Source organism: Equus quagga, chromosome 11, assembly GCF_021613505.1.
Source record: "Equus quagga isolate Etosha38 chromosome 11, UCLA_HA_Equagga_1.0, whole genome shotgun sequence".
NCBI classification, from domain to species: domain Eukaryota; kingdom Metazoa; phylum Chordata; class Mammalia; order Perissodactyla; family Equidae; genus Equus; species Equus quagga.
Window position 1 is genome coordinate 68433149 of NC_060277.1, and position 72089 is coordinate 68505237.

General features: G+C 47.8%; 1 long non-coding RNA gene across 1 annotated transcript; it reads right to left on the reverse strand.

Annotated features, from left to right (window-relative positions):
• Window positions 1-36148: 36148 nt before the first annotated feature.
• On the reverse strand, window positions 36149-49406 carry LOC124246324 (uncharacterized). Its single transcript, XR_006890464.1, has 3 exons — window positions 49354-49406; window positions 48885-49025; window positions 36149-36358 (listed from the first exon to the last, which is right to left on the reverse strand). It is a non-coding gene; the product is annotated as an uncharacterized LOC124246324 (long non-coding RNA).
• Window positions 49407-72089: the final 22683 nt, after the last annotated feature.

Consider the following 72089-nt stretch of genomic DNA (forward strand, 5'->3'; position numbering starts at 1 on the left):
TTTAAAGGATCACAAACACTGAAAACAGGGAGGGAACACAGAGCTCTCGGCTGGCCTCGTTCCCTTGGGGTTCAAGAAGAGCCCAGGGGAGGGAGGTGGGGAGGAGGCGTTTCTGATCAGTCTCAGAGCAGGCTCCTGGCAGAGCTGGGGCTGATCGCCCTGGTCTCCTGATGCCCAGACGCTGCTCTTTCCCTGCGTGAACGGCAGACCCCAGCTCTGGCCCTCACCAGCCGCCCCCCTGCACGCTCGGGGAATGAGGGAGGACCAATCCAAGCATGTATCATCCCTAAGATGGAGATGGTGCAGAGCCTGGCCTGCATCTCAGCCACCTGTGGCTTTCAGCTGCCACCCAGGATTCCTGCTGTTTTCCAGACACACCGTGTCTTTTCTAGGACAGGGGTGATAATTACAGTGACTGGTTTTTGTCGCTCTCTCAGCAGCTCTTCTCCAAGATACAGACAAGATGTGGAGTACGAGAGGAGACAACTCTCAGGAACCACTGGAGCTGGGTCTGCAGAGTGCCAGCCCCACCATGACATGGGTGGTGTTGTCAGCCTCAGCCCTCACCCCTCCTTGCCTTGCACCCAGCATTCCAGACATAGGACATGACTAACAGAACAAACACCCATCCTACAATTCTATCATTGTGCTGCTCAACTGGGATTTCATAGAAGAATACAAGCATCTGGGCTCGGGCACCTGCATTTTTTTAAGCCCTCTCAGGTAGTTCTGACGTGCTCTCTGTGAAGACCCTCTTCTTCATTGTGCCTGTGTTGGGATCCTCTATGTGCCTGAACCATCTGACTTTCCTCAAACTATGATCCTGGAGCAGGGCCTTGCCTACAATTGTCAACAGTGTTATATTCAAGTGGACATTTGTTGGAGTAAATTTCTTCAAAGTGGCTGGCTTGGGGAGGTGTTTGGGGGCCCTCACTTCCTTTTGGCATCTTCCATGGTCTGAGGCGAGAAGACTCCAGGTTTGTGCTGGATTTTCAGGTAGGAGATTGGTCTTGGCAGAAGGAGCAAACCATGCATTGATTCAACTAAGTCAGTCAAACCAACAGTCAATTCCAATTGTGAGCAGTTGACCCTGCAAAAGGATTGAAAGCAAGAGGTTTGAGCTGCTTAGAATTTCCTTGATAATGTCAAATTGGCCACATTCCAAAAGCCGGGCTACCCTGGCCTGACATTCCCACTCTTCTAAGCTTCCAGAACGGCACCTCCCTGATAAACCTTTAGCCAAAGTTCAGGGTGAATGGAAACTTGGCCAAGGTTAACTTTTCAGCACCCAGGACAGCACCCAGCACCTACATGCTGCTCAACGCTGTTTGTTGACATCTCGAGCTGTGGGGTGGAGGGCGTGAGCTTGAGCATCCTCCAGCAATAGGAGCTCAGCCTTTGCCTTCTCTAGCTGCACCCACTGGGCCACCAAGCCCAGACCCCAGAAACCAGAGTCAGGAATTGTGGAAGGAGATTCCTTTAGAACCACTTTGGGCCTTCGACACTCACTTAGACTGGGGCGATCTCTAAGCAAGCCCGTAGTAATCAGAGCAGGCTCAGGACACCACCAGTCGATTCCCACCAGATAGGACAGCCCCTCAGTAAAAGTCAGCACAAAGTGAATACAGACAGACTTATGCTATGCTGCCCGCACTGCCTGCAGACACACGTGGTAAGGAAGATTTGGAATCAACACATTTTTCATGTTATATTCATCTACTTTATCTTTTTAATGACAAAAATAATGCATGCTAAAATCAAACAATAACAAAGTATGGAAAGAAAAAGTGAATATTCCTCTTTACCCCAGTAACAGCTCCATGGCCATCATCACCCTGCACCATCACCCTCCCTCAGGGTGATTGTCAACAAGTTGGTGTGTATTCCTTCACATTTTTCTCCATGCTCATAAACACAGAGACACTCATGTGTGTTTCAGTCAGTTTGCTTTTCATCTAAAAATGTAATCATGTACTTAGTAAGGTAGAATTTGCTTTTTAATGAATATCTTTCTAGATCAAAATACACAGATCTGAGTTGTTCTTTTTAACAATTGCAGGTTATTGCATTTTGTGAATCATATATTATTATTCATAGGTGTTTTAGTCAGGGTTCTTCAGAGAAACTGAGCCAACAGGATGGAAAGAGAGAAAGGGAGAAATTATTTTAAGGAATGGGCTCATGCAGTTGTGGAGGCTGGCAAGTCCAAAGTCTGGCAAGTTAGGCTGGCAAGCTAGAGACCCAAGAAAGAGTTGTAGTTCAAGTCTGAAAGTCTGCTGGCAGAATTCCCTCTTCTTCTGGGGAGATGGGTCTTTTTCTATTGAGGCCTTCAACTGATTGGATGAGGCCCACCTGCATTATGGAGGATAATCGATCTGTTTTACTCAACGTCTATTGATTTAAATATTAATCTTATCTAAAATAAAATACCTTCATAGAAACATCTAGAATAATGCTTGACTAAATATCTGGGTACCACGGCCTAGCCAAGTTGGCACATAAAATTAACCATACAAACATTTACTGAATCACAACTAAATGGCAAATTCTAGGTAGATTGTTGCCCACATAATTTTATTTGATCTTTGCAATAATCCTATGAGGTACACAGAATGGCTCTATTTTACACGTGATGAGCTGAGGCTCAGAATTCAGGGTTGTCCAATTATAAGTCTTGAGTTCTAACTCACTGTTACCAAGTCTGCAAGCTTTAGCCATTTAGTTAACCTCTTCCCTCAGTGTTCCCCTCTGTAAAATGGGCTTACTAACAGCACCTGCCTACAGATTAAATGAGAAAGCAAGTAAAGTGTCCGGGAGTGCACAGCACACGGTAGACTATAAATGGTCAGTAAAAGGGCCAGCCTGGTGGCATGATGATTAAGTTCATGCACTCTGCTTGGGTGGCTTGGGGTTCACAGATTCAGATCCCGCACGCTGACCTACGCACTACTCATCAGCCATGCTCTGGCCTCATCCCACATACAAAATAGAGGAAGATTGGCAGAGATGTTAGCTCAGCGACAATCTTCCTCACCACAAATAAATAAATAAATAAACAAATAAAATGGTTAATAAATTCATATATTATTTCTTCTATTGTCCTGGTGAAGGAGGCCTGGACCCCAGTCGGACAAAGTGCACGAGCATTCGCCCGGCACGTGGACGCAGCAGACGCGTAAACTATTTACCAACCACACCCGTCACCCGCGAACTGGGGAGGCTCCTTAATTAAGAAGCAGCCTGTGCCGCCACCTGGCAGTGTGTTTCCCTGTCCTGGGCTGAGCTACAGTGTTGCCACAGTTGGCGTTCGCAGAGGAGAGCTGAGAAACATTAGCAGTCTCTGAAGCCCACGCTCCAGCCCCACTGGGGAGCCCACCTCTCCATCTGTCACGGTCCCAAAGCAAGCAGGCACCGAACAGCCCGAGTGCAGGAACAGCTGAGAGATGGATTTAGAACGTGCTTCCCCGACGGAGGCCGAGGCCACTGAGCTCCGCGCTGGGCGTGTTCCCAGGGAACTCCTCACGGTCAGGCCCCCAGGCCATTTCTGGGCAACAGGGTAGAGTTGTCACAGCAGGTTCATCTAGTGGCCACTCTGACCCTCTTTCCTTGTGCCTGGACTCGCCCCAGGGGCACGGCATGCGAGAAGCCCCTGCCATCTGTCTCTGCCTACTGCTTCCAAGTCACCTAGGGCTGGAGGACGAGGTTGTGGAGTAAAAGTCTGGGACAGTAAATCAGCTATACTGCTCTGTCGCCCGCATGCCACACACAGACCACACCACTTAGCCCAGAGAACGGGGGCCACCATTTGCTTCAAAGCACGGATTGCTGGGATCCGCAAAGGCACCAATTTCTCTCTTGGCTTCTGAGCTAGAGACAAGGGCTGTGGGACTGGCAAGTTGAGGGACTCAGGCAGCGCTGACTTACCACCCGCCCATCCTTGCCCTAGTCTAGGTGGAAAGGCTCCACACTAAGGCAGGAGAGGAGAGCTGGATGGAAAAGAAGTGAATCTGAGAGTGCAGCTAAGTCACCTGTGGCCCCACGCCCAAGGCAGGAAGAGGGAAGGAAAAGAAAGAGGAGAGCTCCCCCTGAACTGGAGGGGCCAGCACCGGAGAAGAGGGGAGACTTCTGTGCTGTTTGCTGGCTAAAGTTTTGGGGTTGGAAACCCACAGACACTTCCTGCACCCATCGGCCAGGGAGGCATGGATGAGAGGCCTGAGAGGGAGCTGGGGTCTCAGGGATGCACAGGATAGGCCCAAACATCCCAGGGCCCCCAAGTCAGGGACTCAGAGAGTGACTGACAGTGGGAGACTCAGGGGCGTAAGGCTACTCTTTGGAGAATGTGGAGTCCCGAAGGAAAGGGCAGCCGACTGCCCAGGGCATTGGCTGAGGGCACTGAGCACGGAGCCCAAGGCTGGCCTGGCACCCACAGCCGTAGCCACCCACAAAGCAGGCACGACAAAAGAGGACATCCTCCACCCTCCACGGTACTGCCAGTCACACGAGCAGATCTGTCTCCTCTCTCCTTGGGGCCGGAAGAGGGGAAGGAAGGCCTGGATGGGGTATGGTTGAGCTAGCAACCCAAATATACCACCCAAATAAATGGCTAGGCCAAGGAAACTCGGACTGGAAGAAATGAAGTCACCCGCGCTTCATCAGCTGGGTGCTTGGAGTCAGAAAATAAGTCAGTTCTAGAAATCAAGAACATCACGGTTTTCCCCCAACCAACTTTGTGACCATTAAAACTCCATGCCCATTACGTAGGCAAACGCTAATGATCAGGGCATGACTCCTCGTCACAGGAGATGTTTCTCGATGGAGCGTTGAGAGCAGCACTACACCTGTGGCAGGCTGGGCAGCAGCCAATTTTACAATTGTCAGAATGGAGATGGTGCTATCCTGGTAGGAATGTCTGTGTTGGAAGCAACAGACTGGCTTTAGGGAAGATCTTAGCTCGTATCATATCTTGTCAGGGTTTATTTCCCCCCTAAACCTTCTACTGTATCTTAGTCTGGGTTCTCCCAGAAGCAGATTCTGAGATAAAGGTTTGAGAGCAGGTGGTTTATTCGGAGGTGATGTAGGAAGCTCTGTAGGAAAGTGAGAGGGACGTGGAGGGAGCCAGGGCCAGATGCTTTAATGGGCAGGTTACCACGACAGGCAGCTGCTCTGCGACGTTCTCCCATGCCCACCACCAGGGGTGAGGAAACTGGGTTATTTATTCACCCATTTCTTTTTGTTGTTGGCCAAGGGCTGCTCCCGGGGGCGGTAACTTCTGGGCACTGCAGCCTGATACGAGCGGAGCACCATGGGCTCCAGCAGGGGGATGCTGGCCCATGCAGGAAGGGTGAGTGCTGAGGGGGCACGCATGGGACACGTGTCTGCTACGCTGGGCACGCTTGTGTCTTGTCACGTCACATGTAGCAACCCTTGTCTGATCTCCTAACTCATAAACCAGACAGGATGATGCGCTCAAACAGTTTTCATAAAAGTAATAGTCTTAAAATTAGGAAGGACCATCAGTGCCATTTGCTCTGACATCCCGCTTAATACAGGAAATCCTACTGAACCATCATTCCAAGGAAAAATCATCTCTAGTGGAACAGTCCCAAGAGAGCAGGACCACCCCCCCCCCCCCCGCACCCCCACAGGCCACCTCTCTCGCTGTAGAAATTCCAGACTCTGAGACAAGGTCACTACATCTTTTTTTTGTTGTTAAAGATTGGCACCTGAGCTAACATCTGTTGCCAATCTTTTTTTTCTTCTTCTTCTTCTTCTCCCCAAAGACCCCTCAGTACCTAGTTGATTATTCTAGTTGCAGATCCTTCTTGTTGTGCTAGGTTACTACAGCTCAGTTCAAAATGCCTCCCCTTGTAGTTTACGCCTGTTAGCCAGATTCTTTCTTCTGGAGCCACGCGGAAGAAAACAAAACACTTCGCCGTCTGTGGGAGGCAGGATCATAACCCTCTAGAGATGTCCACAGCCTGAGCCCCAGAACCTGTGAATGCCACCTTACGTGGCGAAAGGGACTTTGCAGATGTGGTTAAATTAAGGACCTTCAGATGGGGAGATGATTCTGGATTATTCGGGAATGCCCAATGACATCACCAGGGAAAGCAGGAAGCAGGAGAGTGAGAGAAGTGAAGACAGAGGCGCAGGTCAGAGCCAAGATAGCTGCTTTGCAGGTAGAAGAGGGCCAGGAGCCGAAGGACGCCCCCAGACGCAGGGCGGCTCTGCCGGCACTTCGGTTTAATCCGGTGAGGCTTCTGACCTCTAGAACTGCGAGATGATTTCAGGGTGTTGTAAGCCTCTGGGTTTGTGGCCATTTGTCACAGCAGCAATAGGAGGCATGGCAGTCCTTGATGTAGGTGAAGCCAAGGACCACATCCCCCGCCTCCCAACTATCCTCCTTTTGAAACATAATGCTGCTTTTCAGCCACCTCTCACAAGACATGAGTTCCAGGCTCTTGCTGTCCTTGTCACTCTGCTCGGAAAACTCTCTAGTGCCCCACGGCTAATATATGTCTTCACGTGCTGGTCCCAAGCATGGATGTACGACTCCGTGTGAGACCACCTGGAGCCCAGAAAGGACCAGGATCATGGCCTCCCTTTATTTGGATGGTCTTCCTCTCTGTTACATTCAAATTTTGACAGCCTTGTCATGCCGACAGCCAAAACCTGAGTCCTCTTCATGCGAAAAGTTTCAAGCGTGTTCTCCCTCACCCTATATGTATGCAGTTGAATTTTAAGACCCAAATGCACCACCTTAAACTTTTACTGGTCTTCCTTAATTTCAACCCATTGCTCCAACTCATCTAAGTCATCTTGGACCCTGACTCCCAGTTACAAGGGACCAAACATACTCCCCTGCGGTGACCCCACCACCTCCTGTATCCGTATCCTTTCAGGTTCTCCCTCAGCCTGCTGGGGCTTGTTCTTGACAGCCCCAAAGACAAGCACAGGGCTTTAGCCTTTTAAGAACTTTGCTAAGGATCATTGAGGGAGTAAGAGAGCAATGAATATGGGAAAATTACAGTGGCGCCAGAACCCGACAGAGTCCTTAAGGTGTGGCCCCTTGTCCACAGTTAAAGCCCTCTCTGGGATGATCACTAGATGCCCCACGGAACGTCTCCTTGGCTCTAATTCTAAAGGCCGGTTTAATAGCCCTTCTCCACCTCTGACCCTCCCACACATGCGTCTCCTATGATGGGGAGCCCGCCTTCCCTAAACGAAGGTGCCACCCGCAGAACAGCAAGTGCCTCCCTCCCTCTGGTGGGCAGTTTACATGTGTGAGAGCCTTAGGTTGCTAAGGCTCTGTTTAGCACAGAACTAATCCTCTCTGGAAATTTCTTCATGGACTCCCATCCACGTCCCCTGCCAACAAGCAGAAACATAGCATTATCCAATTTTTAGCTGTGATCGCCCTTGATCATTAATAAAAATGCTGACTAGAAGAGAACCAAGGACAGAGAGCAGGAGGGCCCCTCTGCAGACATTTTTCTGGCTTCACCCCAGTTCAACCAGCCGTGGTGGTCCCAACAAGTCATGGATCTGGTGAGTGGAGAGAGACTTACTGAAACCCTGCGGTGTGGCAATAAGAGTAGAGAGAGGAGGGCCAACTTCAGGTCACCCCAACAAGCGTGATTTACAAAGTCAGAGCCCCCAAATCTCAGCCCAATACCACTAGCTCTAATTCATTCGGTTTCAATCATTTTTACAGAACTCAAAGTAAGAAATACATTTATAGCATTCCCCAGCATATGCATATATATACACGTTTCACTAAAAATACTTATTCTTACTACTTGTGATGCATTCTGATATTTTCTATTGTGGTCTAGTCTGTTTCATTAAAAAAACAAACAACAACAACAAAAAATGATGCTGGCCACACACACTAAGAGGGTTTAATGTAGCTCAGGTCTCCACAGTAATTCCACTGCTGTCCAGACGCAGACACCCCTACAACGCCCCTAAGAGTCTGGAAGAGGAGGGTAGAGGCAGGGAAGGGTCAGAAAGAGGACAATTTATAGGTTTCAGAGCCCCCAAGAATTCTCTCTATCCCTCAATGGAGGCTGCACGACAAGGACGTGGGGCTCTATCATGCATCTGTTCTAAGGGTCACTCCTCTTGATCTGCTCCCAGCAGGTATGTAAAGAGCTTTGCGTAAATCAAAAAGAAAAATACAAATGTCACAATAGGAAAAAGGGCCAGAGGCATGAACTGGCAATTCACAAAAAAGTGAAATATGTGTGACAAGGACGCAGCTTATTACCTTGAGAATGTGCCCCCAGCCCCAGCTCTCTAGAACCACTTCTGTCTGCAGGGGTGAGGGAACCAGGGAGGAAAGGAAATAGCTCTTTAGAAGAATCTTTTCAAGTTACGAATTAGAGTCCCTTTAAGGTTCTTTGAGAGACACAAGCAAAGCCTGATTCCTTTTTAATTACTCTGGGCTACTTTGTGATTCTCTGATTCAGCTACCCCAGGCTGGGCCATGGGGCCTTGGTTTTTCACACGGGTTACACAGAGGAAGAGATGTTCGACCTCCCTCGAGATCAAAGGAATGCAGAATAATACGACAGCGTGCAGTCATTTGAACCCGCCAGACTGGAAAAGATGATAACCCCAGTGTCGGTGGGGTTGTAAATGGCACCAATTTTCCAAAGCAAGACCTGTTGCTATGTGTCAAAATGTAAATTGCACATGCTCTCTGACTCAGCAGTTCCACACGTACAAATGCATCGAAGGAAATAATTGGGAAAGTGAATCCATAGGTTTACTAGAAGGTGGGAAGCTGAAAACAAGCCACATGGTCATCACTATCGTTGACCTACCTCTCACGGCACCCCAGACACGAACGGAGCATTTAAAGGCTTCATTCGAGGTAATCCTCACTTCAACCCTATGGGATAGATGTGGCTATCGCCATGGTAGAGCTGAAGCAATTAAGACTCAGGGAGTTCAGTGACATGTCCAAAGTCAGCAGGATTGCATGACAACAAGCTTGTCCTTTGGTTACAGAATATAACCCCACAAAGACCTACTGTGTAGGTGTTTAAAAGAATTCATTTATGCAACGAGGATTTATTGAGTTCCTACCATGTGCCACACTCTGTTGTAGATGCTGAGGTCACAGAGGTGATAAAAACAGACAGAATTCCTTGTCCTCAAGTTGCTTGCAGCTGTCAGCACTGACACGGGAAGATGGCTACCATGTAAGTGGGAAAAGCAGGTTAAGTAGTGGAACTGTAGTATGTAATGTGGTCCATTCATTCATTCATGCGTTCAGCCAATGTTTGTTGAGCAGCTACTCTTTACCGGGCATTTGCTGAGCGCTTCATTGGACTATGGGACTCTTAAGGGCCAGGAGCTGGTTCTTTCAGTCTCCTTGCTCAGAGTCTAGCCAGAGGCAGACACAGGGCAGGTGCATGAGAAATGCTTGTTGACTGAATGAGGGAGCAAAAGAAAGTAGGGCACGTAAAAGACAACAGGCTTTGGAACAAGATACTTTCCTTCCCCCCAGGTGGAAGTATCCTCTTAATTCTTACTACAAAGGAACATAACCTATATTTTTTTTGAGGAAGATTAGCCCTGAGACAACATCCACTGCCAATCCTCCTCTTTTTGCTGAGTAAGATTGGCTCTGAGCTGACATCCGCACCCATCTTCCTCTACTCGATATGCTGGATGCCTGCCACGGCATGGCTTGACAAGCAGTGGGTAGGTCCGTGCCTGGGATCTGAACAAGCGAACCCTGAGCCACCGAAGTGGAGCATGGGAACCTAACCACTGTGCCACCGGGCTGGCCCCAAAAGTAACGTTATTGAAAGAAAACACTGAAATGACTTAAAAGTATAGAAAGTGAAACTCCCCTCCCCACCAAATAATTCCATCCTTTAGAATGAATTCTTGATCCTTTCACATATAATTTTCAGACTCCCAACCACCCTCCCCCAAATTAAGTCTCTTTCGTTATTCTCTGTCACAGTATCCTATCCATTCACTTTATACACTTACCAAATTGTAGAATTACTGTATTTTTTATTGGATTCCTTGTTCACTGTCTGTATAACCCCACAAGACTACAACCTTCACACCTAAACTAAAAAACAAAGAAAACGAGCTTGACTCCATACTTGATGGCTAAGTACGAAGACGGAGATAGAGAATTTCTTTTCAATTAAGGAGTAACAAAGGATGTTTCTAGTTCCCCCTCATTGCGTCCACCCCTCTCTCCCTCCCCCTTCCCAAATCCGCCCCTTAAAAGCTCTGGGTCTTTTGTGGTTTTGGTTTTTTGAAGCTTTGGTTCAGAAGACCCCACTGTTATAACTATCCGTGGATCACACTTCCTGTCCCGGGAATTCTAGGGGTGGTCTGAGAGCTGGCAGAAGGACTGTCAAAACCGGGGGTCTTCATCCGGCTGCATCTCTGTCTAGGACTGCGGCCCCGGTTCCCCAGGGAGCCGGAGTTGCAGATACAGACAATGTGATTCCATAAGACTCAGGGATATGCGTTTCCTAAAGATGTGAGAGCAAAAGCAATTAAAAAGGCATTAGGTGTGCTTTTGTGTCGACTTACATTCTTAAAACTAATTATTTGTTCATTAAGGCCCCCAGCCTTCATCAAAGTTTTTGTCACACGGAAATAGCTGACGAGCTTGACTTGTGGGTATGAAATGAAAGGCTTAGCAGAGGCTAAATATGCTCCACAGTTATGAACAGCCTTGGTTTCTGAAGTAATTTGGACCATCCCTCCTATTGAGACCTGTGAACTTTGGGGTTAAGAATGAAAACTATGTAATTCGTGGCTTGCACATCAGCTCTTTGGGATTTGAAAATCGGCCAGAAGATTTATCATCTTGATTTCTGCACGTATCTTCTTGATTTGCTTCCAATGTGACTATTCTAGAAAGATGGGATCCAAAACTGTAGATTAATCAGTGCCGGCCCGGTGGCGCAGCAGTTAAGTGCACACGTTCCTCTTTGGCATCCCGGGGTTCGCTAGTTAGGATCCTGGGCGTGGACCTAACAACACTTATCAAGCCATGCTGTGGCAGGCGTCCCACATATAAAATAAAGGAAGATGGGCACGGATGTCAGCTCAGGGCCAGTCTTCCTCAGCAAAATAGTGGAGGATTGGTGGCAGACCATAGCTCAGAGCTAATCTTCCTCAAAAAAAAAAACTGTAGATTCATCACGGTCGTTCATTTCCTCTCCCACCCGAGATCCCATTAAAATCAAAGTAAAAGCCCATAAAAGGTGTAAGTCCACATCGATAAAGACATCAGAAGGAGAGCCCTCAGGAGACAAGAGATATAAATAAACTTCTGGAAGCTGGAAGGTGGGTGATGTAGGATAATGGGTGAAACAGTGTAGAGGACACCACGCCTACGGGTACGCATGGCAATGGGTACAGACAGGAAGCAATCCGCCCTGCAGAACCCTGGAACTGGAGCTCAGAAATTCCACATATAAATGCAAGAGAGATACGGATCTGAAAGCAGGGTGGTTGGGTGGGCCATCTATATACAGAAAATCTGAATTCACGCTTAGACCACAACTTAGCAGCCAGGTCCGTCTATTTAGATAAAATATTGGAGAGTCAATCTCAAGGAAAATTGATAACTCATGTATTAGTTATCTATTGCTGCATAACAAAATACCCCAAAACTTAGCCACTTACAACAACAAATATTTATTATTTTTCAGTTTCTGCAGATTAAGAATTCAAGAGTAGCTTAGCTGGATGGTTCTGGCTCAGGGTCTCTCGTAAGGTTGCAGTCAAGGTGTTACCTAGGCCCGTGGTCATCTGAGGACTTGACTGGGGCTGAGGATCTGCTGCCAAGATGGCCAACACATCTGGCTATTGGCTGAAGGCCTCAGTTCCTCACTATCCGGACCTCTCCATGGGCTGCTTGAGAGTCCTCATTGCATGGCAGCTGGCTTCCCCCGACACGGAGAACAAAGAGGAAACTAAGATGCCTTTTATGACCTAATATTAGAAGTCACACACATTCACTTTTGCCATATTCTGTTCATTAGAATCAAGTCATAAGTCCAGCTCCCTCTCAAGCAGAGTGGAATTAAGCTCTGCCTCTTGAAGGGTGACATGCCAAACAATTTATAGACCCATAAACCATACCCCAGATAAGTAGACCTCCGTATCTGACAATTAGGGGTCTCCAAGCTCTTAAGCCAATTCTTTGATCAATATTTTTAAAGTAAATTCCACCATTATAAGCCCTCCTCATATTCATAGAGTACCTGAGAAACTGTATATAGCTTATTCTAAATATAAATTGTCAACCAGAACATTAGATACTTAAGGAAAAAACCTTATAATGTAGAAGAGAAAGAATCAACAATATCAAAGAGAAAAACCGACCTCTAAGGGATAAGAAATAATTCAGGAAATAGAAGATGATTATTTTTAAAAAATCTAATTAATATCTTTGGGGAGAATCCAGAATATATTGCATCTTTTGTAACAGAAAATGATTAGACAAAATTGAAACAATCAGAGAACAGAAGGAACTCTTTGAAATTAAATATATATTGCCGATAGTATTTTTAAAATATGTAAAAGGACTGTTTAAAAAGTCAAATCCTATAGCCCAGAAAATATAACAAAAAGAAGAGAGACAGAAAAGATGAGAGAAAAAATAAGACATACTGAAGAAATATAGGAGGTCCATAGATATTGGATAACTAATGGGACTTCCAGAAAAAGGAGGGAGAAAAAAATTTTTAAAGAAAACTAAGAAATTTTTCAGATCTACAGGACATGAGTATCAAGACTGAAAGTGTTACCAGGTGTTCAAGCATAATCAATGAAAAATAGAAAAATCTATAGACAGTTCATTGGGAAATCTCAAAATGTCAAGGTAAAAAGACTGCTCTTTGACCATCTAAAGCAAAAGTTGGCAAACTACAGCTCATGTACCAAATCTGGCCCACCATTTGTTTTTGTAAATAAAGTTTTATTGAAACATAGCCAGAATGTTTATGTGTTGCCTGTGGCTGCTTTCATGCTACAACAGAAGAACTGAGCAGTTGTAACAAAAATCATATGGCCCACAAAGTCTAAAGTATTCACTATCTAACTCTTTACAGAAAAAAAATTGCTGACCTCTGTTCTGGAGACAAAGCTTCCAGAAAGAGAGAAAGAGACGAAAGTTTACCCACAAAAGAAAAAAATCCACCTGGCATCAGAAATTTTTCATCAGCATCATTGACTGCCAGAAGACAATGGGAAAGGCCATCAGGGTGCTGAAGAGAAACAATTTTCATCCTCAAATTCTACAGTCGGCCAAATTATCTATCAAATACCAGGAGAGTGTAAGGGCGCCTTCAGATATTCCAGGACTCAGAGGATTTACCTCCTGTGTCCTTTCTTAGGAGGTTATTTGAGGGTGTGCTCTGGATAAGTGAAGGAGTAAATCACAAAACAGGAAGAGGTCCAGGAGACAGTCCTTTGACAGTAGCTGTGCAGTATGCCTAGAAAAAATCAGTCAGGATTGGAGCAAAAATACAGAAATATAGGGTGGGGGAAGAATTTGGAAAAAATTAAGAAAGTAATAGGTTGGGGATCCATGGCATAAGGGGCTTTCACCCTAAACTTGCTTGCTGCTGTGGCGACTGGAGACCCCTGAGTTATGGATTGAAGAGTAAGTCCACTTCCCCAGGAGGGAGGGCCCCCAAGAGAGTCTGGAATGTTCTTTTACCAGGAAAGTCTGGTGGTCTGGCCACCAAGGGGCCTCCCCTTATGGCTAAAGGTCATTTCTTTTCACTCAATGGGCTGGTTTAGGCCTTGAAGTTTGCCAAGGACTGCAAAGTTCGAGCTGAAGACCTCTGCTCTCCTGGCAAAAGCCAATCCAGAGGCCCCGGCCTGCGCTCTTGAAAGAAAAGGATGTACAAACCGTCGGAGAGCTGCCCACCAACTCTTGCTGGCCTCCGGCTCCTGGGCTCTGTGAGAGCAGCCTCAGGGAAGGCCACTTAGAAACGCTCTGCAGAAGCCGCCGACTGACCATCTCCAGGAACTCCTCTCCCCTCGCTCCACCGGGGCCCCCTCCTCACCTAAGCCCGCTCCTTCTAGAAACTACAATGCTTACCTCATGTGCAGGACAAACCAATTCTCTTTCTCTTGGTCTGGGACTGTCCAGTCATATCCTCAAGCCTACATTTTCAAAACCTAAGACTTCATCAATATTTTTTAGCCAAAGTCTATTATTTTCCCTAGACAGAAATTTCACAAGCAGCAAGAGTGGCTTTATGACAGTTGTTTTAAATAACAATTTTCTTTTTCTTTACCAAATTTCCATTTTCCAGGTGAGGAAATTGAAGTCCGAGAGGGTGCATCACACACTCAAGGAAACAAGGTTGAGATCGGACCCAGATGTCAGAGCCAAGATTCAAACTCAGAAATGTCTGGCTCCAAAGCTCCAGGTTTTCACTTCTCCTTCTTTCTTTTTTTCCCAAGTAGGAGAGCCCACCACTGGACTCTCCTTACCGAGTGCCATTCAAGGCCAGCATGTTCCAGTTTCTGTATGTCTTGGTTTATAAGTCCTAGGTTCTGGCAGAGAGAACCTGCCTAGCCCAGCTCTGGTCAACTGCAACCTCTTGGACCAACCAGCTCTGGCCAGGGGCAGCAGAGGCTGCCGGGAAACCACTGAGTCATGAGGGCAGCTCCTGTGGAAGACAGAAGATGTATGAGCTGGAAGCCCACCCCCAGAGGGGCTGCTGCTGATGAGTAAACTGTCATTAGGCAGAATTGGTTGATTTCATATCGCTACGTGCACCGCCATCTGGAGCTGTATAAGAATTGTTGTAGGTTTTTATCAGATGTGCTCTGGTCCCCGACCCTGAGCAAGCCTCCTCTGGCTCCAGAACAGAACATGGAAACGCATGTCCTCTCTCCCCGGGCTCAGGCGTGGGGTGATTACTTAGCAAATAGCCCCGTCGCGTTTGGTCATTTCAGACATTTTTCCTCCTGGCAGCTCCTCTTCCCGAACGGACCCGGAGACATTTCTCAAAATGTTCTGCTCAAACAAGCATGCGACAAAACAGCTTGTCAGTTTGTCTCTTGCCTTCCCAAATGAGATCGTGATGTCAAAATCCAGTCCTTCCTTCATTTAGAAACAATCTGATCATGGAGCGCTGGTTTAATTTTCCGGGGAAAATAAGATGCTTCTTGACTAGTGAGGCTCCCTGTAACCCAGGAAAACATGCAATTATCCTCTTCAGAGGCAATCCCTGGTGGCCTTCTGAATTAATTGTAAAATGTAGCTGAGAACCGCTCAAAAAGGAGGTTTACAAGGTTAATTGCTGGTGTATTACGCAGAGCACAGTCCTTGGTTGGTAGGACAGTTTGCTGGGCATGTCTGATACGATAACTGATAGTGAATCCCAGGGCCCTCCTCTGTCAGCTGCCTGAGTTGGGAGAAACGACTGGAAAGTTCCTTCGAACTTCAGCAGGCTAGTTTCGAGGTATGCTGACATTATCACGGGAAAACAGCCCTGTCTGTGATTGTGTGGGCCTGTGGCTTAAAATGACTATATGCTCCTCCCCATGCAAGTCCACGCACACACAATCACAGCGGTATGTGTGCACACGTGCGACTGTCTGTACACATATACGTGTGTGCTCACATGCATGCACACATGTGCATCTCACACACACATACACACACGCAGAAGCAGATGTTATGAAAAGAACATCAGCATCAAAGTCCAGAAAACTGGTTCCGAATCTCAGACCTCGTACCTGGGGCGTTTTCTTCCTTGAGGGCAGAGCCACCTGGGGACGTTCCACACCCCCGCGTACTTACAGTCTCCTATTGGGTGGGAACATCAACATGGTGAGAGCTTAGATCCTTCAATGTTCCTCTTTGTGGCAAAGAGACGCACAGATTTGGAGACCGTCTTGTCCTCGCGCGTGGGGAACGCATGTGTGGACACATGAGGCTTTGTTCACAGCTAATCAGAAGATGTATCTTCAAAAACACCAGGAGCCTCGCAGAACAGAAGAGCACCAGATAGGATCCCCAAAGAAAATCTTTCTTTTCCTAATAGAGACCCTAACGGCTCGGTGAGGAATGGGGCTGGCTATGGGGATGGGCTCCAAATGAATCAGGTGGATGAAGGCAAGGGTATTGCACCGTGGGGGCAAAGGGAAAAGTCTACTTCTTGGCTTGGGTTTGAAATATTAGACTATGGAAAGGAAGGGCCCTTTCACCTCCTTCCCCCGAACTCCTGCCTCCGCAGGCCCGCTTCCTGGACGTCCCAAGCATGGGGATGCTGGCTTCCTCGGTCAGAGCCCACGCTTCACTGGCAGGCAGGACCGCAGGCTCCGGGCTCCCCCCTCCCCTTCCTGCTTCAGACTGCCGGACACACAGCTGGACAACTACACATCAGAGGGCGTGACGTGCATCACGCAGGTATGGACAGGAGTCTGAGAAGGGCGCAGGAGACAAGGCCTTTGCCTCTGTCCACGGTGGTCCAGAGGGGCTCGTGTGGAGGAAACACTAGAGATGCCCCTTAGAGGATGAGCTGCTGCCCCCGAAGAAGGAGAGAAAGGGGGCTGCAGACAGAGAGCGCGAGCAGAGGTGGAAGCATGATGACCACTGAGTCAGCCGACAGCGCTGGACAGCGATGGTGCTGGGCGGGGGGGATGAAGGACGTTAAGGGTCACGGTGAGGATTCGGACTCCATCCTCTGGGCAATGGGAGGTTTTCGAGCAGAGGAGTGACACGACTTGTCCTTTGGGAAGCTCAGACTGGTAGCAAGTGTGGGGAAAGCCTGGGGCAGGGAGTTCTGTGTGGAGACTGAGGCGGCCGTCAGAAGTGCTGGCGTCCTGATCCAAGGCAGTCGTGGCAAGGGTGGACAACAGGGGACGGTGCAGGAACAAGGAACAGGGACACAGACATCCCAGGGCTCGGGGACTGACTGCTGGTGAAAGGAGAGCAGAGCAAGGGGTTGAGATGGCTCTGGGCCTCGGCCACAGCGGCCTGGGTGGACAGTGGTGCTCAGGAGAGGGGGCTCAGATAGAAGTGTGCAAGTGCACACACACACACACACACTCCTCAGCCAAAGGTTCTCAGATCCCCATTCTCTAACCAACAACAGTAGTGACAATTTGAAAGGGGATCACACATTATTTGTGAATAGCACTCTATATCTGATGAGAAATTTCCACACCTAAACAGTTCTATGAGGTAGGCCAATGGAGGATCAGAGAGGTTGAGCCATTTGCCTAATGTCACACAGCCAAAAAGTGAGAGATTGACTCACAGTCTGGCACTTCTTCCGCAGTGCTCCTCTACGGCTGGAGAGAAACCCGGAGACCGTCTCCTCCAGCCCTCTCATTACCCTTCTTTATGACGTTCATGTTATGTAGTAAGGAAACTCCTTTTAATCGCTCTTTTTGCTGCCGCCATCATATTTCTTTCCTCCAGAAAGGAGCACAGCCTGAGAGGTTATTTTGACATATTTCCTGGAGACGCTGTTTCTAGAGCACTTGCCTGATAAAAATGATATATTTATTTGGGACCGCCAAGAGCTTGCCGAAATAAAGAATTTATCTGCATAGCTTTTGTTATTAAAGTGATTCTTCTTGTTTATTTCTTTCTAAGCTACTGATTCCATCTATAATACATGAGTTTCAGGTAATAGAGATTTTTCATGCAAGTAAATATTTTAATAACACCATTATGGTCTTGATTCAGAGTGTTATAGGCAATAGTCTGGCACGGTAAATAAGTGCTGTGCTGTGTGGCGGGGGACCTGGGTTCTTGTCCCCGCTCTGCATCTGTGACCTTGGACAAAACCCAACCCTCTCTGGGCCTCAGTTCCCTTATCTGCAAAACATGGTGGCTGCTACGTGCCCTCGCTGACTTACAGGGGCCACTGTAAAGGTCAGATGAGAGGACAGTGTAAAGGCTCTCTGGGCTGGGTCGGCACGGGGCATCGGCTAGAGCACAGACTTCCTGCGGTAGCAGAGAGACTCGGCAATGCCGTGGCTGCAACAAGACCGTTTGTTTCTCTCACAAGGGCAGGTGGGAGTCTAAGGGTAAACAGGCCCCCCTGCCCGAGGTCATGCCAGGACCCAGGGTGGCCAGTTGGCACTGCCGACCTCAACATGGAGCTTCCACCTCTGCATCCAAGGTGTCTGCTGCCACGGTTGTCATTCCCCAACAAAAAAGAGGCAGCAAAAGGGGAGCCAGGTCAAGTGGCATTGTCTTTAAGGTGATGACCTCGACGTTGCTTCCCGGCCCTGGAAGAAGAGAGGCCATGGGGAGGACAGTCTGAGTCCCATGAAGCGGGAGGGGTCTAAACAGGTGGGCCCTGGGAGGGTCCCAGACTTGAGGACGCAGTGCAGGATTTCATGGCTCCATCAAGCTGGGGGCCATTCCCCTCCTTGAGCCCCCTCCAAGCATGCCAGCTCAAACTGGGCTGAAGCCTACCACCCCCAGCCACACGCCTTCTGTCTGCACAAATGCCCCATGTCCCAAACAAGCTGACCCTTGGTCCAGACTAAGTCCTGAGCCCTGAGCCCACGGGAGGGTCTCCCGAATATTCTCCAGTGCCTCGACTCTGAACCCAGGAGAGAAGAGGGCCAGTTGGCACGGCACACGTCACACCCCACCCCAGCCCAGCCCACGGCAGTCCTCAGAAGAACGTCCACTCTTCACCCCTCCCATACTACTCCAAGTACATGAACAGCTCCTGTGAATTCAGATCCGTTCACTCATAATTATTTGTCAAAACCACTTTTTCCCTCATTATTTCCTGCTGAGAGTCTGAGATGATACAAATTTATGTTGTAGCTGTCACAGAACCCAACAGCATCACAAAGGAAGAGAAATTAACCCCCTGCTTATTAGGGAACGTTGAGTTCAACTCCCTAGGAGGCCATTTATTAGATTAATTTTTTGAAATTACACAAAGACGTTGGTCTGGTGACATCCCGTGCCAGGGTGGCATTATCTGCTATTACTACAGAGGACCTGGTACCATCAGACGTATTAACTTCTATGAAAATGTATTTACCGAGAAGGCATCAGGCTAACTGATTCCAGAACCAAAGACTGGAGCCCACGTTTCTGTTGCCTGGGAGACCTGAGTTCTTGGTCAGTAATAATAATAATTTTTACTGGGTACGTGCAGTTCTAGGTGACAGGTGTTGTACTGAGCAACTTACAGACAAGCAAGCCTCATTCCTCACCTGGATCGTGGTCATCCCTTCCTAACTGCTCTCCCACGTCTACGCTGACCCCATCCCGCCACACCCATCTCTCATGGTGCACCCAGAGTGGTCCTTCAAAACCCAGGTCTGATCTTCTCTTCCTCTCCCACCTCAGGACCTTTGCACAAGCTCTTTTCTCTGCCTGGAATCCTCTTTCGACCCCTCTTCACCTTCCTACTCATCCTTCAGTTCAAGCCCTATTGCACTCAGAGCAAAAACCAGAGTCCCACCATGGCTTGAGGGTAGAATGACCATCACTGTATCATCCTAAGAGGGACACCCTCGGGAGCAACACGGGGTACCATTAAAAATCATGAGACACCAAGCGCCACTGTCTTGGGCAGACCAGAATACGGTCACCCTCTCTATAAGGCCATCGTGACTTCATGCTCCTCCACCTCCCTGACCTCGTTGCCTGCCTACCAGGCACTCCTTCAGTTCAGCTCAGGTCCCCTGGCCTCCTTTCTATTCCTCCACCACGCCAGGCCCACGCCCCTGGGAGGACTTGTGCTGGCTTCTCCCAGAAGTCAGTGGAACAAACTCCTTCACCTCCTTCAAGTCACTGCTCAAATGTCACTTTCTCAAACAGATTCACCCTGACTGTCTTGACGATGGCCTCCATCATCTACTTCTTGCCCAAACCCATGGATGGCAGAGCTGGGTCATAATGACATTGTAAGTGTCATCAAACTCATTTCCCAGACATCTGAAACACTAGCGTGTCACCAGTTTGACACATTGATTCACTGATGTCTCCTCCGCACTAGACACATGACATTGGAGGGCAGCTCTGTAGGCCGGAGTGGATCCCAGACCGATTGACTCAGCACAGGATTCTTGACCTACCCTTGCATACCCACAGCTCTGCCGTCTGTCCCCACCATGCTGGGGGAGCCTGGCTAACGAGCAATGCTCTGAGTCACAGAGATGTCACTTCAAATGTCTCCCTCCACAGGTGACAATGTAGGCAACTCAGCCAGATAGCAGGAGGAACCAGGTGGCCCCGTGGGAATGGAGAGTCCTCCAGCTTGGGAGAAGCCCTGGACCCAGATGACTTGATCCCACTGTAGTAATCAGGATTCTTCTCATTACAGGCAGCAGAGACCCAGCTCAAACCAGCATAAACCAAAAGAACAAGGCTGGGAAGGAATCTAATGACTGTGTAGCTGGAAGTTCCAGGAGTTCCCCTGGCTGTAGGCATGGTGGAGCCCAAAGTCTCCAGCAGTTCACAGGATACTGTTTCACCCTGTGCTCATTGAAGCCTTGGTGCCAGCTCTGGTCTTCTCTCTTCCTCAAAGCTAGACATACCAGTGAAAGGAGAGAACCTCCTTTTCAAGAGTTTCAGCAAAAATCCCCAGAGGGCTCTCATTTGCCCACCTTGGGTCACAAGTCCATGTCTGAACCAGTCCCTGAGATTCAAGGCATGGACTACTCTGGCTGGCCAGCTGGGGCCACACGCTCAGTCCCAGAGCTCAGGCGGGAGAGTCACCACAATATATGGTTACCCAAAGCAACGTTGAGCCAGCAAAACGTACACGTGCTCACCACGCAGATCCAGGAGGAGGTTCCGGTGTTGCACTCCCTGGAGACATCAGCTCTTCAGAGCTGTGAAGTGGGTATTTAAGACTTGACTCTGCCACTGTTTCTACGTGACGGTGGGCAAGACATTTTCCTTCACAAAGTCTTAGATTTCTCAAAGGTGACGGGAGGATCGAGAGCCCGGCCAGAGCCCAGAGAGAACAGAGAGGATGAAACGACATGGTGGAGGCCCTGTTCTCCACGAGAGAGGGGCAAGGTGTCCATCCCTGGGAGCAGAAGGCGGCAGAGTTTTCCATCTTTCTGAACCACCTCTCTAAGCTCCAGGTGGAGCTGTGCAGGAGTATGGGTTTCTTTTCCACTTACCACTCAAAGAAAAAAACAACTTCACTGCCCACTCGTTTGGCGTTCAGACGCTGCCTCCCTCCTGCCACATCGTACAGGAGAGGCACCTTCTCCGAGCCCAGAGGAGGTGAGATTCATCACTCCCATACAGAGTTCGCACCATGCAGCCGTGACCTGAGCAACACATCCACAATTAGCTAATGTGGATCATTTTCAACAGAAAATGAAGCATGAAATATGCAAAAATAATGAGCCCTTCACTGAAATTCCAATAGCTGCTACGGGGGTAACCAATTTGAATAGCAGTTGCAATTCCTAGGGAGGAAACCCATTAATGAGGACAATGTTGAAATCGTTATGTATGGACCCTGGAACTCACTCCATAATTAATTCAGTTGATAAACATGGTATTAATCCTCCCACAGTGTGTAACTTATAAGAGGCTTTTGTTGAAATATTGGGTCCAGTTTCAGGCTTTGCAGCTAAAGCGAGAGGAAACATTGGCAAGGACAGGGAAGCCAACGGAAGAGCCAAGTTGAATGACAAGCCACAGAGGAAAGAGCCTGCTTCGTGGGCCCAGAGAAGACACCCGTGTCACTGGGACTGTCAGCATGACAAGAGAGCAGATGCCCTGTGCCAAGCGTGCGCCAAGCTTCCAAATGGCTCTCCTTAGAGGTCACCGTGCTAATTCTCGATCTTCCAAACCCATCTGTGGGCAGGTAGTGGCAATGCCCCTTGTGCTTCAGGGTACCCCTCAGTCTTTTTCTTCTGGCCTGCTGGGACCTCCTTTAGATGGTAGAGGCTGAAAGCATCAGGCTTTGGTGTCACGCCCAGGTCCAAATCTAGCCGTCGTCACTTACCAGCTCCTTGACCTTTGGTTATGAACGTCTCTTTCCAAGTCTGCAAATAATAAAAGTACCAACCTTTTAGGGTTTTTATGAAGAATAAATAACATAATGTGTTAGGATGTTAAGTACTCGGCCATGTGTCTAGTTCAGAATAAGAGCTCACGAAGTGCGACTATAGTTATCTGTTTCTCCCATCAAGGCTGGGCCTCCTGGTTCTGAGACATGCCTCCTGGGCAGCTGCTCTGCACAGAAGTTAGTTTCTCACGCACCCTTCAGCATCGAGGTTGGGTTTGCTCCTGATAACGGGGGGCCTGGGTCCCAGGAATTATTAAGGCTCCTTAGACACCACACCCCTTTGCATTCAGGTTACACTTAAGGATCCATCTTATGAGACATTACCCGTGTGTTGACTACTGTCGAAGATGAGTAATGGGTACCTGGGGGTTCAATGTACCATTCTCTCTCGTTTTGTATATGCTTTCATTCGTATGGTTTTTTTAAAGACCTATCTAATGTGGGTTGACTGGGGTTTCTAAATTCCACAGCTAGGAGCTACGTGGTCAGGCTCACAAACTGGCATTCCTCTTGCCCTTCTGCTGGGGAGGCCACTCATCCTCTGGTTTAAGCCATGAGGACATTCTTGGTGAAGCCTAGATGGCTATTGTGACTGCCAACAAGACAAAAGGTAAGCGTACTTCAGGAGACCCAAACACTTTCATCTTTTTCAGAGCTCTGAGGAACGTAAGTAATCCAAGTAGGGCACCTTAACTGAAACAAGTTATTAACTGTGACAGCGGAAACGTAATGAGCTTCTAACTGATACATTTCCTAATTGTTCCGTGCGAGGAGCAAGTGGCATAATTAGGAACAGAACTCAGGTTTTCTGCTTCTAAACCTGGTACTTTTTCTGCTATATCCACAAAGTCATTATACCGGCAAGCATGACAAAAATAATAACAGCTAACATTTATTAGTGTTTCCTCTCTGCCATGACCTAAGCTTTCTAATGCACTATCTCATTTAAATAAATAAATAAATAAATACAACTTTTGAGGAGAGTAATGTTACTATCCCCATTTTACAAATGAGGAAATTTAGGCTCAGAGCCTGGCACCAGCTTGCCTAAGGACATGTAGCCTGGGAATGGCAAGGCTGGGAGTCAACCCAGATCTATCCCATGTATTTCTGTGAGTGCCTGGTTGCTGCCTAAGATTTCGCAGTTTAACAAATTCTATCCTCAGGCATTTGGATTCTTCCCAATTTTTTTCCTGTCACAAATGATGCTGCATTGGACATCCTTGTACAGAACTTTGCTTTCATAATTGCCTTACCCTGTTCAAATATAAAAGCAGCTTAAGGTCAGGGATTTTTGCCCATTTTGTTACTTCTGTTTCTCCAGTGCCTAGAACAAAGACTGGCATGAAGTAGGCTCCATAAATATTTGTTGAGTGGATGGACGGATGGATAGACGGATGGATAGATGGATGGACAGGTGAATGGATAAGTGTGGAGTAATCTCTAGCATAGGTACCTGGAAGTCTCCAGCTGTCACCCCTAACAACCACACAGTTTAGGACAGTGGTTCTTGACTCTGGCTACAGATTTGAATCTCCTAGAGATCTTTTAAAAAATACTGATGCCTGAATCCCACCTACAGATATTCAGATTTAATTGGCCTGGTGTATGGCCTGGATGTTGAAACATTTCAATCTCCCCAGGTAATTCGAATGTGCAGAAACACTATTTCAGGCAAAGCCTGGGGACCACCCTCGTCAGAATCACAGACGGCACCTGCTCAAATGCCGACTATTGTTCCCACCCCCTAGACCTACAGAATCTGAATCTCTGGGGGCGGACCCTAGAAATCTGCTTTTTCATAAGCACTCCCCGTGATTCTGACACGCAGTAAAGTTAGGAGAGCACAAATCTGTGTAAATAAGGGAAGAGAGATTAAATTTGACAGGGAGTGAATTCATCTGAATCTTCATTCGTAACTCAAGTGTCCAAAATATGTCACATTTCTTTCTTTTCTTTAAATCTAATCAAATCCCACCTTGTGACCCTACCCACCACTGTAGCAGAAATGCGATGGGTCATTACTGGCGCTGCCCTCCCGGGGTCTAAAGGTCCCTGTACTTGCAGTGGGACTGCCCACCTGCGCCCCCTTCCAGGCTGGGAGCTCACTCCCCCTCCCCTGAGGAACACCACAAAAGGCAGAGAGAAGAGCTGTCTTCAGGCACAAAAGTCCTAAATCCAAGAATTCAAATGGCCTGGCTGCCTTCTTGGAATGAAAAGAGGGAGACCCTTAGTGACCTCACCTGCTGGCTTGGCTTCTTTCAGACCACCCAGGCAGTGCGAGGTCAGGCTTCCAACCCAAGGCAGCCAATTAGTGTTAACGAAGGCCCAGGGGAAATTTTTCCCTCCTCTGCTCAGTACCAAATTTCATGTGAGGTGGTTTTCCTTACAGGAGGGATCAGGGCTTATGATCCTTAGGACAAGAATGAGGGTTTCCTTGTAGACTTCCCAGCTGGCCCCTGGTCTTTCCCTCCTTCGCCAAATCAAAGTTCAAGTTCATTCAGTTCAGCAAATGCCTCAGGGCAAAAACCCAAAGGCTGGGAGGGACACCGTCCTTCACTGAGTTTTTAACCTCAGTGTTCCTTTCTTTCCGGTTGATTAGTGCATTTAAGGAAAAAAATTATATTTTCTCCAGCACGGTTTTTAGAGGGAGGCGGTCACAGTACTTAGTGTATCTTACTAGAGAAGCCGAAGTCTGGGCTGCGTAATTCAGGCCTATTGGAATTTGTCGATATTTCCATTATAGCCTAATACTTGTCAATTTTTGTGAATGTTTAATGTTTCATGCATGCTCGAAAATATTGTGGATTATCTATGTGTTGACTAAAGCTTTAGATATGTATATATCCATATAGATATACATATACACATAGAGAGAGAAATACATAGACACATATATGCACAAATATATATAATCAGCTAATAATGTTATTAAAATCTTCTATATACTTATTTTTTTATCTCCTTTGATCTGTTGCTTTCAGATGTAAAGAGCTCGATGCTGATTATAGATGTATCAAGTTTTTCCTGTGTTTTCTGAAGCCCATCAGCTTCTGCATACTCTCTTTTGAAGTCACAGTATTGGGTAACTGAAGGTTCGTGATTGCCATGTCTTTTTCAGTAGATGGTACCTTCTGTCGATACCAGCCATCCCTCTATCCCTTTAATATTCTTTATCTTGAATTATATGTTAGCTAATGTCAACATAGGAACATCTGCGTGTTTGTTGCTGTTGGTATTTGCCCAGCATCTCTCTCCATATCTCTTGATTTTCCACATCCCTGTGTCATTTTTGTTCTGGATGTGTTTCTTGAAAATAGCATAGAGCTAAGTTTTTTCTTCTTTTGAGGAAGATTAACCCTGAGCTAACATCTGCTTCCAATCCTCCTTTTTTTTTTTTTTTTTTTTTTTGCTGAGGAAGACTGGCTCTGAACTAACATCCATGCCCATCTTCCTCCACTTTATATGTGGGACGCTTGCCACAACATGGCTTGCTGAGCGGTGCCATGGCCACACCTGGGATCCAAACTGGCGAACCCCAGGCCGCTGAAGCAGAGCGTGTGAACTTAACCACTGCGCCACCGGGCCAGCCCCAGCATAGAGCTAAATTTTAAACCTACCCTGAGATTTCTCTCAGTAGGTATATTTAAGTCACTCACAGTTACTTTGAACTGGTTCTTGCCATTTTATTTTGTATTTTCTATTCATTTTGCTTTTTTCTTCCTTCCTCCACACCCCACTTCCTACCTCTTATTGATTGGACCTCGTATCTTTATCACATTGTCCTTCCCTGATAGTTAATAGTTCCCTTTCTAACATTCTCTTTCTATTCCTCTAGAGAATGCCTTTAAATACTCCATGTCTGTCTTCAACTTCTACTATTTATCAACGTCTAGAAGGAATCAGTCAATCTTCCCCTTGAACGGAACAAAACTCTGAGTACTGTGTGCTTCCTTCCACCCTTTCCCTGTCTATTCCCTCATTCATGTGCCCTGAGATTTTCATTCTAGATTGTCGTTATTCTTAACAATCAGAAATTGTGCATCTTTAGCTCTACAGCTTACTAATTTTTTGCAGACCATTGCACCTTGCATCTCAATGTCTTCCTTGATTCATCTTTCATTTCTCTATTAATTTTTTCAGACAGATGATGAGAGGTGAGCTTTCCAGGTCCTCGCCTATCTGAAAGTACCTTTACTCTGCCTCCAGGGCATTTAGGGAGGCTATGTGATTCTAGCCTCAAATTACTTTCCCTCGGAGCTTGGAATACGCGGCTCCTTGTATTCTCGGATCCGTGTTACTCAGACTTCTTATTTTATAGAAAATCTGTTTCTCTTTTGATCTTTTGCTCTTTCTGAAAGCTTTTATGATACCTCTCTTTATCCCTGGTGTCATGAAATTTTTCTATGATTGTCTAGGATTTCATGCATTTTTTATTCAACATGCTTGGCCCTTTGGCATCTTTCAATAATAACAGTAACAATTATAATGTTACTAGCTGGCCCTGAGTTTTACCACATGGCCAGCCTAGTAATACTTCCCACAACCCCGTGCTAGATACTATCATTGTATCCATTTTACAGAAGAGGAAATTGAGCCACACACACACAAAAAAATCTTTCTTCAGCTCTGGAAACCAGTTTTCTTTCATTTCTTCTAGAATTTTCTCCATTCCTTCTCTCTGCCGTCTGCCGTGTGTCAGGTACTGAGACTGGGAGGCCAGCCTCCATGTCCGACCCTTTGTCCCCGGGCACTGTGTTTTGAGAGACTTCCTCAGCTTGATGGCGGAGCTCACCGGCCCCCACTTTAGCTCTGCCTCTTCTGCAACTGAGCCCATCTATCGAGGCCCTGCCTCTCAAGTCCAAACAATCATCCCTCCCCACCTGGAGACAGGCGACCAAGAGCAGGGCCAAGCCACCTGCCTACGACACACCCAGTGTTCATGCTGATGGGTGCCCCCGGCTCTCTCCTGCCTCCGCCAGCCCTCTCTGAGTTTGCACACCCCCAGACTCAGCACTCCAAAGTTTTTTCGCAGCAGTGCTTTCTGTTAATTCTATTATATTTGCTTTCCATCTCCTAAAGATTTTTTTGAATAATGTCTGCTCCACCAAGGGCATGTTTCTTGTTTTCCGGTGCTGTTATGAATTGTTTATACCTTTTCTGTCACGTCTGGGGATTTGGAGCAACAAGATAAACAGGCGCTTAGTCCCCCATTTGACCCAGTCTCCTTCTCTGGAATGCAGAGAGCAGAGACTCCTGTCACCTTGAGAAATGAGGACTCAATGAGGAAGACAGGCAGCGACAAGGTACACAGCTGTCTGACTTGTGGCCAGGCCTCTCAGGGATAATGGGCGTCGCGCCTGGCTGCATCCAAAAGGGCGTGAATGTCGCTTTAAGAACTGGAAGGCCATTCAGGAATCAAGAACCTCTAACGCTGTCACGTCAACCTTTCGGCTGCAGAAGTTGGAGGATGACAGCTCTGACGCTTTCTGTTCACGCTCTCTGCTTTTGCTCCTCCTTCCATCCAACGAACCCCCCTGTATCTTCAATCTAAATTTCTGGGAGAAGGATCTGACTGACCCAGTTAGTCCCTGTTATTCCCATTGCTATTAACACCTCAGTGGCTGTGACCAACCCATAGACTGACCACCCCTGAGATCAGATGCCCACCCACATCCAACCAGCTTACGCCTCCGTGGTGAAGTCACGTGGTCCACGTACGGGATTCCTTGGCACAGACTGTGGTGGAGGCAGGCACTCTGAGACCCCTTCTGTCTGAAGCAGTCCCTAAGGATCATGCCAGGTCTAAGCATTTGGGGCCTGTGGGAGCGTCTGCATGCTTATCAATAAGCCCATGTCATCTTCAGACCAACCACCCAACTGGAAAGAAGAAATGCTCCGGATTCCCTTGGATCCATGTTCCGCTGGGAAACTTGGATCCATGTTCCCCTTGTAGCAGCCCTACAAGCCTGGGCAGTGAGCTCCATGGAACCATTCAGATGACGCAAGGGAAGTTTTCGGGTCAGAAATACCAGAGGAAACACCCCAGGAAGGATGCTATAACACTTCCGAAAATACACATAAATGGGGCGGCTCCCTGCTTCATAATAATCCCTCTTTCTCTGGGAATTCCGCAGCATATGGTAGTGGAGTCCCCTTGGCCTTCAGATTCCCCAGCACAGGTGACTGACTGACAGAGCGGCGGGTACCTAACCCAAGCTGCGCTAATCAAATTCACTCTCCCCTCTCAGGAATTTGAAACTTAAAAGAAAATCCCTAACTAGTATGGGCTGCACCCCATAGTCAAAACCACGTGGCTCAGCCTCTGCTGTAGCAGGTAACCGGTGAGCAAGCATCTGTGGATTTGCATTTCTGATGCAGTCGACCTCCTTAGTCCATGCCCCCAGCACTGACCAAGCCACGACCCTGGCACATGCTGACCTCGACCCCAGCCCCAGCCTGAGCCTCATTCCTGGGCTTACGTCAGACTTTGACCCTGGCCACAGGACTAAGCCCTGACCTGGTCATAGATTGCTCTCTGCCCTCATCACAGCTGAACTCTGACCCCAGCAACATACCTAACCCTGAGCCCCTCTGGTCATCTCTCAGGAACACACTCTATTGTCACCAGTGGCCCTGGTGTGAGGGTAGATGGTTTCCCTCCACGCAACTGGGAGCACATCTTGTTTTCCTGAGCAGCCAGCTCGGGCCCTTCTCCCCACGTACCGAGGGGAGCTCATCCCTGGAACTGGGGCTTCACGCCTGGGGCCAGACCCTGCCAGTCTGGGCACATTCTCTCGCGGTGGGACCCAGTGCCCAGAACAGCTGCCACCATCTGTTCTTTGACCAGAAGGAACCTGGCAGGAGTAGGCACAGCTCCAACTCACGCAGGCTCTCTGCACGAAGATGTAAGCAGACGCCGCTGCTCAGAATCTCCTAAAGAAAGAGCTCATGGGTACTGGGTCAGCTGGAAGCCCCTCAGAGCCGCCCTCAATAATCCTTTTCACAGAGCGACATGTTATCAAGATCTGTCAGGCTCCCAAGTGTGTCTCCCATGAACTCTTTCTCTCCAACCCCACTCCACCCTCCCTTCATGCAAGCCTACCCCCACAGCCTCCGTCCGACCGCGATTCCTACCTCCAGCCTCATCACCTCCCTCCCACCCCCAATCCATCACTCTGTGGCAACCAGGGCAAACTTTCAGAAGGTCAAATTCAATCACGTGCCTTTCTGCTTACAACTCATCCATGGCTTCCCATCGCCACCCAGATAAAGTCCAGCCTCCTGAGCGTGGCCTTCCACCCTACATGATCTGACCTAAAAGTGCCCCATAGCACCAGGCTTCACCTACAGAGGAAGAGAGTTTATTTCCCATCCAGACTGTTTCTCCCCAAGTTCTCATGAGCCTCCATTCAAGCTCTTCTGTGGGAGAAATTGTGGTTTTATTTCTTTACAGCCTGTCATTTCATACGGGGGGCGGGGGGGGGTTACAATTATATACTGCAAATTGAAGCTGTTATTAATCAAAGCATCCCTGAAAATACCAAAAATGTAATGCAGCGTCTCAGAGCTCCTCTCCCACTGGCTCCAATGCACATCCAAAAGGAAGCTGACCTTTTCCGCAGCCGAATTATAAATGTCAGAATTGCGTGGCACCATCCTTCAATTACTGTCACCTTGAAAGGGGAGAACGCTGGAGGCCTCACACTTAAGTATTTCCAATCACAGATATATTTCAAACACTCCGTTTCCTTGAGAGAGCAGTGCTGGGTTCTGACAAACTGGTGCAGCCCCCACTGTGGCTTCTGCACCACACGTGATGACCCAGAAAGTCAGCAACTTAAAAGATGCTGTGGGGATTGATCAGAACTACCCATCTGATCTCCTTCTGTTCCGACAAACCGAAGATTTAATTTTTCTTCCATTGCTATTTGCAGAAGCACCACAGGACAAAGATGTCCCCATTGCATGTCTCCTAAATACAGATAATTGAAGATTGCTTTTCCTTTACTAAATCATGTTTTTATTCTTCAGCTTTAAATAAGGGGGAAAAAATTTCCTCTGGTCATGTTTCGATTCTTCATTCAAATTCTCCATTCAGCAAAGAAGAAGAAAGGATTGAGTCCAATAAACGGGAAAAAGCGATTCCCCATTCCAGGCTGACATGATGCTGTGGTATTTATAGTACAAACGTATCGAATTAGCATCTTCGCATGCTACAATATAATTTCTTCCTCTGTCTCCTATAACCTATATTTATAGTGGGGATCTTTTTTGTCCTTCTGCACTAAATTAACGAGGTATATTATTGGATTTCAGTTATTACAAAACATGGGTAATCAATATCATTTTCTCTTTTTAGCAGAATATCCTGGGTCTGATTTGAGCTGGGAAGTCTGGCCCCATCACAAAGAGAAGAGTTATGAATTCAATGGGCCTCACCAGGGAGCTCTGCTTCACTGTGGCCATTCTCTACAGCCAGATACATTCTGTCTGCTTCCAGCTTCAATGGTGCCAGAACCCTGTGGTCATTAGGATGGCCAGAGCCAAGGGCAGCCTGACCCTGAGCCTCACCAGCTGGTGGTTGGCCTACATACTGGTCCATTACACTCAGACATGTGGCAAAACTTGTCCCCTCCTTGGGAGCCCAGTGTCTCTGATTCTTCACCCCCTCCCCAGACAGTGGGGAAAGCATAGCTGAGAAGGAGGATGCTTTGTAGGGGGAGCAGTCACTCATCCTAAACCAACACTTCAAAGGTAATATGTTGATGTGGCAATTGTCCAGAGTGCGATGAAAAGACTGTAAAGGAAACAGTGTATAAACAAGAGCTTGAGCCGTACCCGGAAGGTGGGCGGAGGGTAGGGGCGCCAACAGGCCCAGTTTACCTAGAACTGAGGAATTTCCCAGGGCGTGGGGCTCTCAGCGTTAAACCAGGACAGTCCCAGGCGAGCCAGGATGGTTGGTCACCCTAGAAGATGGTAAAGTCTTTATCATGTGCCCTCCCCAGTCTCAACTCCAGATGCTAGAACCTGGCAGTGCCTTTGAGTGGGGGGCCAGGAGGATGCCCGGGACCTGATGATGAGAACACCAGCAGTACCTCTGGGGAGACAAGCTTTGTCCTACTGATGAGACACTCACGCTGCCCCAAGATGGGGCGCGGGATGGGATCATTGGACACACTTTGCTGATTGAGCTTTCACTCCGGTCCCCTCCAAAACCCAGCTCGGGAGCCAGGCCAGGGTCGAACTCAGAGAGCAGCAAAGCCAGGATTCGGCCGGCCAGGCTGGTCCTTGTGTCTTCTTCTGAGGCCTGGCCCCAAGCTGTGGCCATGACTGTAACTGGAGGTCACTTTCATCCCCTGGCAGCTCTGCGTGGCTCTGGATGCCCCATGCTCTCTCTCCCACCCCCAACCCATTACCAATGAACGGTTACAATGAACCCCCTCCCTCACCCCTGCTTCACTCCAGCTCCTCGGTCTCCCCATCTCAGGAAACAGCAACTCAATCCTACCAGGCGCTCAACACCAAACCTGGAGCCGCCCTAACTCCCCTCTTTCTCCACCTCCTCACGTCCATGCTACAGGCAAGCCCCGTTGGCTCTACCTTGAAAACCTACAGAGAATCTAACCATGTCCAAACACCTCCACAGCTACCACCCTGGTCCGAGTAGCCTCTGACCTGGCCCTTTGAGGAGACCTCGTGGCTCTCTCCCAGCCTCTGCTCTTGCCTACGCTCACTGTCTTCAACACGGCAGCTACCATGAGTCTTAAAATACGTCTAATTATAGGGGCTGGCCCCGTGGCCGAGTGGTTAAGTTCATGCGCTCCGCTGCAGGCGGCCCAGTGTTTCGTTGGTTCGAATCCTGGGCGCAGACATGGCACTGCCCATCAAACCACGCTGAGGCAGCGTCCCACATGCCACAACTAGAAGGACCCACAACGAAGAATATACAACTATGTACTGGCGGGCTTTGGGGAGAAAAAGGGGAAAAAACAAGATCTTTAAAAAAAAAAGTCTAATTATTTCGCTGTTTTACTCTTCTGCTCAAAAGCCCTTCAGTGGCTCCCATCTCTCTCAGAGCAGAAGGCAAAGTGCTCACCGGACCTAAAGAGCCCACAGCCTCTCTGGCCTCCTCTCCCTCCCTCCATTTCAGAACAGCTGGCCTCCTGGCTTCTCGAACATGCTGCACCCCTGTCTGAGGACCTCTGCTCTCCCCTCTGCCTGGATTGGTCTCACAGGCACCCACACGACCAGCTCCTCACCGTCTCAGGCCTTCCCTGACCAGCCATTTTACACTGCTCGTGCCCCCACCCAGCATTCCCCACCCCTCCCCACTTTGTTCATCTTCAACCACCACCATCTAACATACTGGATATGATTTTTCTCCTCCCACCAGAATGTAAACTCAACTAGGGTCCGGATTACTTCAAACTTTGTTTTCATGTTTATTTCATTTCTATTTTCATCTTTCCTAACATTTTATTATGAAAATTTTCAAACATAGGGAGAGTTGAAAAAATTGCAAATGAGCACTCACATCCCCACCACCCAGAGTCTACAACTGCTAACATTTTGGACCATTTGCTCGATCACATAGCTACCGTGTATCTGTCTCTCTATCCATCCATCAACCCATCTTATTTCTGATGCATTTTGAAGTAAGTTGCAGGCATCAATACCCTTCACCCCTAAATGCTTCAGAATGTGTATTGGCAACCAGAGTTCAGTATCTATGAAAAACTCTTTTGTATTTTTTGGTGGTAAAATTGACGTAGAGTGAAATGCATAAATCTTAAGGGACCATTCAAGAAGTAGACCTGCATGTGTAAAAAGACCCAAACTTTCACCAAAACACAGCAAACGACCTTCCCTCAGAAAGTTCCCCCGTGACCCTCTGTTCATCTCCAGAAAGCATGGGGCTGCTCTGTCTGGTTCACCCACGGTGGGTCCCTAGCCCTTAGAAGAGTGTCTGGCACATAAAGGTGCTCGATAAATATTTGTGGGATGAATAAATGAAGGATCATTTGCAGGGATGAGATTCATAGGAAGTGAGCTTTGGCTCCTGAAGAGCAAATAGAGGATTAACAGTTGGTTTCATATGAGTTTAAGCACAGTTCCCAAGAAACTAACCAGCTCTGAGAACAGAAACCAACGGGACTGCACCTCCCGATGGCCCCCCTGGGAGGGGACAAACGCATTCCAGGGGACCCGTTAGACTCCGGGCCCAGCAGCAGCTCAGATTCCCGAGGCCAGCCCGTTCCACTGGGCCCCCAGTGTCGGGTTGCATGTGACTGACCAGACAGGCAGTGGCAGAGCCCAGAAGGCGTCTTGGGAGTGGTTTTACCATTCCTGGTGATGACCAGCAGCCCTACCGTCCACCACCAATACAAACAATAATCATTTTCATATTTTTCGAGATGGACGACTGATATTTTCTCAATCTTATGCAGAGCGTGAGTAAAAAATATTTGGAAAATTGTTTTTATTTATCTCAATTATATCCTAATTTTTTTAAGTGTGCCTGTTCTTCAAATGAAGCTTTAAGACGAGTTCCAGCACTACCTTCCTAGCAGATTGCCATTCCTACATCCTTCCCATATAGAAAGTCGGGAGGCACCAGAGACAGCAGTGAACAAGATGTGGTCACACGGCAAACATTCCCCCTACACACACATGCATAGGAATGCACACGCACATGCACGTTGCTGCCCTAGAAGAGGGAGTTTACTGTGGTAAACAGGAAAGGACAGCATCACATGTCTGTGGATTCAGGGAGAAAGCTGGAGCCGGACAAAGTCCTCTCCATCACTGCTGAAGTCCAGGTCAGAGAAATGACAATCCAGGACACGAATGTGCGTGCCAAGGAAGCGCAGACAGCTAAGCACCAGGAGAGGTCGTTCGGGGGTAAAACGGGTGGCAAGGGGCTTTTCAGAAGGGAGGGCTTGCAGGGCAGAAGGACATGCCTGGGGGCTGCCCTGATGAGAGCAGAGATGCTGAGCCACGCATGGTGATGCAGCTGATGCAAGCTGTGCCTGAAGCCCGACTGGAAGCAATCACTGACATGCTAAGAATTACGGTTCAACCCAACTCAACGAACATTTACTGGGCGTTTACTCTGTTCCAGCACTGGGAGCAAGCAGAATATATCAGAGTTTCTAGGAGGGGGGAGACGGGCTTAGAGGAAGCAAATGACGTTCGTAACTGGTGTCCTGGAAGACCTCCCTCTTGGAAACCCCCACCCATGGGCAGGAAGTGGAGACGTCTCCAGCACTGAGGGCAGAAGATTAAGTTCTGTGTGTGTTCCTCAGTGGACCAGAAACAAGCAGAGTTGGGGAAAGCCCCTCAGGGGCTGCAATCACTTTGCGCCTCTTCTCTCCATCGCCACTGCCTCCCTCTTGGTCTGAGGCCTTGCCTCCTCTCTCAGACAGTCACCTCACCTCCTGACTCTGCTCCTACAGTCCTCTCCCCACGTTCCCTCCAGAGGGATGGAACCAGCACGCTGATCGAATGCCGCCAGCCCTGGCTTGGAAACCTATGAGGCTCCATCTTGACTGCTGGAGACACCCCCAAGTGCCCTGCCTGGCTTTCACTGTCCTCCGTGCCACATGCCAACCTGTTTCCAGCTTTGTCTCCCACTGTGCCCTTCCATGCACTGGCCTCTCTCTCCTGGGCCGGCCACCAGCCCCTACCTTCTCAAGATTTCTTGCAGCCACCCCATCTAGACTCTCCCCTCCCATTTCCACCACCCAGATCCCACCCACCTGTCAGAGGCCACCTCTTCTTAAAAGCCTGCCTCAATTCTGCCCCTACCCGAGCTGGAGCACTCTCCCTCCCTCTAGCCTCTCACCTTTTCATCCTGTACTGCTGTGATCTGTACACAGGATTTATCTTTCTCACTGGACTCCTGGACATCGTTCCACACTCAACACTTCACACAGGGACTTGGTATGTAAATACTTGTTGATTAAATAAATCTTTTGGTGTTTTTGGCTGTGATGCTACTGGCACAGATAACTCTCTTGGGATTTACCCTCACTGAGGAGCACCCACTGCACATCGGGCAAGGCCCCAGGGATGAGCGAGGACAGCAGGCAGAGGCCAGCAGGGAAGCCTGCTTCTCCCAGAAGCATGGTCTTCCCAGCTCTCCTCGAGGGTCAGCGCATGATCCCGGTGGGAGGTGTCTGGTCCTGGGTACAGGCAGGCCTGGACCAGAGGCAGAGTTCCCCACCCCCGTGACCTGCCCTCCACCCAACCACCCTCCCATATTCTAACCCTCCATGTCCTTCAAGGCCAGCTCCACTCCCAGCTCTCCCAGGTGGCTTCTTGACTGTCCTGTCTCCCTGACCTCTCCTTCTCAGGCCACGGGTCGGCACTCCTGTGTGAGTGGCCCAGATCACACGCATGTCATTTACCGTCCTGTTGGCACAGCGGTTCCACGCATGAGTCTGATATTCTCCATTAGTTCTGTGAGGTGAGGATCTGCCTGTTTCTTAGCATCCTTTCCTCCCTCCTGAGTACTTGGGGTGTGTGTGTGTGTGTGTGTGTGTGTGTGTGTGTTGTGGGCAAGGCTTAAAAATACAACTTTCCAGCTTTGGGGGTCAAATTCAATTCTGTTCATTACGGCAGGCCAAGAAGCAAAAAACAGAGGTGTGCGTGCTCTGTACATGATACATTTGGGCCAAGGCAAGGCCAGAGTCACCCTTTCCAGGGGAGTCAGAAGAGAGGAGAGTGGAGAACAGCCCCCGCACACTCACCAGGCGCCCAGAGCCCGCCCCGCCGGCCAGTCCCGCGCCCACAGCAAGCGCACTGATTTAGGTTTGGTAAAACGACATCCCATTAAATTAATGTCGCTAATTTGAATTTTATTGATTTCGTAGTTGGCCATTCTCTAACTTGTCCATTTGTTTTGCTTTCATAGTCGTGCAAGAGCCATAAGCAGATGGATTTTCCTCCGGCCTTCATGTTGGTACATAATTAAGTAACACGATGACAGAAATTACTTGAGTCAACAGAAGTGGGGGAGAGTTCTTGGAAAATATTTTTATTTTAAAAGGGGATTTAAGCATTGCTTGGGTTTGAAAATATTTTATTTGATGTGTCTCAGTCCCTCCCAACCCCAAATGATTCTTCCTGTGAAACCTGTGGGTGATTTTCTCAGGAGGCATCTCTGCCCCCACGTGCAATTCAGAGACTGCAAAGGCATGGGCGGTGGGGTGGGGGGTGGGGGTGTTGTTCTCGGGATCCTCCAACCAGAAACATCCGGGCCCCAGCTTCTGCCCAGTTACAAATGCGGGGACAAAGCCATCTGAGCTGGACACCTGCAAGGGAGAAACACAGTGAGGCCTGGGTTGTGAGGTGTGAAATATCTCAGGACAGGCCCCTTCACGCAGAGAAGCCGCCCCTAAATGGTGGCCCTGGAGGGTGCCGACTTTCCTGTCCACGCCTGAGGGTGACAAGTACAACCACGCCAAGGAGCTGGTTTTCTCTTTCTTTTTCCCCCACAACAAGAAGATACGGAGACACTGCGTGAAGCTATTCAAGCTGGTAGCAGGGCAGCCAGCTCATAAGCTAACACCCCACAAGCCCTTTATTTTTCACCTTGCTAGATCCTGTATTCTAACTGGCCTGTGGGATGGAGTGTCAAGCCCACAGGAGAATCTCCGTGAACACATCAGTGAGGCAGTTAGAAACACGGCTGTAGGCTGCAGGCCCAGGAAGTCAGGGAATCAGCCATAAAGGAATTATTCCCCACGCCTCCCTCTGCAGCCTCATCTCTGGCTTCTCCCAACTCACCCCTGCGTCCCAGCTCCAGTCTCTAGCCCACCGTGGGGTCTTTCTCTCGCTGCCCTTTCTGCTTAGAACTTCCCCCCTCCCCGCTGTGGGCTGGCTGAGTCCCGCTTGTCCTCCCGCACTCACCTAGATGCTGTCTCCTCCAGGAAGCCTTCCCTGACCCACGCCAAGAGAGGAACTAGTGCCCCTCCTCCACGACCCACAGCAGCTTCTCTGTGCCCCTCGGTCACCACACGACGCTGTGATGGAAATGTCTGTCTCCCCACCAGATTGCAAGCTCGTTAGGGGCAGGGTGTCAGGCCCTTTATGTTCCCAGGGCCTAGCCAAATGTTGGGAACCTATGGGTACTCACTTTGTACTTTTGAGTGGGTGGATGAATGAAGTGTCAAAGGAAACACCGTCACTAGAGAAGGAGAACCACAGTGACCCTACAGCGGCAGCTGTCCCCTCCCTCCCCTGCCTCTTCTGCTCCCCGATCCCCGAGTTGGCACTCTGAGCTTTCTGCTGTGCGTTGCAGCTCCTCATGTCCCGATTAAGTGGGACTGTCAGACAACAGATACCAAAGCGGACTCTCCCAAGCTGTCAGGCCTCCTGAAACAAAGCGCAGATTCCCCCGTTGGCCCAATCTGGGCACCACAGCAAACCACTGAGCCCCACCTCCACCACATGGGCCCTCGATGGGTCTAGATGGCAGGTGGGGAGGCGTCCCTGGGCCCAGGTCCATTCTCTAGGGCCACCAAGTTGGTGGAGGGGGCTTCTCAGTTCTTTCCAGCCATTTGCAGCCCAGCTTCTCAGGAATGGGGCCTGATCGTGGTTTTGCCTGTTCCAGCTCTGCCAGAACCCAGCCTGGAGACCCTGGCAGACTGTAGACAGCTCCCAGGAGTAGCAGGCCTTGCCGTCTCCAGAGTCCATATTTCCCTCCCCGCTCCATCTACCACCTCCTGCATCTTGGAGTCTTATCTGGCGAGAGAAGACATTCCCCGACCCTTCTGCTTTTGGGCCTTCCCAGGCTCTCTGAACCCCAAAGATCAATCCTTAAGGCTGTTGGTCAGTGTTAACCCGCTCTGCCTAAGGGGCGGGGGAGGCCAGGTCGGGGCCTCCTCCCTGTTGCTTTTCTGTGTGTGCACAGCCCCTCCTCCCAGGCCCCAAACTATGACAGTGCAGATAACCTTCAATTCAAACTATAAAAGTTGGTTTCTCTCTGCCTCTCACACTCTACTAGAAAATGAACCATAATTTGAAACACACGGTAAAATGTAATCCTTCCCTTTCAGCACTCAAGTTCCCTCATTTTCAAAGAAAGCCAACGGCTGGCGGATCGGATTTTGTTTTTTGCCCATTATACCTTTTGCCTCAAAAGCTGCCTAGAGTACAAAAAAGAAGTGAGGCCGTTCACACTCTGAAGATGAATCATCTTCAAAGCTGGCATCAGAAACCCCGTGTTCACAACCCCGGTCTTGAGACAAACGCTGTAGTCATTAACGGGCGCACATACGACAGGCTAGAGTTATGACTAGCGTTTGCTCGCCGCAGTAAAGAATGTCCTGTATTAATGACAACAGCTGTCGGTTTAATAACCCCAGAAAAGATCGTTAAATTCCTTCACATTTCCCAGAAACAGATGGAAGAATTGCAGAAAGGTTCAAGCATATGGGGAAACATATTGGATTGTGGCAGCTTCAAAGAGTGGCCAGAAATCCAATAGGCAGATGGACTGCTCTACACGGCACTGCCTGTAGCTACCCAGCGGGGGCGGGTGTGCTCCATGCCTTGTGCAGGGAACATGGAAACATGGCGAGGAGTAGTGTGGAGACAGGCCCGTCCTTGGTGTGATAGGCTGGACTAGGAAGATGGCTGCCTGAGTCGGGAGGTTCTTGTGAAGGCTAAGAGAGTAGCTAGTGTCAGCAGCTCTTGGCCCCACTTTGCAGCCTCAGTAACTGCTGGAGGCTCCATCCAGTGGCAGAGGATGACACACTCCTTTCCCATGCATGCTCCCTCTGATCACTGCACGCTTACTCCAATGTGCATAGGTGTTAGCAACAGCCAGCCCAATGCCCTTGCAGGTGAACTCCTGACACTTTGCATCAAAAAACTTATTCTGCTGAGGGAGCTGCCCACATCAGAGCCCATCAGCTTGATCTTGAGTCCTTTCCCTGAGTTCAAGGTCGGAGGTACCTGTGCCCCTTTTGTGCATCCAGGTGCAGGAGGGCATTTCAGGGCCCTGAGTCAGGTGTTCTAACGACTCAGATCTGACTCTGTCTACATTGAGGGAGGGAGCAGCAGCCATGGAGGAAAAGTGGAGTTACCAAAAAATTATCTCCCCCAAAAAAAGGCCACAGGACCTAATGGTTTTACTGGTGAATTCTTCCAGACTTTCTAGGAAGCGTTAATTCTCATTCTATATAAACTGCTCCCGTGTGTAGATAAACATGGACAGCTAAGCTATTCATTCCATGGAGGAAGCATGGTCTTCATAACACTTAACATACCATAAAAAGAAAGAAAAAACTAAAGACTGAGCTTGCTAAGAAATATAGATATAAATTCCTACGTAAATGGTGGCAAGACAAATTTAAAATTACATAGATGAATAAATAGGGATTAACCAGGTTTGCGAGAATGATTTGATGTTACAAAATTAATATAGAACACATATATAACATTGCTGGATGGAAATATTACATACTGAAAAGATTTCTATTTGTATTCTTCTCAAATTTAGTTAGTGCTGTTATGGGTTAATTGTGTCTTTACAAAAAGGATATGCTGAAGTCCTAACCCCCAGTACCTCCGAGGGCGACCTTATTTGGAAACAGGGATGTTGCAGATATAATTAGTGAAGATGAGGTCACAGTGGAGTAGTAACCTGATAAGACTGGCGTCCTTAGAAGAAGACGGCCTCGTGAAGACAGAGGCACAGGGAGAATGCCACGTGGCGATGGAAACAGAGATTGGGGCGGTGCACTGCTAAGTTAAGGACACCAAAGATTGCCAGCAAACCACCAGAAGCTAGGAAGAGGCGAAGAAGAATTTCCTTAGAGATTTCAGAGGGAGCCTGGTCCTGCCGACACCTTCATTTCGGACTTCTAGCATCCAGTACTGTGGGACAGCACATTTCTCTTGTCTTAAGCCACTCGGCCTGTGGCGCTTTGTTACAGCAGCTCTGGGACTCTCATACCATTGGTTTAAATCAGGAGTCAGTACACGGGAGCTCGCGGGCCAAATCCAGCCCATAGCCTGTTCTTCTACAGCCCTTCAATTAAGTACGGTTTTCATATTTTACATTAGTAAAAGAAAAGAAAGAAAGACGAAGAGGAGGAAATATAAACTATATGTGGCCCACAGAGCCTAAAATATTTAGAATTTGTCCTATTACAAAAAAAGTTTGCTGACCCCTGTTTTAACACAACCCTAAAAAATAATCCCAATGGATAAACTTCAGCCTATCTGGAAGGAGAAACAGGTGAAATTTTCAGCTAAGAAAACTTTTGGTAAAAAGAAGAGTAAGGAGAGATTGCATTCTGAAACATTTAAATATATAAAGTATACAAATCTACAATAACTGAAAAAAGGGAAAAGACTGGCATACACATCAATGAAACAGGATGTCACCCGTGACTGGCCCAGTTTATAATAATAAGAGATTAATATGTGCTCTAGGAAGTATCGGAAGCTTATAGGAATACACGCAATTTTTTAAATGTGGGGGAAAATTGGAATATGGGGAAAAATAAATTCTTAGATCATCATATCACACTATTTAAAAAATTAAGTTCTAGACTGATTTTAAAAATTAAATGTAAAAAAAAGAAACTCTTAGAAAACCTAGAAAAGAATATTCGTAAATATTTAACTGGTTGCAAAATAAGGAGGAATTTTCTAAGCACAAAGCCATGGAAGCATCAGTAAAGGAAAAGAGCCATAAATTCAATGACAACATTTCCAAACTTCTGTACCTCAAAAGAATCATAAACAAAACTGAAAAGCAACTGACAGGCTGAGAAAAATATTTGGCATAATTATGACAGAGAAAGGATTAATAACTTTCCTATATAAAGAAAGATCAATAAGAAAAACATGAACACCCTAATAGAAAAATGGGCAACAGACAGGCCCCAACAATTCACAGAGGACGTATAATTGGCTAAAGAACATATGAGAAATAGTCGATTTCCCTGGTAATCTTTTAAAAAGCACGTTTTAAAATGAGATCCCATGTTTAATCTATCGAATTGGCAAAATGTAAAAGGGCCGCAATACTGTGTTGGGTAGACTCCAGTGAAGGACTTTTATACACTAATAGCGGAAGTATATGAAAACAACCTTCTGGACTGCAAGCTTGCAGAATAGTCTGCTTGCCACAGCGTACGCTTCCGTAATGAGAATGAGGTCATATGCCATTGGCGGAAAAGGTAAGAGGTCAGTCGAATGCAGAGGTCACATTGGTTTATACGCATTTCCCCCCAGAAGGCTATGTTTTAAGTCACCAACTGCCAGCAGCTGAATCCAAAAGACACTCCCGCAGCTGAGCACCGGAGCCCGCGTGCGGCGAGTCGTGCTGCCCGCTCGTCCGTGCTCTTCCTCGGGGCCGAGTGTGGCCGCTTGTTCTGTCTTGAACAGGCTGATTACACAGTCACGCGCCATCTTTATGCATTTTGCCCTTGACCCCATAACACAGCATCTCCTCTCCAAGCCTTCCTTACACCCCTTTCCAGCAAGCCACTTTTACAAATAACACAACTGTTATTCCATTTAATAGGAACTTAATTAATTTTTAAATAGCATTTTTATTAGGATTGTTCTTTTTTGTTAGTGTTGTGGTTACGGCATAACATAAATTTTGAGTGACCTGCCTTTAACATGTTTTGCCCATAAGTCATGCCATTTTTAGTGCACGATTTTGCAGAATACAATATTTTTTGGCATTTTATTTGACACGTATATACATATATATCCCAATATTGTGGAACAGCTCTATAGGATTCTAAAAAGCCTCAAAAAATAGTAAATAGCAACTCCACTTACAGCAATTTATATGAAGGGAAAAAATCAGAGATACACATGAAAATGTATGCACAAGTGTGTTCACTGAGAAGGTATTTATAAAACCAAAAAGTTGGAAAACATCCAAAAGTGTAATACCTTATATTCCATCTATACAACGAAATGTATGGGCCATTAGAAATAATCTTTTCAAAGAATGCTTGGCGCAATAAAATTTTTCACAATCAATCATTTAAGTGGGAAAAAAGCAATCTATAAAATAATGCCACAGAATATCATCCAAATTTTATAACATAAATTATTAAATTATTATTTATTGTTTATATGTAGTAAATATATAGATATGTACAGCAAAATATAAATGATAGGTATAAATAATAGTAGATGGGATTGGAAGTAAACATTAATTACCTCCTCGTACGTTTCTACATTTTCTAAGTTGTCTATAATGAACATATATTATTTTTATAAATAAAAGAAAAATGAGCATTATTTTTTAAGTAAATGAAAATTTAATGGGTGTTTTAAGATTAAAGAAGGTGACAAGGAAAGGACAGAGGGACCAGAAGAGAGTGAGGCCCGCCAAGTTGGAATCCTGGTTCCATCTCCTAAGACACCCAGAGACCAGTAGGCAGCGCCTCTCCCGGGCTGTGGAAATCCTGTTACTGCAAACTCTGTGCTTTATTTTCTGTACAGCCCACTTCCCTTTGCCCCAGGCCACAGGACGGGCCCTCTGCTCACTCACTGGGCTCCTGTACCCTCAGGCCAAGCCCCCAACTCTTCAAAGCCCATCTCAGCTCAGCTGCAGGCCAAGAGCCGAGAGTGCCCCCATCCACGCCATCCCAGAATCCAGGTGATCAGGGCCAGGCCCTATATCAGAGTCTCTGGTGAGGACCCCAACCTGTACTTCTGCTGCCCACCTGCCTGCAGGAACAAGGGCTGCTCTGTAATCCAGAGAAGGGACTGACGGCCCAGGCCGCAGCGGGGTGTGGGTGCAGACCTGAAGAGGGGCACACAACTACTGACGGAAGTCACCCGACCTGAAAAGGCCTCGAGGCCTGAGGGATGGCTCAGCGGTCATTCAGGTGGGCCATGTCCATTATGCCCACATGGCAAATGAGACTGGGATCGGGGGCACCCTGCTGCCACATCCAAGCATTGGCGCTACAATGCCCCTCCCACCCACCCAAGGGGGGAACCCTGAATAGACAGAGACAAAGTCGATGGCGGTTTTAATAAGAAATTAACTTGAGTTTATAAAGAATAACATGATGGCTTGTTTCCAACAACAGGGAAGATCCGATTCCCCTGAAGGACCTTCCTGAGTGAAACTACTAAATGGTTAGATAAAAATTTTTTAAAATGTATTTAAATGCATTACCGAGCTGGCATAAAAGTAAGAAATCTGCAAAGCCCTAAAACAAAGTGAAATCAGAAGTCTGAAAAGAAAATGAGTGCTAAAGTCTGCTTTCTCCCCGAGGGTTCCGGCTAAACCCTGGAGACTTTCAAGTTCTTCACTGAAGACTACAGGAGGCGTGGGGACCGGAGATAAGACCCAACCGTGGCCCAAGGCAGGAGCTCAGATGCACAATCCCCACTTAGAGCTGAGATCCGAAAGAGCCACACGCTCAGAAAGTGAATACAAAATAAACCTGAATCTCCACAAAGAGACGGCGAGGAACCCCATTCATCCCGACCTTGGCATTGGTTGAAGGGGAACCTTCTCGTAAACACAAGCCGTCTCTCATACAATTTTGAGATCCAAAATTGGACGACCTATGAGGTCCACAAAACCTCGGGGAGCATTTCCAGGCACTGCAGAAGCAAAGAGAAATCCTCTCTGCAGAAGCTGAACCTCCAATGAGGCCTCAGAATCCTCACATAGAAACGCTGATAAGCAGTGGTGGTCAGTGTGGACAGGACCCCCGCCTGGTGGGGCTCACATTGCATCAGTGCACCCAGAGAACGAACCAACACGCAAAGGGGCACATACAAGAACGGGAGAGTGTAGTGAGTGCCAGGAAGGAATGAAGTATGACAGAGAAAAATGTGATCTAATCAGAGAAGGCGGGCTGGAAGTCCCATATAAGCTCAAAATGTAAGAGGGAGACCCTACCTTCCCCCAGCACCCACAGAACAAATCCCGTGAGAGTAAGGTTGCCATCTTTATAAGAAAAAAAAAATTACAGAACGCCCAATGAACTTTGAATTTCGGATAAACAACAAGCAGTTTTCTAGTATAAATATGCCCCATGCAATATTTGTGACATACTTATACGAAAAAGATTATTTGGTTTTTATCTGAAATTCGAAGTCCGCTGGATGTCCTATATCTTATCTGGCCAGCGCACATGAGAGAAATCTGAGTGGTCCTGCCTGAGTCACGTGCCCTGGCTTTGGGACCAGTCTCTGTGGGCTGAGTCGTACAGGAAGCCCTGAGATTGACGGTCCCCCCAGAACTGCGTGAGACGGAGGAAGAGCAGCTCCCCAGTGCAGATAAAAGCCTTTAACAGGTAAAAACGAGAGACTTCCACTCCACTGGGGTTTACTAAAGGCTGGTGGTAGTGGTGGCATAGTTACTGATCATCTTATTTGCCTCCCTCTTTTTCTGCCGGTAGACCCCCCCACCCCACCAGACACCTGCTGTTGCTGCTCATGCTAAAAGTCCATCCAGTATGATGAGTCTGGGGACCTCAGCCTCACTACAGGTGAGGAACTCCAGCGGCCAACACAGCCTGCATGGAAACGAGGGTTCCAGTCCAACTTGGTGGCTCTCAGCCTTGGCCGCAAGTTAGCATCTCCCGGGGAATCTCCAGGAAGCGTTGGTGCCCGGGTCCCTCCCCAGAGTTTCTGATTTAATTGTCTGCATGTGTCCTGGGCACCAGGATTTTTTAAAAGCCTCTCAGAGATTGTAATACGCAGCCAAGGATGAGACCCATGGGCCTAAGATAATGAGGCAATAAAGGGAGGAATAGCACGCACTGAGGGCATAGCCTGAGGGCACATAATTGGAGAGAAAGTAGTTTGAACGATCAATAATATGGAGGAAAGGATAGGACATTCTGATAAGTACCAAAAAAGGATATAAAATTGTGTATGTAAGATGAACTTAAGAATGTGAAAAACCTATAGAAAAAAAGACAAAGGAAACATTAAAATGGTAACAAAGGTGCTTCTGGACGTTACTAATTTCTACTTCTTTATATGTTTCTGAAATTTCAAATTTTTCTATGATAAATATGTATTACTTTTATAATTTAAAAATTTAAAATGAAAAGTCTGGGAAAAAAATGACAAATCCCTTAGATTGCATACAAGGCCTCTCTGATGGGGCCCCTAGCTATACCGAGCATCTTCCCTTTGCCCCACATGCCCAGCGCTCCCGCCCTCCACATTTCCAAGCCTCCCATTGGCTCGTCCCAGTCACTCCGGATAGAACCCCCCTCAAGCTGTGGAGATGGTTCTTGATCTTCAAAGCAGGTCATGATCCTCCCCATGAAGCTTCCTATAAGCCCAGATAGAAGTCTTCTTATCATCCCCTCTGCCAGCTCAGAAGCCCCCAGAAGTGATCTCCACAGAGAAATGACACTTCTCCATCCCAGAGGCGAGGGTCTTGTCCCAGGCCCTGAGTGAGGAGCCATTTTGCATCCCGACATGAGGCTTTGCTGCTGCTCCCTCCAGAGCAGAGGGCGTCCTCAGACATGCAGGCACTGCGTCCCTTACCTGTTGCGTCACTCTCCCCCAGCCAGAGGCAGAAGGCAGTCCAAGTGTCAGTTCATTTAGGTCTCAGCAGAGCATAAAATGAACTTGCTGGGAAATTATAAAAACATGCGATCTGCAGATCTCTCCATAACAAACAGTGTCTGCCTCTCACGCGGAGGCCTTAGAGCCGACTCTCAGGCAGTGGCTCTAAGAGCTCTTCTCCTGGGTTCGTGTAAGGCTCCCTGGAGCCACTCACAGCCAGGGGAGTCTCTGAGACCAGCGGAAGCAGCATCCTGCAGCGAAGGGGCATGCCAGACTCTTCCCCCAGAAAGAATGCAGCTTCATTAAAACAGGAAAAAGGAGGAGTGAAATCTCCAGACCCAGCCTGGGACAGGACCCGCTGCAGCTTGGATACAATGCTGCCCGCAGGACTGGCCACAGCTCCCGGTCTACCTTCACCACTACATCCGGCAGCCCGCCACGTGCATCAGACCTACTCCTGTCTCAGTTCACTTCCTCTGAGACTGGGAGAAACGATGACAACCAACAAGCTTGGAGCAATGGACCAGGTCCCCAGGAGCCCGAAAGGACGGAAGTCCTTCGAGATCTCCGAGAGGGATTTCTTTTCCTCATAGGGAGGGCTTCCCCAGGGAGGCACACTAAGGGAGGAATAGAAGTTCTCAGTTCAGAAAAAAGAGGAGGGGATGCAGAAAGAGGAAGCAGAAAGTAGGAGAAAGTGCAAAAGTGCGAGAAATAGATGGGTCCAGGGTATGCTGGCTGAGGAGCCTGGACTTCCTCCTGCGGACGGAGGAGCCGCTGGCACAGCGGGAACAGGTCAGTGCCCCAGCCCGATCTGGGTACAAAGGTCATCCTGACGGCCACTGTGGACAGATGTCACTGCAGGCAATGAGCCTGGGGGCTGCAGCAGTTTCTAGCCACAGGATAATGGGGCCTGAGCTGAGCAGTGGGGCTGCAGAGAAGAGTCCAGACCACACTTTCTCCCCCAAAATGGAAGGAGAAAGCCCCAACACCCAGGGGACGCGGTGCTGCCTGCTAGTGCAAGGTCCAGGGTGGGAGCCCAGCCTGCGTTTTGTGACTCTGGTAATGTTCCTACTACCTGGCATCGAGACTGTCCCGCAACGTGGCCCCAAAGCCCCCTTAAGCACCCCTCCACCCTTACAGGTTTCTACCACCCACACAGTCCCTCCCCACACGCCCACACACGCCCATCTCCCATACCCCATGCGGGGTCTCTGCTCCTGGGGGTTCTTCCTCCTGCGAAGAAGGATGAACCCAGCCCTGGACGTGGACTCACAGCCTTCAGAGTCTCCCGGGATAGAGTGCTCGGCCTGGCTCTGCCCCTCACTGTACGATGACGGGGAGGGCCCTTTGCACTCAGAGGTGCCTCTCTGAGCCTCAGTTTTCTCGTCCACAAAGAGGACATAACAATATCTACCTTACAGGGCTATGGGATGGAGCAGCAAAAATACACAGAGAGCTCCTAGCAGGAAGCTTGGCACAGAGTAGGTGCTCAATAATCAGTATCTGTAGTTGTGACTATCCACAGATTTCTCCTTTCCCAAGGCCCAGCTGCAGCCCTCCTCCTCCAGGAAGCATTCCTTGATCGCCCAGCCCTGCACGTCGACTTCTCCCTCTCTTGGTTCTGACAGTCCTTGTCGTCTGCCCCCACCAATCCAAAACCTGACTCCAACTCTCTTGTGAGGGCACTGATTCCTCTCCATGAGCTGTTCTTACCTCCCTACTGCATAGAAAATTCTCTGAGAGCAGAGACCACCTGCTCTCCTTCTCCTGGCTCCCTCCAGCACAAGGGTAGGCACACAGCAGATGCTCTGGTAGGCAGGTGGGATGGGGCCAGGTCACTGAGAGCTGGGAGTTTTATGACAAAGGCAATAGGGAGCTAGTGAAGGTTCTGGAGGAGGGGAGATAATGGCAGGGGTCATTTGGAGGAGGCATTGAGCAGCCGATCCACAATATTCCTAGTCTGTTTCCTTCCCTCTTCCTGGCTGAGGCCACTGGCAGAGTGATGAATGCGCTAGGGTTGCGCATTATTAATCACCTTAAAAGCAAACATTTATCTTGGTGGAGGATTTTTACTTTTCTCCTCTAATAACGGATTAAAGCACCCGGATATTAATGGGCCAGATAATTTACGTTTTGCTTAAGCAGAAAAAACAAACCGTCAGGCCCTCGTGGCAACAGCACTTTTCAACAGATTGAGAGATAGGCTGAATAAATTGCTATAACTAAAACACGCACGTACGCACGCTCACCCGCCGCTACATGACAGTTTGCAGACATTTTGCAACAAGCGCGATATGATTTCTGTACACAATTACCCGTTCCCCCTAAGGTATTTTCCTCTCCTCCTTGCCTTCCCAGTTGAGCCCCAGATCCCTGGGTACCATCCCCCTGTGCTCCTCTTCGCAAACTGTGACCTGAGCCCTGAATACGTCAGTCCTAAGAGGAAACAGTTCATGGAGGTTCCAGCACTGCCAAGAGACAGCAAGATGGGCCATGGCCATTCTCCCCTCCTTCCATCTGCTCTCTTGATGCGGACCTTGAGAAGAGAGGTTTCTGGAAAGGAAAAGCCAGAGGAAAAGTCTTCATCTTGATCCTCTCTGTTTGAATACCCATGGAAAATCAGCCATCGCAGGTTATCTCCGATTCCAGCCCATGGCTGAAATACTGTAATTGGCCAAGACATGGAGAGGAGACAAGAGACCTGAAGCCTTATCCCCTCCCTGGCGCCCACTTCCTGTGTGACCTTGACCAATTCTCCGCCATTGCCTGGGCTTCAGGTACCCCATCTGAACAATGAATGTTTGGTTTTGATAACTCTAAACTCTGCCATTTTGTGGGTTAACAACTCCCGGGCTCGGGAGCATCAGATACTGGAGCTCAGCAGCTAAAAGGAGCACGCGCGCTCAGTCCCCAGGCGAATCGCCCACTGAGCATGCTCAGTGCCAAGGCAGTCAAGTCCCTCATCTACAGCACCAGAGCGGAGCCTGTCTCACTGAGCATGCTCAGTTCTAAAGGAAGGCGGCACTAGGCTTGCGGAATCACGGGTGATATCCTGCCTCCTGATGTTACCTTGGGCGTTCTCCCTGAGCTCGTCAGAGACAGCATAGACGTACAATAGACCATTAGCAGCTAGCCGAGTCAAACAAATGGAGCAATGTCTTAGCCAAGGTTCACTGTTCGTGTTCTGGTTTAGACAGACTCTGATGGTGACGTACAGGGGTCTTGAGTAAGTGGATTACGCCAAAACTTAGTTCCGTGCAAATAAATCCTCATCAGCCAAGCCCCCAAATCTATCCCCACACTCACCATATCTGCAAGAACACAGAAGATTTGAACAATGCTGCCCACCAGCTTGACCCAGTTGACCGTTAGAGACCACTCCGTCTAACGTCGAATTCACGTTCTTTCCAAGTACGTGAGGAATATTCACCAAGACGGTCCAAATACCTGGCAATAAAGCACGGCTCAAAACGTTTAAAAAGACCGGAATCATACAAGTTGTATTCTCTGATATAATGGAATTAAATTTAAAAGTCATAACAGTAAGCCATCTAGAAAATATCAGGAAATTTTTAAAAAACACTTTTAAATAACCTGTAGATCAATGAAAAAATAAGGGACACTGGGAAATATTTCAAACTGAATGATAACGAAAGCAAAACATATCAAAATCTGTAGGATACCACTAATGCAGAGTTTAGAAGAAAATTCAGAGCTTTAAATGCCTATATTAATAAAGAAAAAAAGGCACAAAATCAATGATTTAAGCTCCCACCTGTAGATGCAAAAAAGAAGAGCAAATAAAACTCAATATAGGGGACTGGCCCCATGGCGCAGCGGTTAAGTTCGCACGTTCTGCTTCTCGGTGGCCTGGGGTTCGCCGGTCCGGATCCTGGGTGTGGACATGGCACCACTTGGCAAGCCATGCTGTGGTAGGCGTCCCACATATAAAATAGAGGAAGATGGACACAGATGTTAGCTCAGGGCCAGTCTTCCTCAGCAAAAAGAGGAGGACTGGCAGTAGTTAGCTCAGGGCTAATCTTCCTCAAAAAAAAAAAACCAGAAACAAAAAACCTCAGTGTAGGCAGGATAGAGAAGACAAGGAGAGAAAATCAATGATATAAAAATTGGACAAACAATCGTAGAAAATCAGCAAAGTTGCTTCCTTGAAAAGATTAATGAAATTGATAGCCTCCCAGAGAAGGCCAACCAAGAAAAAAGGAGAGAAAACACTGTTACCGATATCAGGAACTAAAGAGGGGCTACCACTACAGATTCCATATCTGTTAAAAGAACAACAGGGAATATTGTGAACAACTGTGTGCCAATAAATTGACAACTTCGATGAAATAGACAAACTCCTTGAAAAAGATAACTCACTGAAACTAGCATAGTGTGAAAGCATGGACCTAGATAACCCTATATATACTAAATCATTTTTTAATTCATAGTCAAAAACTTGCCCACAAAGAAAAGTCCAGATGGATTTACCAATAATTTTATCAAACATTTAAGGAAGAAATAATACCAGTATTAAACAAATTCTTTTAGAAAATCAAGGAGACAGGAATATTTTTCAACTCATTTAATGAAGCCAGAATAACTCTTGACACCAAAAACTGGCAAAGATATTATAAGAAAAGAAAATTGCAGACCAATATTCCTCATGATTAGAGAGAGAAAAATCCTGGTCAAACTATTAGCAAATTAAACATAATGATATATAAATGTGTAACGTATCACGGCCAAGTGGTGTTCATCATAGGAATGCAAGGTGAATTTAACATTTGTAAAAAGTTTGAAAAAAATCAATGAAATGCACAAAATTAACGTATAAAGGAGAGAAAAAATCAATGTGATCCACAACATTGATCATATAAAGGAGAAAATCATATGATGCAGATAAAGTATTAGACACAATTCAACACCCATTATGGTTAATTAAAAAAAAGAAACTATGAAAGAATTTCCTTAATCTGAGGAAGGCATCTATTATGTACCTAGAGCTAACAACATACTACCTAATAGTGAAATATTTTTCCTGTAAGATAAATAGCAAAGTTATTTGATAATTATCTTCAACATCATACTTCTGGAAACTTTAGACTGTGTCATAGGAAAATAAAAATAAGGAAAAATCATAAATATTAGAAACCAAAAAGTAAAACTGCCATTATTCACAACTGATGTAGGTATATACATAGAATAGTCTAGAGAATCTACAAAAAAACCCCAGAATAATTGAGTTATCAACATTGCAGGATACGATATCACTATATAAAAACAATTATTGTTCTATGTACTAGCAACAAAATATTGGAAAATGAAAACTTTTTAAAATGCCATTTGTAATAGAATTAATAGCAAATACCTAGAAATGAATCTAATGAACAAGGTGCAAAATTACTATACTGAAAACTATGAAACATTGCTAAAAAAAGGCCTAAATAAATGGGAAAATATACCATGTTCATTGATTAGACAACTCCACGTTGTTAAGATGTCAGCTGTTCCCAAATTGATCTATGGATCCCAATCCCAAATTCTAAGAGGAGTTTTTGAAGAAGCTGACAAGTTGCTTCTAAAATTTATGTGGAAATTCAAGGTACTTAGAAAAGTCCAAGGCGTATTGAAAAAGAACAAAATTGGATACTTACACTAATTTCAAAATTTTCTATAAAGCAACAGGTAATCACTTCAGTGTAGTTTGGTAGAAGAGCAGAAACATAGGTGAATAGGAAGCCCCAAAATAGACCCACATGTATGGTCAATTAATTTTTTACCAAATCAACTCAATATGGGCAAGGAAAGCCTTTTTACAAGGGTGCTACAAGAAGTGGGCATCCATATCTTAAAAAAACGAATCTCAACTCCTTCTTCACTCCATATGCAAAAATTAATTAGAGATAGATCATAGACATAAACATAGTTTAGAACCACAAAGCTTCCAGAGAAACATGAAATGGTATCTTTGAGACTTGGGGTAGATAAGGTATGAGATCACAGAAAACATGTTTATTGGTCTCTGCATCCAGTTCCTGACACAGAGCTCCTAAATCCCTTGGAACATCTTGGGACGTCCTAGGAACGTCTTTTGTCCTAATGAAATAACTCTTGGTGGGCTCCTAGGGGGCCGGTCACCAGAAAGACCAAGCCACAATTAGAAGCTTCAAACTTGCAGCCCCACCCCCAATTCTCCAGAGACAGACTAGAAATTGAGTTAATGATAGACCCTGTCTACTTGATAAAGCCTCTATGAAAATCCCTGAAGGATAGGGTTCTGGGGGCTTCTGGGTTGGTGAGCACACGGAGGCGCTGGGAGAGGGGCTCACCTGGGGCGAGCATGGAAGCCCCGCCCCCTTTTCCACATACGTGCCCTGTGCATCTCTTCCATCTGGTTGTTCCTGAACTATGTCATTTCACAACATACAGGTAATCTAGTACATAAGCTGTTTCCTGAGTTCTGTGAGCTGCTCTAGCCAATTAATCACACCCAAGCAGGGGGTCATGGAAACCTCCGATTTATAGCGGTCAGAAGCACAGGACGGGACTTTTAATTGGCATACGAAGGGGGGACCAGTCCTGCAGGACTGGACCCTTAAGCCCTGGGATCTGATGCTACCTCCAGATAGTTAGTATCACAATTGAGTTAAATTACAGGACACCCAGCTGGTGTCATAGAGAAGTGTTTGGTCATACAACTGGTGACCAGAAGTATCAGAAGTGAAGTGTTCTGTGTGAGCAGTAAAGGAGAGACACACAGGAAGAATGAGTTCTTCCTGCTCACAAGGACTTCTTACAACATGGAAAATAATAATCATAAAAGAAAAAGCAAATCAAATTAATCAAAATTAACATTTCTGCTCATCAAAATACCCTATTAACCAAATGAATAAGCAGGCTACAAACTGAGAACAATGTTCACAATACATGTATCTAATCAGGGACTCATATGCAGAAGATATAAGGAATCCTACTGGTCAACAACAAAAAGACAAGTAACACAACTTCAGAAATGGGCAAAAGACTTGAAAAGACATTCCACAAAGGAGGATAGATGAATGGCCATGAAGACATGAAAACGTTCAATATCGATATTTATCAGGAAATGCAAATTAAAATGGCAATGAGATACATTTCACACCCACTAGAATGTCTTTTTTCAATTGGCAGCGAATGGGCACAAGGAATCTTTTTGGGGAGATGGAAATATTCAAAAACTGGAGGTGTTGGTAGTTGCCCAACTGTATAAATTTACAAGAAACCAGTGAACTATACCACCACAATGGGTGAATTTTATGATATGTAAATTATTCTTCATTAAGCTCATACATTGCTGGTGAAAATGTAAGCCATATATTATAATTTAAAGACACAAGCACATGGTAAAATTGTAGAGAAAAGCTAAAGAATGAGAAACATCAAGTTCAGGATAGTAATTATCTCTAGCAGGGGGATGAGAAAGGCAAAGAGGGACCCTCAGAGGTATTTGTCCTCTTTTTCCCTGTATTGGGTGGTGGCACATGAGTGTTCATTGTATCAATATTTTTTATACGTTATGTATAGTTTACAAACGCCGTTTTGTTTCTACTCTATAGTTAACAAAAACAACTTCAAATAAATTAAATTAATCATAAAAGAGATTAGGGGGTGGATCTGACCATGCATTATAACAACAAACAGCCCAGTGGGGAGTTGGTGGAGTAAGATGCAACCCCATCTAAGAAACTGGCTAATAGCACCAAAGGCAGAGCTGGGAGACAGAGCTGGAGACCTCTCCACTCTGGCTGAACAAGGGAGTAAGGGAACCCAGCTCCTGAGTTCTCCCACCCTACTCAACTCCAGCTGATTAGACACCACACCTTAACACTTCCGTGAAAAATGCACAAATCTTCCTTTGAGCTCGCTGTCGGGCCTGTTTGAAGAAGGTAAACGAGGACGTTTAGGAACAGAGAGGAGTGTTGAAGGGTGGTGGCCCCTCAGTCATTGGCAGTACCTTCACTGGAGATGACTGGGCCATGCACGGTAACGCGCAGCTGGAGAAATAGAAGTTCCAGGTGGCTGAGCACCACAACAGATAGACCTGCACAGTGTTCATGGTGCAAACGCAGTAGGCATTTATTGCTGCCTCCCGCTCCCAGTCGGAGGAAGGTGGCCCTGGTTGGTGACTCTCCTTCATGCAGTGACTGGATCTCAGACTCCTTTCATCTTGTGGCTTCTGTATCCCCTCGGGCCCTGTTGTCATCGGCTTCCAGCCAGCGGAAGAGGAAGAAGGAAGCAGGAGGGACACAAACGTTTTTGGTCAGTGACTTTGGGCAAAGATCTCTTCGATAGGACACAAAAAGAGCAAACCATCAAAGAAATAATTGACAAACCAAATAACTGGACGCTTCAGAATTTTAAAAAGTCTCCTTTTCAAAAGACACCATTAAAAAAATGAAAAGACAAGCCACAAAGAGATCATCTTTGTAATCCATATATCTAACAACAGCTTTGCATCCAGAGCATATAAAAAAAACTCTTAGTACTCAATAATAAGAAAACAATAAATTTTTTAAATGGGCAAAGTTTTTAACACAATCCCCAAAGCTGATGACCACACAAATGGCCAAGAAGTCCATCAAAGGATGCTGGATATCAATAGCCGTGGAGGGAATGCAAATTAAAACTACAATGAGATACCATGACACACCCGCCAGAATGTTTACAATGAAGGAGACTGACAGCATCAAGTGTCGGTGAGGGTGTGGAATAACGGGAACTCTCATGTACTGCTGAAGGCAGAGTGCTGGAACCACTGTGGAAAACAGTTTGGCAATTTCTTGTAGTTAAACATACACTTCTATGACTCAGCAACTCCACTACTCGGCGTATAACCAAGAGAGTAGGAAATGTGTGTTCACCTGGAGACTGGACACAAATATGCACGGCAGCCTTAGCCATAATAGCCCTAAGCTACCGACAAACCAAACGTCCACCAGCAAACGAATGGGTGAACGAGTTGTGGCAAATTCATACAATGGAACCCCACTCAGCATAAAAGGAACAAACTACTGATAAACACAACATGGATCGATTTCAGAAAATTAGATGCAGCCAAAGTAGCCAGCCCAGATGACTTCATGTTGTATGATTCTGTTTACGTGAAATCTTAGAATATGCAAAACCAATCTATGATAACAGAAAGCAAATCAGTGGTTGCCTGCAGGTGGGAGGGGTTTGCTGCAAAGGAGCATGGGAAAATCCTTTGGCAGACGGCAGTCTTCTGTAACTCGATTGTGATGGTTGGTGGTATACACAGTCTGGTAGTGGAGACGTACATCAGACTGTACACTTTTAAAGGGTGCATTTTATTGTATGTAAATTATACTTTAATAACATTGATTTAAAAAAAGAAGAAGAAGAAAGTCTTAGTCCAGAAAGTGCACACATAACTGCCGTTCACTTTCCAGCAGTTAGCACAATCAATCATAAGGGCCAGCCAACCTCAAGGGAAGCTGGGAAATGCAGTCCAGCTGTGTGGCCAGGAAGAAGAGGAAATTAGTTTTGGTGAACAGTGTCAAAATTGACATTAGTGGGGCCGTTTTAAAATGGAGTCGGAGCCGCCTTTCCAGAGAAACTGCTTTGCTGTCTTGAACTTTGGACTGGACCAAAACGGCAATTGTTTTGCAAGCAACTGTTTGAGAAGTCAGCAGGAGAATGTACATCCTGATCACAAAAACAGGATGGTGGACTTTCTGAAGTACAATCAATAGTCAGTCAATATTTAGCCAAGACCAGCTGTCTGCCTCCAGCTCCAATTAAAATTCTTTGTAATACAACCTCCCTTCTTTGCCTTTAAAAGCCCCTGACTTTTACTCCCTAGCGGGACACTATTTTGGTTGCTACCCGAATCTGGGCTCCCCAAATTGCAATCCTTGGAACCCCCAAATAAACTTTTTGCTTCTCTTGCAGTTTATGCCTCTTATTAGTTGACAACAGCAATGTACCCCGCTGTCTGCAACCCAAAGCATTCCTAGAGACCCCTCCGGAGACAGGTAAGGCAAGCTGGCCAAGGTTTAGGACAAGACAGGAGGTAAGGCCTGGACCGAGGGCTGAGCTTGGCGCTGTGGGGCAAAGAGAGAGAGGAAGCTTCCCAGAGGAGGGGCATGTTCAAAAGCCTGACCCCAGAAGAAGGCAGGAGGGAATGGTATAAACCAAAGCATGGGAACAGGAAGGTGGATGTCGGAGAACTGGTGGGCACTGTGATGAGGGGCTGAGCATGGGGCCTGTATCCTGCAGACCCTAAGAAGCCTGGAAGGGTTTGAGGGAAGCTCTGGCTCTGGCAGCCCCTGACGCTGCTCCCATCCTTCATCCGTGGAGCTGCTGCACCACAGCACTGGGCCGCGTGCACAGCCCCCTCCCACACAGTCCCAGCACCCAGGGGTAGGGGCGGGTCACTGCCTAGGACACAGGCCCAAAGACCGGTGGAAGCAGCCCCCTGCAATGGAGGAGGTGGGAGAAGTTCCAGTGTGACTCAGGCCACAGCCGGGAAACAGGAGCTAACGTCACGGGCAGGAAATGGAGAGCGGCCGGAGCCCACTCAAAGCCCACACCCATCTGAGTCACTGGCACGAGGAGGCACCTGTTGCCCAGGCAACAGAGGCCCCAGCTTTGGGCTTGGATTCCCACCTGGTTAACCCCTCACCTGCCAAGTAGGGGGAATCCAGCCACCAGCTACTGTATGCCCAAGATCTAGACTCTTCTGGATTGGCTAGACCTGCCACCCAGCCTGATCCCAGAAGGGCATCTTGGGATGGAGGATCGAGTCTGTGTCATTCCACTCCTCACTGTCCCGCTGAGGAAACACAGGCTCAGAAGGGGCCAGGCCCCTGCTGGAGGTGACATAGCTGATAAACAGCAGAACTGAGACGGGAGCCGCAGGTGGCCTGCATGCATATGAGGTCATTTTATCCAGTAGGTGTGACGGGGGAGAGCCTAGAGCCTATGAAAATATTTAAGGCCTATTATCCGTTCCAAAACATGAAAAGAAAATTGCAAAATCAAATTTCATAAAATGCTTAATTAAAGTTACCAAACAGATTAGCTTGGCCTCGCTAATGGCTAAATTTTGAATGTGGAAAATATTTCCTTACATTTGAAAACAATGTATACATCAGCTTTTGTCACCTTGCAAGAATTCCCGTGTCTTCCGGAGGATGTCTGGGAAAGCCTGGCCAACACCAAATTAAGTTAGTTACTTGTGCCCAAATGATTTTGAAAGCAAAATTATAAATGTCCTTTCAATTTGTTTATAGTAAGAAAAAAGTCCATATTTCATAGGAGATGTGTGTTACATATGATGGAGAAGCTTCTAGAAGTAGGAGGTGAAAGCCCCATGGAACCTCTAAATGGCTCTGACTCTACCACCTTCCCCGTCAGAGCTCTTGCCGTGGGAGCCACAGCCCCTGACTAAGGCTGCAAGTGAGGGGTCAGGGGGGCCTAGCCTGAGGACCCCCGGTCCTCCATTGCCTCCGGGCAGTGGAGCAGCTGGGAGGGTGCCTGCATCGGAATGAAATGACCCTGTAGGGTTTTCCCCTCCTGAAGAGGCAGCTTCTCCTCCGCAGGCAGGATGGGCAGTCACACCATCTTCCCAGCCACGCGGAGTGTGCACACGCAGCCCCCACACCCACAGAGGTGACTGATCCCATTAGTGCCAGGGAGACGCGGGATTTCATGCTCCAGGCAGGTTATGCTGATGGAAACAAGATAAAGGCTTTGTGCTGGGTTCTTAGTTCTATCGGGAGTCCTGGGGTTGCTTTCCTCCAATAAATGGAAATGCATTATTTGCTCTCTGGGGCAACAAGAGAATAAGGGTCCTGTAGTCCCTCTTTTGAGGATCCATAGATGATCCTAAAGCGCCTGGGGAGTCAACCCTCCCAGGGGACCCAAAGGAGCTTAGGGGAGCAGACGTGAGGAAGAGAGCACTCCTGGACCTGCAGACATGGGCTCAAATCCTGAATACAGTCACTTACTAGCCAGTCCTTCAGAAAGGGGGTTCACCTTTCTGGGCCTCAGTTTCATCATCTGTAAGATGCAAGGAGGGGAGGAGATGATCGTTTCAAGGTTTCTCTCCAGCTCCCAAAGTTAAGAGCTTCAGCGTCTCTCCACGTGGCTCCTGCCCTGAGCCTTTTAGACTAAGTCATCCCCAAAGTCTACCCTAAGTCCAAGGACAACCTCGGTCCCAAGCAGAACTTCTGCTGTAGGGGCTTCCTGGCCCCCTGTCCTCTCCTCCCCCTCCACCCACAGCTGGGGCTACCCACCCTGTGCTGGTCCCCATCACTCAGACTAAGTGCGCACCTGGGACACCGGCACACCTGGGGTACCTGCAGTATTGTTTTTAATTCAAGAACCTGAAACAGTAGAATTACATTTACCCACCCCATCCTCTGTGCTGTTCTTGTCATATAGTTTCCATTTTCATACATTATAAACCTTACTATATAATGCTATGCTTTTTCCTAGAAGCAGTCATTTGTCTTCTAAAAACAACAAAAGAAGAAAAATATCGCTTTTTATATATTTTTTTTAAGATTTTATTTTTTCCTTTTTCTCCCCAAAGCCCCCCGGTACATAGTTGTATATTCTTTGTTGTGGGTCCTTCCAGTTGTGGCATGTGGGACGCTGCCTCAGCGTGGTTTGACGAGCAGTGCCATGCCGGCGCCCAGGATTCGAACCAACGAAACACTGGGCTGCCTGCACCGGAGCGCTCGAACCCAACCATTCGGCCACAGGGCCAGCCCCTCGCTTTTTATATTTACCCACATTTCACCATTATTGGTGCTGTTCATCTTTTCTTTCTATCTGAGTTTCCAGCTGGTGCCATTTTCCTTCATTGTGAAGAACTTCCTTTAGGATTTTGTGAAGTGTGGGTTCTCTCAGCTTTTGTTTAACTGAAAATGTCTTTATATTGCCTTCTTTTTTTATATGAAAAAGATGGTTTTTGCTGGACATAGAATTTTGAGTTGACTAGTTTTTTCTTTCAGCGCATTGAAGACGCCGTTCCATTGTCACACGATCATCATCGTTTTTGATGAAAAGTCAGCTCTCATTTGTATCATTGTTCCCAGTATGTAAAGTGTTTTTGTCTCCGTGCTCAAGTTTTTCCCATTCTTTCATTTTCAGTAGTTTGATGATAATGTGCCTAGGTGCAATTTTCTTTATATTTATCCAGCTGTGGGATTTGCTGAGTTTCTTGGATCCATAAGTGTATGTTTTCACAAAATTTGGGGAAATCTAGGATGTTGTTTTTTCCACATATATTTTTTCTGCCCAATCCTCTCTCTCTCTTCTCCTTCTAGCACTCGAATTACATACATGACAGACCCCTTGATATTGTCTTGCAGGTCACTGAGACCATGTTCAATTTTATTTCAATTCATCTTTTTTCCCCTGTTCTTCAGGTTGGATGATTTCTTTTGAGCTATCTTCAGTTTCACCTGCCATCTCCAGTTTGCTATTAAGCCCACTAGTAAATTTTTCTCTTCATATATTTTAGTTTTCAATTCTGAAATTTCCATTTGGTTCTCATTTTTATCTTTCTCTCATCTGCCCATCATTATGATCAAGACTTTGTATATTTTAATAGCTTCTTTTTAAAGAGCTGTCAGCTACTTCCAATATCTGGGTCATTTTGAAGTCTGTTTCTATGGTCTATTTTTAATTTTGACTGTTGATCACATGTTCTTGTTTCTTTGTGTCTAGCAAGTTTTAATTGTCTACTGGTCATTGTGTACAGTACATGGCATAAACTGGATTCTGTATTTATTTTTCTGTGATGAGTATTGATTACTAGCCAATCACCTTGAGCTCTTAGAGCCTTGGTTTCACACGTTATTAGAGCAGATCTTTTTCAGTTAGGTCCTTAGTCTGAGAGCAAATCCCTAGTCATGGGACATAATCTCCTCTCCCGTGGTGTGGCCCTTCTTGGATTCCAATGGAAAGCCCAAGGGTCCACCAAGCCTCTAACCTGATAGGATTCAAACTCCAAACTCTGTCTCCCCTAAAGTCTTGGTCCAGCTCCTTTAGCCTTAGTACTTTTTGAGGGGCTCCCTGATGTGTCCTCCACACATGTGCATTTAGAGATCAGCTGAGGATTTGAGAGGAGTACATGCAGATTCGGGGGCCCCTCTATGCACTTTTCCCTCTCAGCCTTCATACCTTCATCCTCTATCGACTCTGGAAGCCCTGAACTCTAAGCCAACAACTGAGGCCCTCTCCCTAAGTCCCAGCTGCCCATCTGCCACTGGGGAAAGCCATAGAAATGCACATCTCAGCCAGTGCAGCTTCTTTCTTTCAAGAGTGGAATGTCCTCCATCATCTGTCCATTCGGGGGCACTCTACTGTGTCTTCAAATAGTTACCTTTCACGATTGCCCAGGGTTCACAATTATTGTCTCTAGGAAAGATATTCTGATATAAACCATTCCACAATGATCAGAACTGGAAGCAATCTCAAAGTATTTTTTATTTTATAATTCATGTTTCTTATATTTGTTTTCAAAGAGAATAAAGTTGATTATGGGAAAAATCAAAACTTTACTGGATTTGTTTACACTTGTCGTAGGGTCTAGTGTCACTTTACTATAAATTTCATAAGGAAAGTTGGAAATTTGTCAGGGCTTTGGTCCTCCAAAGAATGAAATCTGCCTCTTCCCCTCACCCCGTCAACTGAAGGCTGCCAGACTCTGATGTGCCTCCTGACTTGAGTCAGGTAAGATGAAAGGTGGTCCAGTCCCGCCCTGTGACTCAGCTCTGAGTCCTCGGTCTGTCACCAAAGCCTTGATCGAGTGTCCCAGTGAACAGCTTCTGCCTTATCCCAAAACCCAGTCCTCACCATGAGGTTTAGTTCTGGCAACAGGGTCCCCATCTTCTTCCCTCGGGCACAAACTTTATAAACCACACTCGCCAGTCTCTTCCTCAGAAACATGAATGATGACACTCTAGCATACAGCAGGTGCTCAATACATGTTGGTTTGATTAGGCCAGTGGTTCTCAATCCTTCTTTTAAAAAACAAATATTTTGTAACATCCCTGTATCGGTTAATTATTGGTACATAACAAACTACCCCAAAACTTGGTGGCTTAAATCACAATTTATTATTTCTCATGTTTCTATGGGTTGGCTGGAATGGTCCTCTACTGGGCTTATTTATTAAGCACTTGCTTAAGCTTAAAAGTTGACCAGGCTGGAAGGTCCAAGATGGATTTGCTCACATGTCTGGCAGCTGGTCTGGCTGTCAGCTAGGGCGCCTCAGTTCACCTCCATCCTCCTGTAGGGTAGACCAGCTTCCTGGCCTGGTGGTCTCAGGATGGAATTCCAAGAGGGTGAAGAAGCTGCAAGGGATCTTAAGGTCTAGCCTTGCAAGTTATACAGTGTCCCTTCTGCCATAATCTGTTGGTCAAAGCAAGTCACAAGGCCAGCCCAGATTCAAGGTGGTGGAGAGATAGACTTCACCTGTGAATGGAGGAGTGGCAAAGTCACATTTGCAAAGGGACGTGCATACTTAGATGGCAGGATTTTGTGGCCACTAAACAATCTATCATAGTACCCTTTACTATCCTCAAAATGAAAGCATAGAAAAAAGAACCAACATAAACTCAAATTTTTTTAAACTCAAAATAATTCACTAACCATAATATAGGGGAGGTAGGCAAGGAAAATAAATTATAATAAAACAATCTATATTTCAACATGTAAATGTCTGGGCATAATTGCACTGAAGACGTAATGAAGTAATCAGCTTCCTATATTAAATGCAGATCTACGCACGCAGAGTGACCCAGGAGTGTTATACTGGTTATATATCAGATATTACAAGCACCATTCCTATCAGTAATGATTTCCAAAATGGTGACCAACTGTAGGTAATGTTCAGAACCAAACAAAAGGCAAAACTCCCTTTATTTACACCATAGTTGTATTCCTGGACTATGTGATGATGAGCCAAAAAGGACTCGTGTTCCAGGGTCGAGTACTTGTGAGCAAGTTGGGCACCTACAAGAACGTCTGGCTGGACAAAGTCCAGGGGGTAAGGGATAGTTTGTTGAAGACATTGCGGGACAACTAGGCACCCCCTCCATCTTTGGTCCAACCAGAACCACACTCTGGAGTTTGAGGTGCCCCGGTTGAGAACCATCAGTTTGGGGGCTATTTCTACAGGGCTCTGGGCCAGAAACTCATGCTATGGAAAGGCCCTTGGTGCATCGTCAGAGACAACACACCACCCAAGAGAACCGCCATGAAGGTTCTGGAGAGCAAAGGAAGAAACACAGAAGAGGTGCCCAGGAGAGGGTGGTGAAAGAAGCAGATCCGACTTCCAGCAGATCGTGGAGTGAGTGGCTCTGTGTTTTCCACTCATGTCAGAATCAGGAAAGACAGCAATGCAGCCCCTTAGGGAGAGGGCAGGCGGCAGCCCCTCATACCCTGTGGCTCACAGGCTCTGTCCCGAGGGCATGATGGTGGCAGACTGGCAATTGTCTGCCCGGCCCCCAACATCGGAGCTGACCCTTGTGGAATTCCCTTTTGTTGGACTTAAGGAGGAACAAACTCAGTGCCTCCAGGGAGGGGTCCTGGGGGAGGGAAATCCCTCCAGGCTTAGTTTTTAAGGCTGCACCCTGCTCCAAAGTTTTTCTTGAGGGAGGAGGGAAGGTCACAGCTTGATTTGATGGCTGAGGATGACGTGACTGGGTGCTCAGAGCCAAAGGGAGCCAGCTGAGAGCCTGTCTGCGTCTGCATGTGGCACACACACTTGGATGTGATCTATGGCTTTCAGAGTCATTTCTGTTAATTAAACTCCTTAATGCAATTTTGAGGTAAGAGTGCTTGGCCTGTATTTCAGACAGTCCCGGGAGGACCGGGAAAGTGGGGAAATACGCCATCTGGCAAAACACTGTGAAACTTAATCACCTGGGGGAATTCGTAGAAAATTGCACTGATGGAGGAGGGAGAGAGATGGACAAATCGACGCACAGAATTTGGACTCCCTTTACCAATGAGGGAGGTTGAGAGCAAGTTTCTGTTTCGTCCGCAGTGGCCAACCCACCCAGCCAGCCTCCAGCAGCATCTGAATCCCTGAGAAGCCATAGTGTGCTCCCTCCCCTGGACACAAAGCCCAGTTGATGGCACTTCTCACTCCTGTGTCATGACAGGCCATCCTCTCCTCACCCAGGAGTCAGGCTCCTCTGACTTCCCCCAAAATCGAACCCTGTTACTCTCTGATTGTGTTTATGCAGGGCCACAAAAATGCCATGTTAACTCAAGGCCATGCATCTTTGGAAGGAAATCAATACATAATTATGTGTTCTGTCTGTGCAGCGTGGCCCAGAGCCGGGCTCATTGGGAATTAGATAAAGCAGAAACAGTGTGGTCAAGGCTGGCCAAGCAGATGGGGACGCACCCTGGCTGGGTGGAAGGAGCTGGGCTGAGGTCCAACCCCCAGGCCTCAAAGCTGTGGCCACCTCTTGGGTCTCACAGCCTTTCCACTTGAAGCTGCCACGTCCTGGGACAAGCTGGGTGCAGGGGTGCTGGCCCCTTGGCTTCTCCCTGTGGAGGAGTCGCTGCTGCGTCTACAGAGTGCTGGACTCGGCAGCGGCCTCCCCACCCTGCACCCCGCCTCCAGGCCTCCACTCTCTCCCTCTCCAATCCACCCGACACGGGACCCAGCAACCCGAATGATCTGCCCGAAGTGCAAATAGGACCATGTCGTTTCTCTGCTTAACGCCATCCTTGGGAAGCTACACGGGGGTTAAAAGCATCCTCTATGAACTCAGAAAGGTCTCTGTTTGAGTCTTTCCTAGGCCCTCATAAGTCACTGACCCTCTGTAAAGTGGACAAACAAGAATATCGACCTTCCAGGGTTGTTGGTGAGGGTTCTACAAAATGAGATGGACAAAACACAAACACCGTGCCCGGCCCATCATAAGCACCATGTACGTACTAGCCATGCTCAGCATCCTCACCATCATCATCATCTTTCTTATGGCTTCCCAGAGGTAGTATCTGATGAGCTGGGTCAAATGAAGAGCCTGCACAACCGAGAAGGGGTGGAGGAGCGGGGTCTTAGTCCTTTAGCCCTGCTGGAATAAAATACTGTAGAGACCGGGTGGCTTAAACAACGAGCATGTGTTTCTCACAGTTCTGGAGGCTGGAAGTTCAAGATCAAGGTGCCAGCAGAGTGGGTGTCTGGTGAGAGCCCTCCTCCTGGCTCGCAGATGGCCATGTTCTTGCTATATCCTCGTGTGGTTGAGGGAGACAAGAGAGATCTGTGTCTCCTCCTCATTTTTTTTAAGGGCATCAATCCCACCATGAGGGCCCCACCCTCATGACCTCGTCTAACTTGAATTCCTTCCCAAGGCCCCACCTCCAAACACCATCGCACTGGGGATCAGGGCTTCAACATACGAAGCAGGGGTCAGGCAAAGCATTTGGTCCATAGCAGGGGGGATGTCAGAGGAGGCTGTGGTATCTCCAAAGGGCACCGTTGCTGATCAGGTGCAGGCCCAGCTGGTGTTGGGTGAAATGCTCTCTTTCTCCCTCCTCCCCAGCCTCCTCCCACACATTCTCAGCAGCAGCACTTACGATTTGGGGAGCCTTGGCCCTCTTTCCTGCATCTGTGGGAGGCTTCAAGCCTCCCACGGGTGCAGGACTTGGATGTAAGTCATGTCCCCGCGAGAGGAAGGCTGTGCTCTTCTGGGGGCTTCCCTGTGACAATGGCATGTGCCTGTGAGATGGAGGGGCTGGGCTTGGCTGCAGCTGGCTCACGGCTCCGACCATGCAAAGATCCAAGTCCAGTCCAGAGCTGGCATTTGGACCTCAGTCTTGGGCCAGGGCCAGAGTTCCGTCTGGGAATGGAGTCAGAACTCAGCCCATACCCAGGATCAGTCCTCGGCCTGCAGCCAGAATCAGGGCTCACACTGGGGCCACAGCTGAGACTCAACTTGAGGGAAAGGAACAGAATTTCTTCATGGGAAGTGTAAAGATCTCTGGGAACATAACCACGGCTGAAGCTTTGTGGGCATCTGGCTCTAACCATGTCACGGATGCGCCGAGGGCAGAAAGCATCATTTCCCTTCGTGCCTTTAATGCATCTTCCGATCCATGTGCAATACTGATGTAGACATTCTTTAAAACAAAAGTACTGACATTAGTGATTTATATTCTGCAGCCTGTGCACCTGCGGTAGCCATTCTGCCACTTGATGCCCAAAAAGACCCTCGACAGACATACTCCTGACCCTCGTGCCTCCTAACAGGCAGAGAAGAGCAAAATAAGCCTCCTTTCAATATTTACAGAGCCCCAGGCATTGGACCTCTCTGCATCCAGTACTCCTCCCCTGGCAAGAAGGGAGCCAACCGGGACAGAAAGACAGAGGGTGTGGTTCTCAGGGCTGTGATGTGTGGAACGGAAAGTGTCCGCCAGGAGAAGAGTGGGGAGTCGAATGTGGGCTGGAGAGCGGAGAAGAGGAGCTGGAGGACGGTGAGGCAGAAGGGGCCTGAAGAGAAGGCAATGGAAAGGGACTCAAGACGGGGCCAGTGTCTGTGCCTCAGACTCCACTGCGCCCTTTGCCAGTGACGGGAGCCAAGAAAGAAGCAACAGTAGGCGGAGCCCCTGAGAGGAGCCTGTCCCCTCTTCCTCCCAATAAGGAATGCACGGATGCTGCGTCGGTGGTCCCCCCCCCCCCCCCCCCCCCCCCCCCCCCCTGCAAGCTCTCTCTGTGGCAGGCCCGCCCTGTTCAGCCTATTCTCCATTTCTCTCTCTAAGTCTTGACTTCCCAGTGCTCTGCAAACTCAAACCTCCATCTCATCCCCCAATTCTTTTGCTGAGATGATTCCAGAAGGCAAACTCTTCCACAGCATTAAAAGATAATTTACAGAAATAACGTTCCTTTAATAAAAGCCACATGGAATGATACAATTTTTATAGCGCATGACAGAATGAGAAAGGCCCAAGCTCTTGCAGGAAAATGAATCCTCTCCCACTCCAGTGTACTCCCAACAACACCACCTCCTCGGGCGAATATAATATATTGACTTGGGAAGTTTAACTGGGAACGTAATTGGGCCAAGCCGGCCACTCACTTTGCTCCAAACAGTCCTCGGAAGACAGGCTCTCTCGGTCTGGCTCAGAAATACGAGCATGGGAAGGACAAACTCGCTTCTGCTTGATCTTCGTCTTTTTTTATATATATAATTAAATCCTTAGTGGCTAAATTGCATTGTAATTGATTGCAAAATTGCTTTTTTAATGAGATTTAGACACTAGGAAACAGGGGGTTTTTTTCTTCAATATGCCCAAAGTGAACTATGTCATTTTGACAACAAATTGTCTCCAGGCACCGATAACTCTGAGAGGAGCAGACGGGAGGGGACCCGGCCGCCTTGGAAAGGGATGGCCAAAGCCAGCGGTACCTCTCCGCCACCTTCTTCCCAGCACCCGCGGAGCAGCTTCTCGCCCTTCCTCGCCCCACCCGCGGTGCCTGGGGTGTCAGAGCCGGGGGTACTCAGATTCCTCCGTCTGCCCCTCATTTTCCAGTTCAGGATGCTGAAGGCGGCCCTGGGAAGCAGTGTGCCCCACATCTCAGTCCACCTTCCCATACACCTGTCACCCAGAGGGAAACACGAGATCCCCCAAGCACACATGGCCGAGTGACCCATCCAGACGGCAGGACCCAGTCCAAACCTCAGGCTTTCCAGAATCTAGTAAGGGAGGTTCTCATATCTAGTTGATGAAGACACGGATGCTGTCTCTGCCTTCCCAGATCCCCTTTAAAGCCAGAGCTGTGAATATCAGCTGCTAGTGGCTCACAGCACCCCATTCTCCAGAGCCGCCTGTTTTTGTGAATAAAGTTTTATTGGAACGCAGCCACGCCCATTCATTTCCATCTTGCCTGCGGCTGCGTTTGCAGCAGGTCAGCAGAGTGGAGTAATTGCAACATAGACCTCACGGCCACAAAGCATAAAATAGATACTATCTGGCCCTTTACAGAAAAAGTTTGCCCTAGGGAAGTCCCCTCTGCCAAGCAGCAGCCACCTCGCCTTAAAAGTTACGCTGCCCACAGCCAATGAGTCTGAAATGTCCACCCCCCCTTATCTCCAGGTGAAAGGAACAGCGTGTGCAAAAGCCCAGGGGGAGTACGGGAGGAGTCTCGGCGATCACAGGGAACCAAGGGCATTCTCTCGAGGGGGAGGCAGAGAGCAAGACGAGGCAGGCATGAGATAAGTCAGAGAGGAAGGCAGGACCCGTGGCTGTGGAAGGAAGCTTTGTCAGAAGGGCTGTAAGGCGGCAGCACTGCGAACAGTCTGCCTCTAGAAAACACAGCACCCTGGCTTTTGGGAAGAGAAGAGATTTGAGGAGGCCCCAGGATGCCGTGAGGACAGGCAGGAGGGTTTGCGGCAAGTCCAGATGGGAAGAGATGGCAGCTAGGATGGGGGGAGGTGGTGGAGGCGGAGAGAAATGGACAGAGCTAGGAGATATTTGGGAGGCAAAATGGACAAGACTTGACGTGACTGGATACGGCAGGGGAAGAAGAAAGAGTCAAGGATGGGTCTGCCTTGGGCCTCTGGAGCAGCAGCGGCCCCACTGGCTGGTGTAGAGTCCATGGTGTGTGCCTGGTCCTCAGTGTTCCCTTCCGTACACCTAGGAGTTGACAGGATGCTCTCAAGGACCCCTCCAGCTCTGCATCCTAACGCACTGTCAATCACCGTGCTGAGCACTTGAGCAGCAGAGGCCGTATAATCCTCACTGAAGTTAGGTCTGTCACTGCCCCCATTTCAGAGATGAGGATACAGGCTCAGAGAGATGAAGGAGCTTGCCCAAGGTCACCCAGCTAGTAAATGATAAATCGGGGTTCAAACCAAGGTGGTCTGAATCGGGAGTCCATGTTCTCACCTACCTCGCCACACTGCCCTGGGTCCAGTTCCCCATCCCATGAGATCTCCCTCTCCTGCCTGTCTTGTCCATCCCTGGGTTGCTGTGAGACCCACGTCTCTCCTACGCCCTCCTGCATCCTTTCAATGACCCTCCCCACGATACTTGAGGAAAGTCAGGTTTGTCTCTGTCCTTTGCCACCTAAAGCCACCTCATCCTCTGGTTGTGCCAATGACCTTAGGGAATCAGTTCTGCACGGATTCAAGCACAAACTCACCAAAAAGTCTGGAAGCAGTTGCCAACCCGTTACTCAGCAGTGCAGAGCCCCAGCGTAGGCCCTGCATCGCATGGTACAGGCAGGGTAACCCAAAATACAAGCTCTTAACACGATGAAAGATCACCTCTCACTCACAAAAGAGTCCAAGGTGAGTGGCTGTTCCTGGCTGGCAGACCAATTTCGTCCACATAAAGATTCAGGGGTCCCAGTTCCTTCAATCTTGTGTCCCCGCCATCCTCTAGGGCAGGGACTGGCAAACTTTCTCTGTAAAAGACCAGATAGTAAATATTTTAGGCTTTGTGGGCCGGACTATATCTGTCACAACTCCTTAACTCTGCCATCGTAAGGAGAAACCAGGCATAGACTATACAGTAAACAAACGGGCAGGGCCGTGTTCCAATAAAACTTTATTTACCAAAGCAAGCAGCAAATGGGAATGGCTGGGTTCCAATGAAACTTTATAAAAACACACAGCAGAGCAGATTTGGCCTATGGGCGATAGTTTGTCTCCTGCTTCCATCCGGCAAGAGGATAAGGAGAGGATAAAGGAACACCTGCTTCTTAAGCTCCTTCACCCCGCAGTGTCACACGGCCCTTCTCCATGTACATTCATGTCTCCCTACCTAGCTGGAAACGTAGTCCCTGGCTGGGCAGTCACCTCCGGCAACAATGCTACACTAGGGAAGGGAAGCACAGACCTTGGGTGACCAGCTAGCCAGCCACCTCTGGGAATTCAGTTACATTCAAGTAACACTTACCAAGCATCTGCTGGGTGGCTGGCTCTGTGCTCCATCTGGGGACATGGTGTAGATGAGACACTGCTCCAGTCCTAGAAACATCAGACTCTAGTTTAAACTGAAAATGCAGCTGTTTTTAAAATAAGACTTCAGCTCCCATTCTGAGGCTTTTGGTTTTCAAACAGGTGCCCAAAATGTCAGGCTGAAAACCATGGTCCTATGAGGGGGCTGATGGAAAAGGCAGGGACCAGGTCGGGGCTTCACCAGGCAGGGACCATTCTATTTATTTACCATTGAGTCCCAAAGCTCAGCACGGGGCCTGGCACGCAAAGGGGTTCTGGTGTTTGTTGAACGACTGAATGAACCCCTGCTCATCAGTAGAGCTGCACCCTGGGGGTTTAGTGCCAGGTGCTTCTTATACTTGATTGGTTTATAGTCTAAACCAGAGAATCTTAGATGAATGTGATGTCAAAATATCAAAGGGGAATCATTTTCATCCAAACAAAAAAGTAAAGACTTAGATCCATCATGTAGACATTTGGTCTAAAAGAGGAATTCTAGTCCCACCTGGAGCCAGAAGACCTAACCCTAAGAATCTGTGACAATAAGAACCACAATTTAACACTATACAACTCTTCACAGTTTATAAAGCGCATCCGTGAGCTCATCAGAAACCTCATAAACGATGTGAGGTAGACAAGGCGAGCTCCCTTTTCTCCATTTTACAGAAGACAATACTGGGGGCCCAAGAGGCGAAGTGGATCCCCACGTCACACAGCTAGAAGATTCTGGGAACTGGGCCCAGAGGTCAAGGCTGATTTTGAAATTAACGAGGACTTACCCCTTCCCCTGGCCTGTGGCTCTGGCTTAAGAACATAGTATTGACTAAGCACAGATTTCTAGAATTAAACTCATTTTTTTAAATACCAACTTGCATCTTTTCTAAAGAAAAGTGATCTAAGGCATGTGTGTATTTCAAATGCAAAGAAGTTATAGTTTTGTAAAGTTTATGAAATGAAGTGCTCTGAGGCATGTCCCAGAAACGAGATTGAATTTACACAAAACCAAGAGACAGGGCCTGGGAGACACTGCCATGTGCTGTGACCCCTGGCAAGTCCCTTCCTCGCTCAGGAGTTTGTTCTGGGTGGGATCACACAATCTCTGGAGCCCGTTCCTACTCAGGGAAAAATGCTCTAATCAATTACCTCCAGGCTTTAGGCCAACATTTTCGCATTCTCTCCATGACACATTCTGTGGGCATGTGGGGGAGCAAAGGTGTTTGAGATTCACTCAAAGGAGACTGAAGTGCTCTCCCTCCAGGCAGCCTCTGGATTTGAGTAGCTGGCCAGCTCTCTGGCCAGGGAGCTGGGGGCTCAGAGAAGATCAGTTGGGTGCTGCTAAGTCCTCGCAGGCACCCGTGAGCCAGAACATCTCATAAACTTCTCAGAAACAGACAGGCACACAAGAGCTGCTCTTCCCAGCCCGTCGCTTTGAAAAGACTCTGACCCTGGACGACATCTCTCTCTCCATCTTCTGAAAGTGATCATTATCGTGATGATGAGCCATTAACGTAAAAATAACTAGCTGGGAATGGAGTGCCACAGGCAGCTGTGAGGGAAGCCCGGCGGCCAGTCCCTCACCCACCAACCACCAGGCAGCGGGCGATGCTCCCAGGACATCCTCAGCAGAGCCCCCTGGCTGAGCAGGGCGGAAAGGAAGCAGGCTGGAAGCTGGGCCGGTGGGAATTTCCAAACCAGAGCCCGTACATGCCAGGAAGGACGTGTTTGACAGAACTTCTCGGGTTTGTTCTGCATAGCAATGAGTGGCATGCCAAAGTCAAGATTTGTATTTCTTATTTTTCGAAAGCCGCATTGATGGGAGCGAGCGAGCTCACAATACAAACAGCGGTGATTGCAATCACTTGCCGTTCCCATGGCAACAGACAAGATTAAAAGGGCAAACAACGAAGCTGGAACTCTCTTCGGATTAAACTCTCCCGATTTTAATTGCCAGGCAGCACACCAACACCTGGAGTACCCGGCTCGCTGTTTAACCGAATAAAAACCTCTCCTCGGTGACTGACTGGGGGCCATCCAGGATGGTCACCCTGGCCCTCACTCCTCCCATCCAGGGGGTAAAGCACGACAAGAAGTCATCAACAGCTTCTTGAACACCTCCAGTGATGGGGAGCTCATTCCACCACTGGCTGGATATGGAGGCTCAGTGAAGGGGCTGTCTTAGCAGGCACAGGATAAAACCACAAAGACAGGGCCTCAGGCCACCGACAAAAGAATGCATATGATGGTCGATAAGAGCATTAATTTTAATCAAAGCTAACACGTATGGAGGCGTGGTTCTCAGTGCTCCACCCTCACCCACAGAGGAGCTGCACCCACAGCTATTGCCGTGTGTCGCACACCATGCTGATCGCTCCTTGTGCACGGCCTCATCTGATCCTCACAGCAGGCTGCAGCAAGCATTGTTGTCCCTGCTTTGCAGACGAGGAGACCGCAGCTTGGAGAGAGGAAGGCCGAGGTCGCACAGCCAGGAGCAGCAGAACCAAGACTGAAATGCAGACCCATCTGATCTGAGCCCAGAGCCCACACCTTTGCCACCACTTTGCCCCTGGAGGGAGGAATCAGCTGGATTTGGGGACAGTTGCCTGGCACCTATTCCTTCTGAGCCCCATGCACCTCCCGAGAGAGGAGCACCAGTCCTGGGGCTACAAGCTCAGCTGGTTGCCCCGGCTGTGGTGGCGTCACAGGGCGGCATTGTGATGGTCAGGGCATCATTGTGACAGTCAGGACGGCATTGTGACTGCTGCATTCTTCAGGGTTTTGTCTGTGTTCCCAGGGCTCCGGCTCTGCCTGCCTCCAGCTTCCTCTCCCCCGAGCCCTGAGCTCTCCCCTCACAGAGCTGCCGGGCGTTTGATCAGCCTGGTTCAAAGCCGGCTCCGCAAGCCCAGGGAGAAGCGGATCTTTGGAAAAACAACACTGAAATAAAACAATAATGAATTCACAAAGAAAATGACAATTAAATAAGCCACCCCAGGGCATCTGGTGTTCAGCCACAGATAAACAGGTTCTGTTCCCAAACCCAGTGTGTGGGTCATTGATTTACTGCTCAATTGTGTATTGTGTGCCTACTCTGTGCAGGAGCTGAGCGAGGCACTGGAGATTCAAAGGGTCATCCCGAGGGAGGTCTGCACGGGGAGAGGCGGCAGGCAGGGCCACAAACCCCCGTGGAGCCAGGAGAAGAGTAACAAACGTTATAAGAGTGGCAGGGGCCATTCCTGCTGATGCTGAAAGGAGGAAGCTGCTTTCCCATTGGGGACCCTGGAGAGCTTCCTAGAGGAGGGGGCCTTTCCAATCATTCACTCACTCACTGCCCACAGCCCTGTTTCCTGAGTCCGCACTCTGCTGGGGGCCAGGATCTGAGGATGAGCACAGGACCCGTCCCCGCAATCCGGAACTCACGGTGGAGAGTCACGAGGACAGCAAACAGTGAAACTCACCAAAAAGTGCCCAGAGGGACAAAAAGAGGACTCTGGGAACAAGTAAGACTGTGAACTGATCTTGTCTCGGGTGTTCA